This window comes from Arvicanthis niloticus, chromosome 15 (assembly GCF_011762505.2).
Source record: "Arvicanthis niloticus isolate mArvNil1 chromosome 15, mArvNil1.pat.X, whole genome shotgun sequence".
Taxonomy (NCBI): Eukaryota; Metazoa; Chordata; class Mammalia; order Rodentia; family Muridae; genus Arvicanthis; species Arvicanthis niloticus.
The window spans coordinates 59,526,361-59,598,449 of NC_047672.1; the positions used below are offsets into that span (position 1 = coordinate 59,526,361).

At 42.3% G+C, this 72,089-nt stretch overlaps 1 protein-coding gene and 2 pseudogenes across 1 annotated transcript; 2 read left to right on the forward strand and 1 right to left on the reverse strand.

Annotated features, from left to right (window-relative positions):
• Window positions 1-4,086: 4,086 nt before the first annotated feature.
• Window positions 4,087-9,643, forward strand: LOC117720737 (uncharacterized; annotated as a pseudogene).
• Window positions 9,644-39,023: 29,380 nt separating this feature from the next.
• Window positions 39,024-40,506, reverse strand: LOC117720466 (ski-like protein pseudogene; annotated as a pseudogene).
• Window positions 40,507-47,118: 6,612 nt separating this feature from the next.
• On the forward strand, window positions 47,119-55,477 carry LOC117720573 (uncharacterized). The gene is made up of 5 exons (XM_076913093.1): window positions 47,119-47,572; window positions 48,302-48,461; window positions 49,399-49,530; window positions 50,223-50,409; window positions 53,925-55,477. The coding sequence occupies exons 1-5, from the start codon at window positions 47,443-47,445 to the stop codon at window positions 53,928-53,930; spliced, it is 615 nt and encodes a 204-aa protein (XP_076769208.1). The 5' UTR covers window positions 47,119-47,442; the 3' UTR covers window positions 53,931-55,477.
• The last annotated feature ends 16,612 nt before the right edge of the window (window positions 55,478-72,089 follow it).

Below are 72,089 nucleotides of genomic sequence, written 5' to 3' on the forward strand. Positions count from 1 at the left end.
TTTTTCATTCAGATAGACATCCCTAGTCTTGAAAGCACTCTGTTAGCCATTCTCAAGGACCAACCTTGTAGCAGCCAAACTGACTACTGAGTCTCATTTGCCCTTTGCCTTTTAGCTGAATGAAGATGAATGAAGTGACAGGCCTGGAATGTAACTCAGGTGGGTGTTCAGTGTCCAGTGTAGGGGAATACCATGGCTGGCGGGAAGACAGGAGGAGTGGATGGTTCATGGAGCACCCTCATAGAGGCATGGAGGGTGGGGTGGGATATGGGGTTCCTAAGGGCAGGCCTAGGAATAGAAAACATTTGAAATGCAAACAAAAAATATCCAATTTTTAAAAAGAATTAAAAAATAAACCAGATGTGTTGGGAGCCGACTTTTAGCAGAAAGCGGCTAGATTATCTTTGCAGCCATCTGGAACCATATACCCTGATAAGAGATTTGGTTTTCAACAGCCTACAACAGCTGAAGCCCACTCTGATATCCCACATATTTTGTTTTGCTGTTTACTGCCCCCAGCTGCAAGGCGCATGTGGTAGCCACGCCTGCAAGGCATGCAGTTCACCTTGCTGTCCACATGCTATCCAGGCCATATATGCCTGTAAGGCGCATGTGGTATCCAAGCCTGCAAGGCGCACAGTGCACATGCTATCCACACTATAGATGCCTGTAAGGATTACATCATATCAACACCTGCAAGGCATGTGGTATCCACGCGCCTACAAGGCAAGTGGCAAAAGCCTATAAATATCTCAGAATTCCCTTCAATAAAAGAGACTAGAGACTTGAGACCTGAGACCTGACCACATACCCTGTCTTGTCTCCATTCTTCCCGTCTCTTCCCCTGCAGCCCCTCTCTCTCTCTCTTGACCAGAGTACTTAGCCCCAAAAGCATTGAGGCAGAGTAAAGGCCACAAAACAGATTCACTTCAGACCGACCTTCAAAGTCTATGGCCTCTTTCATGTTACACCCAATGCCTTATTATTCAGATTTTCATATTGGGTTGCAACTATGATCTTGGTAAGCATCTGGTCTCTCGGATTCTCAGTCAGTTCTCTATTGTTACACACTTTTTGCGCTACCTCCATCCCCTGGGCCCTATTCAAACCCTCAAATCCCTCTAAATTTTGGGACTTCTAATATTTGGGGAAACCGAGTGACAAAAATCAATGTATGTTGAGCACTTCCTGATGTCCAGTGCATAGAGATCTATGGGTTTATAGATCTGATAAGCCTCTGGGAGGTACTTTTGGAAAGCAACAGTATGGGCTTAGGTCCCCTTTGTAACCTCACTTAACATTGCCAGCTCTGTGGGCTTCTATAGTGCTGCTCCAAGAAGAGTTGGAAACTCCTGCAATAGAAGTCCAGTGTCCCATTACCTTTAACATTGTCAGGATACTAGTGGGAGTAAGTTTAATGGAAATACCCTCTCAAGAATATTCACAGAGTCAATGCTTCTTGTGGAGCATCTGAATGAAGTACCAAGTTCAAGGTTAGTTCTGCATGAACTTCCCAAAGCCAGTGGAGTGGAGCAAGAAGAAAGCCAAGCAGAAGGCATCCATTACCATCTCCCTCAGCACCTTTCCTCAGTACAGGGTAACTTGGTTTGGTAGAAGAAGGGAGGTCCTGAGAGATCTGGCCCTCATCTGCTCAGAGAAGGGGCCAGGTGTATTGGAAAAATGTGGGTGACAGGGGTATATTAAGCAGCATGTAAAGTGAATAAGTAAAAATATATTAATACAGAAATTATATTACATTTTTTAACAGAATGGGAAAAACGTATTGCTCTACTAACTCTAGGGTGGATACACTGGCAAACACTTTAACATCTAGAGTGAATAGATGTTGTACAGCAGGATACCTTTGTCATTTACATATACTATGTATGCAGCAAAGATAAATAAAATGGAGGACTTGCAGCCCAATTATCCATTGTTCCCCTCACATCCAAGTGACTCTGCTCACCTTTTCCAGAACTCTTGAGGCCTCTGTTCACCCAGGTCTCAGGGCTCATGCAAAATGCAGTCCTGAACCAGCTCTGGCCAAGTGTTCCTGGGTTCCTGGCAGATGTCTGCCTCAGGCTGCAGAGGCACTAAAGGGCCAGACATGGCCTTCAGAGAGCAGGCATTCATTCAGCCATTCCAGGCCTTCTGCCACCCAAATGCAGACTTATGTAGAGGCCTGTCATCTCAAAAACAATCTCTTAGGTAATCCAAAAATGGGATGCCATCCTATAATCGTGATGTGTTGGGTAGACCATACAAGTTTACTAACATCTCTATGACTGTTTTCCTGACTTGAAATTGAATTTTCAGATGGATCATCTGTGGAGTGGTTGCTAAGAACAAAATCATTGACTAACATGAATAATACAGCCTTACATACATGGGTTTAACATTCTAGGTGCAGTGTAATTAGCTGCGGGAATTAAAAACAAAAAACAAACCAAACAACAGGAATACTAACCACAACAATTTTAAATAAAAACTGTTGAGTGCTGGGATGAAAGGCATGTATTAACAATGAACAGCTTTGTAGGTATTCATAATATAAAACAAACAGACATACACTCCTATTGCAGTTGTAGCAGTTGCAGCAGAGACTGCTGTGTGATATTGTGTGCTGCTTCCTTTTCCCAGATAGCTCAGGCCTCCAGTCCTGTACCAGGTGTGCTGGACATAAGAGTAGCCTAGTTGACCTGCCTGCTGCCATGGCATAATTCTGCAGCAACCCTTCTTTTGGTAAACAGGAGTCTGAATCCAGTTGGCCCATTGTTGTGGCATCCAGGAACCTTCAGGGCAGGAAACAACCAAGACACCATCAGTGAAAGTTCAAAAGAGAAATCACATTGGGAAAACATGTGCCCTAATGGGAAGAAAAGGCCCTCAAACTTCTAATGCCTCAACAATCTTCCACTCTTCTGTTGAGCTTTGCATGGTGATATTGTGTGGCTCAAGGTGGTAGTCAAAGGCACATGTCACCCCGCAAAAGCCATACATGAAATCACTCTTACATCTGCGAAGTTATGTGACATTATAATACAGATTCAGCACATCCAGGATAAGAATGCAGAAGCCACAGATGACAATGCCAAAGGGACTCCCTCCTGAACTTATGGACCCATTACAATTGAGGTTCAATCTGACCTCAGGCCATCCCACTCCCTGCTAGCCTCCTGATTCTTATGTGTGCTATGAGTACAGTGTCATGGTACAACCCCCAACATCCTCATGCCTGGACTTGGGAATTGAGGAAGACAGTTATTGGAGAAGTGACAGCTATGAGGCTACAATGTAGTAGTGCACCGTGCAGGTTGACCTTTGCTCACTGATGGCCACTTATACAATTGTCTGTTTGTATTTGAGAAAGGAAGGATGTGCACCTTAATACTTTGAAGAAGGAAAAGGTTACAATTTTACATTTGCCTTGTAGTTGAGCCCCTATGTTCCAAACAAATGGGAGCTTTCCTTGCAAAAGATAGGATTGTTAACCAGAGATTTTGTGAAACACATGCATGTGTATATGGAAACAAGGCCCACTATGAAGGAATGGACATTAAGAAAATACTATCCATGTTTTATACAGTTAAAGGTATAGGAGAAAGATATTGGCCTCTGGGAAACAGGGAAAACCCGGGGCAGTGGTCTGTTTTTCACATGAATTGACTCAGGTGGTATATTTATTATTGACAACAATTTCCCACATTCATGGTCTCTAGAGATTTGGGTGCTAAAGAAATTTTTTTACCCATGTCAGGGTCCTAACCAACTCTTTCCATCCTAAGCACTTTACTTGTCATGAAGCAGAGAGAAATCTCTAACTTTGGATGGAGAAGTTGCCAAAGGGTATTCCCTGGGTCATATGAGAGGCTCCAGGAAAGGGCACCCCAGAAACTGCACAATTTGGGGACAGCTATTTAGCAGGTAGTTCATGGCCCTATCCAGTGACATCATCAGGAATGCCTTCCTTGGACATTCTCTTGTATCTAGTAAAGAAGTAGAATCTTCTGTGATGGCACCTGTGTTGTGGTGACAATAACTGCCTGTGGGATATTTCTTCAGTGCCTTTTGGGTTCACAAACAGGCATGTTTTCCAGGCTGCTTAGGCTATTTCGGGCAGAGAATGGTGATCAAGGAGAGACCACTCCGAGTAAGAAAGATGCTGGCGTCCTGTCTTGTAAGAAAGGAAGACTGAAATCGTTCTGGGGAAGGCACAGTGAGTCCTGGGTGGAGTTGGGAAACTTCCTGGAAGAAATAGGCTTGATCTGGGCCTTCCAGGAGTATGCCTTACAAGCTGGAGCCTTGGGATTTCTCAATGGTAGAACAAGAGTCAAGAATTTCTGATTATTAGTTTGACAGAGAGCCAGGTACTGACAAGCCTGCAGCTACTTTTCTGGGAGCTATTTAATTTCATTTTGAGTGGCAAAGAATGCCATGAGGAGGAACTATGAGATTAACAGTGTGTCTGTTCATGGTAGGAGTTGAAGCCCTCCATCCTCTAGATTACTACAGGTTAAAGGAGTCTCTGAGGACAAGAACAGAGAAGGATGCAACCCTGGTCATGTGTGGGGTCTCAGACAATTTGGGTTTCAACACACATGATTAGACCTTGATGGTGCTAAGCAATATGAACTCCAGGATTTACCTGCATCACATCTGATGTGAGCTGACAATGATCCCTAAGTCTGTATGTCTGAGGCAGCTTATGGATTTCAGTGCACAATACTCTCTGTAATAGAGAGTGTGGCATATGTATGACGATTGTGGTTGGGAAGAGGGATATAGCTGAGCAGAACAGCTCAAAGATAGCTTTTCTGTTCCTTCTGGGATTCATTGTGTCTCTAGCTTTTCCTCTTCCTCACCCTTCTTTTAGGGGTAACAGAATGGTCCCTGTTGCCCCTGGGCCAACAACTCTGCAAATTCATTTGTGTTTATTTATCTCCAGGCTCTGCTAGGCAAACATCATCCCAGAATTCCACCATCAGTAACTGGAAAGAGATGACGAAATTGGAAGAACTGAAATTGAAGATCAAGAAGATGAGCTTTGAGGAGGAAGAAATTAGTCAAATGCTGAACCTGTACAATTATCATGATTTGAACTACAGGTAGTAATTATGCTCAGTCCCTTGTTGACTGTATTGTGCCCTCTCTAGTAACCCAAGATTTCCTCTCATCAAAGGAGTGTGTCTTCTCTAATCATGCACGTGTGAAAGCCCTGACAGGTGTTGAGTAGTAGGATACTTGACCCTGAGGTGCTTGGAGTTTGATTGGTTCTGTCAAGAGCTGGAAGGACTTGGTCAGACTTGCTGCCTCTCAGTGTGTGAATGAAATGCCTGCAGGTCATCACTGCTTTCCTCTGAGTTTGGTCCTTATACTCTGAGACTATGGCACCTCCCTGGATTTAGTTGGCATTCCAATTGTGTTTGTGGGTGGGTTGGTGTGTATGTGTGTGAATGCAGTTGTGTTTGTGCTGTTCTGGATCTGAGGCTCTGGGACCTTTGATGGCGTTTGAGGATTCGTCTGATGCACAGTTTGCAGGTCAGGATAGTGTTGAGTCCATAGATGCCCAAATGGATCCACAGGGTACTTTGCTCCTTGTGTTTGCTCTAGTGTCACATAGGAATCTCCTGGGGGAGGAAGTGTTATTAAGCATTTCCCCTGTAAATACTATTCTTGTCCTCTGAGAATTCATGTAATAATAGGAACTAAGGATTGATATCCCTGCCTTAAAAATAAAAGTCATCAGAGATATTTGGTGGGCCCAAGCTGTGGCAGAGACTAGGAGAAACTTCTCACAGAACTAGCTCACAGAACTAGGGTATTCCTTCAGGCTCACACAGGATGTTCTCGAAGGTCTGCTCCCTCATTTTGGTCCCTTAACTCTGCTGTCCTGTGCCATGGATTATAAGTTTAATCAGTGCCAGTAGGACCCAGGTCCAGAGAGCAAGGATGAGGCATATATTATTGGCTGGGGTAGTCCAGGATACAGCCGTTCTGCATATGACCCTTACAGAAATATTTGATCCTTGGTCATGCCCTAACACAGGATGAACATTGAATTCAACATCATTAAAAACCAACATGAAAAGATCATTATGAATATCCAGAAAATGACTGAGTCAATAAGGGATGCCATGGAGAAATACAAGGAGCTCATAGAAGAAAACTATTCCTACAGGTGAGTGACTGACACAGCTGAGACCTCAGCACTGGGCAGGGAATGCTTCTGTCCTTCTAGGACTTTGAACAAAAGTAAGGGCTCTGATTCTATACTAAATGTTTCTTAACAGGAACCCTGCCTTGAGGCAAGTGTCATGGTTTTGTACCTCTTGGACTCAGGTGTCCTAAGTCTGAAGAGTGTATATGTGTATAAGTTTGTAAGACCTTTCAGTCTTAATCTTCCAAATTCAGGATCCTCTACATAGAAAACATTTCCACCTCGATGGGAATATCAAGCAACACTGAACCTCTGTGGCTCTGACAAGAGTTTTATAGATCTAGGATCCATGACAAAAATGGAAAGAGTGTATTCCTGTTGGGTCATCTCCCCTCTGTCAGAGGGGAATTGCCCTCTACCTGCTGATGGTTTTCTAGTACCAGGGACATATAAGCACCCATGAGGAACATTTCATCTTCCCTGATGGACATAAACCCTCTTGCTGTCAGGCCTTACAGAAGTACTTTCAGTCTGGTGGAATGTGGCTGGTCTCTGGATGTGACCTGCCTCTAATTGGTGCTGATATGTATACTGGGGACTCTAGTCTGAGGCTGTCTAGGGATGATGGTACTGGGAGGAGTGACAGGCAAATGGAAGCTGGCTAGGAATCACCATTTTGTTTGTTTGTGGTTCAGCACCAGGCACTGCCAACTCCTTAGAGAATGTTCTCAACTGAAAGACAGTGTCAGGGTATTGCTGCAGAGTGGGAACAGAAATCTGCTGGTGGAGCAGAGTGAACCACAAGTGTCCTATGGAGAAGATAAGAGCTTCTGTGAGGAGGCCAACAAGAACATCTATGTCCCTGGTGCCAAGCATCAGCAGGTAGGATGAAACATCAGAGGCAGAGTGCCCTCATGAGTAACCACAAACATAGACAAACCAGTGTCACTCACTTAAATCATCTGCTTCGCCTAAATTACCTTTTCTTCAAACATGACAGATTCCTCATGGTTTTATGCTTACTTATAAGTTTTGATCTCTCTCTCTCTCTCTCTCTCTCTCTCTCTCTCTCTCTCTCTCTGTGTGTGTGTGTGTGTGTGTGTGTGTGGTGTGTAGTGTGAATGCTTGTGCATCTAAGTTTTATTTGGCCAGGTATGGATGATTGTGTTTATACTAATATTTTGTGTTTGTTTAATGCAAGGGGATTTTGCAAGTGTTTTTTTTTTTGGTATGGGTGTTTGTGTATACAACAGTGTGTGTGTTTGTGTGTGTGTGTGTTGTTAATAAGTGTGTGTCTCTCTCTATTTCTGTGTGTGTGTCTTTGTTCAGACATGCACCTGTGTGTGTTTCTAGATGCCAAGTTTAATGAGAAAAGCAATCTGAGATTTCAGTTTGCTTCCACGAAATATCAAATACAACAGTCCAATTATTCTGCATCAGAACCTAGATCCCAAGAGAAACAAAACACACACAAAAAAAAACTCTTTAAAGTCAAATTTTCAAATGATTAGGGGAAAACTATTGATTCTCATTGAAGTCATTTGGAGCAAGTCAACAGAATATGGTGCATGGAGTTAAGGGGGAGGTTGCTGTATAAAATCCATGTGTTTATGTCCCTTTTCTGTTCTTGGTGAATTGTCAAGGCCCACTGGAATGTCAGGTGGCTCACTGTGCCTTCTTAGCATTCCAGGTTGTTTTCCTCATTGTCTGCTACCATTTCCTTTCCAGCTACCTCTACTCAGTAAAAGTTTGCCTTGGAGTTTCTCTTGGATTTTATTCCTTGAGAGATTGAGTTGCTTGGAGCTGTATCTGCATCCAGCAGAAGTCCCAGAGCTGTGGTGCAAGAACAGGGCTGTTTCAGGAGCCCCTTGAAGGTCATGATACTCTAAAGAACTCAACCAATGTTATCTGTGTAGCATTCTGCAAGTTCTGTTATTCAAAATCGCTTTCTCTGAGTTAAAATCGGTCTCAATGTGGGTTGGGAGTCATGAGGACCTTCAGACAGGTCTGGTAGTATAACATTGGGTAGGTCTGTCAGAAGGCTTGTTCAGAAAGTGGAAATAAATTCCCATTTATCCAGTGATTTAAGAACAAGCAGTAGAAGTAGACAGAGCAACTAGGGCACATCAGGTTTGTAGTGGTCTGCAGTGCAGCCCTGAAGGAGAAACTGCAGATGTCCATCAGGTAAAGAGTGAAAATGTACCATTTGGTGCCGCCCTTCCATGGACTATTGCTCAGTGTGAGATAATCCAAACAAGCATTTGGCCTTTCAACTTGTCAGCCTTATCTTGCTCAAAATATCCCTGACACAGTCAAATTATGGGGAGAAACTTGTACATTTCTATCGTAGTTATGGGGATTTCTTATTATTCTGGGCTCATAGCTTTGGACACCAAGTCAGTCAGGCCATGGTAAAGGGAGCTCCTATTGGAAGAAGATGTTTACTTGGGGTCAAGTCTGGAACAGTAAACAAGAAAAAAGAAGCTAGTCTACCACCAACATGTGATCCTTAGCTGGGAAACAAACCTTCTCTACACAGCCTTTGGAACTTGCTAAGCCTGATTAGATAATAGGCCAAGAAGCCTGATTCCAAGTTAGGTTTAAGGGAGGAAAGCATATCACTGACTGCACTGTCCATATGCTATGCCACTATGTACCTATCCCAGTCAAGATTTGATTTTTTTATACCTGGAAATATACTGGTAGATTTTTATATTAGCAATAACTGGGAAACTAAACCAGTTACTGCAATATACCTTGCTGATATTGTGTGAACACAAATATTTTGTGTGTTTGAGAGTGTGCCCTACAAAACCCATAGAAATACAGCTGTATGTTCTGTTTCTTCATGACCACCACCTTATAGTTCAGTGCCTAGCCTTGTGAGTAATTTTCTTTATTACACTCTTGCTGATTATAAGACCAGGGCTGTGCCCATGGATTTCTTGGGAGATGGTTTCCCTGGGTATTTCCAGATAAAGGGATTGACAAGTGGAACACAGGCAGGTTCCTACACTGGAGAAATAATCAAAGCCTTCACTTCAATTCTTGACAGGTTCCTTATAATACATCTATATTGTTTTCTACTTAGCTCTCATCTCTCTTGAACTCAGATTCAGACATTGATACAATGTTACTACTCAATATAATATACCTGGACTACTAGAGCAATATAACTTTTTTTTTAAACTCCAGTACAGTGTGTAGTTCACAGTTCAGTTTCTAGCAGTTTTTAAAAGCTGAGAAAACGATCCAAGCCCAGGTTCTCTATGACACTTGGGGATCAAGGAATGGCTTCAGCTGATGGGTCATGTTGGACTGTCCAGCTGAATAGAAGTGGTGTTGCAGGGAGAGATGAACTGACAAATCCTTACCAGGTCTTTGGCCTTCCTTCCATAGGTCTAAAATGCTCCTGCAGAAACTCAAACATGCCACAGACCAGGATAAGATCTCGCACCAAGAGAACTGCTGTGTGATGTACACTGAGTGTGTGCAGCAAATGCACCACTATGGCATCTCATCCCTAATCACCATGGCAATCATGGGCTGCAGTTTCTTCTTTATCTTGCTTTCCTTGGCGTGAATAGGCCTTAATTTCATCTAGCCACTAGCCCAGCAAGAATGCACATTGGGAAGAAGACAAGTGCTGAGACACATCAAGAACTGCTGGGCATACAGGAAGAATCTGAGTGTACATTTTTTCTTGCCCTGATGGGTCATCAAGAATAACTTTATAAATACCAGTCAACAAACTTGCAGACTTTGAGACAAAAACTGTCACATGTCTTATGGTCAGTCATGGGAGGACATATCCTTCAAACACAGACTCCAAAAAAAGGAGACCTGCTTACATTTCTCTTGAAAAGATTATTTCCATCAGTAACTGCTTTCCTACTATGTTGCCAAGACCAGCCACAGGCTGTAAGTCTGTGCTGCAAAATGAGAAGCCAAAGAATGCTGCTTCCCACAGTTCTGGAGTTTAGATTTTGGTTTGAGTTTTTCTAACTTTGGTTATTTGGTTATCCTTGTTTTCATTTGAAATTTGTTATTGATTTGTTGTTGTTTTGTTCTTGTAATTGATTTGATATTTTGATAAGGCACATATTTACTGTCCAGTTTCACTTACTTTTGAGTAAACAGAATGTATTCTTATGAATGAAAGAGTGATCTCTAACTCTTCACTCATAAGTACCTTCCTTATTCAGGTGAGGTGTCACCGAGTTGAAATTCCACAAATATCAAACAGAGATGGATGTCTAAATTCTCATGGGGCTTGGGTTTCTTAATTAATTCCTGAACTGGCCTATCTGGGTCAGTGAACAGGGTCTAGCAAGAGAGAGAGTAGTGATGGCGTGTCAAGAGGCGAGAAGAATGAAGACAAGACAGAAAGTCTGATCAAGTCCCATTTAGCAAAAGGAAATTCTGAGTATTTATATGCTTTATCACATGCCTTGCAGTCATGGACAAGCAGGGGAACACAGCTGAAGGTGCTGTACCACGTGTGCCTTGCAGCTTGGGACACTAAACAGCAAAATAAGATATGTTAGAAAAGTAAGATGTTTATCAGAGTGTGCTCAGCTGTTGTAGGCTGTTTGCAAAACAAGTCTCTTGTGTTGGTATATTGCTCAGATGGCTGTAAAGAGGGTAGCCACTTTCTGCTAGGAGTCAGCTCCCAAGAACTTCCCAGCCAGACTGAGCTACAAAGGTGTTGGGATTCGACTCCTAGCAGAAAGCAGCTATCCTCTTTGCCGCCATTTTGGGCCATACATTTGTAGGTTGATCCTTGTCCACCCTGATAAAGACTTGTTTTTCTAGGCTGGTGTTTTTGCAAGCTGCCCACAACTGCTGAGCACACTCTGAGAATCATGTTGTTTTTGTCAGACATATCCTGGACTTGTTGTTTATTGTCCCCAGCTGCTAGGCACTAGTGGTTAAGTGTCTCCAGCTGCACTCCCCTGCTTGTGCTTATATACCAATAATTGTGTTTCAATAAAAGAGACTTGATCAGAAAACTGTCTTGTTTCCATTCTTTGTGCCTCTTGCCCCTGCATTCCCACTCTCTCCCTTGCAGACCCCATTGATTGACCCTCAGGGTGGGTCACTTGTCATCCAATGTGGGGCAGTGAGAACAAGAGGTTCCTTGAGGGACATTGTTGAAAGGAGGGTCTTCGACTGAAAATTTAAAAGTGTAACAAAGGTGGTCTCTGCTTGTACCTGCTGCATTGACACTGGTAAGTCATAGTATGAAAATGGGGCAAGAAATAAGTCAACATGAACTATATGTGGAACAGATGATAAACACTTTAAAGACCCAAGGAGTAAGTGTGAAATTCAGCATTTGTTGTCATTATTTATTTCATTAAAGCCTTATCTCCCTGATTTCCTCAAGAAAGAACCATTGATGACAAAAGATGGCATAGAGTTGGAGATTTACTTAAAGAATTTTACAGCTCATTTGGGACTGAGAAGGTCCCAGTTACTGCCTTTTTATAATGGAACTTGATAAATGAAATGATCTCACAAAGTGTCTGTCTATAGTGGCGGTCATTGAAGAGGGTGAAAAAAATTTAAAAGACAGTGAAAAGAAAAAAAGAAAGGAATGAAAGAAAAGGTTGGTTCTTCTAAGGAAGAGATAGATATAATTTCTCTAGATAGTGATGATGATCAGGGAGCTACCTCTCCAAGGTCATCCAGTAGGCCCCAAAATTTGGATCAGACTTTAGAGACAGAGACTCCAAGGGGGAAGGAAGCCAAACCAAATAGAGTCCCTCAACCCAAAGAAAAAAAATGACTTATCAGTTCAAAGAAAAAAGATAAATGTATATACCCCAAATTAAAATCCAAAATAAGACCACAGAATGATAACTATTTGTCTGAATCAGACTTGGATAAGTTGAACTCAGGTACTGAGTTACCTTCAATGGTGTTCTTATTCTTTCCCACTGCTTTACCAGCCATGTCTTTTGTGCTTCCATATGAACATTAAAATTGTTTTCTAATTCTGTGAAGAATAAAAATTGGCAATTCATTGATATTGCATTTTGTTTATAGATTACATTTCGTAGAATGACCATGTTTATAGAATTAATCTTACCAATCTCTGGTCATGGGATATCTTTCTATGTTCCAGTGTCTTCTTCAATTTCTTCGGTGCTTTAGTATTCATTTCAGATGGCTTTTATGTCCTTGGTTAGGTTTATTACAAAATATTCTCTTTCTTATGCTGCTGTGAATGGAATTGTTTCCTTGATTTTTCTCAGCATATAAATTATTGTTAAATATGCTGGCTAGTTTATGGTCAACTTGACAGAAGCCAGAATCAGTTGGGAAGAGAGACCCTCAATTGAAAAAATGCTTCCATAAAAGTGGCCAACAGGCAACTTTATTAGACTGTTTCCTGAACAATTTATCAACATGGATGAGTCCAGCCCACTGTGTGTGTTGCCAACCCTAGGCATTGTTCTGAGTTGTAAAAGAAAGTAGGCTTCATGAGGAGTAAGCCAGTAAGCAATGCCTCTGTAAAACATCTGCTTCAGTTTCTGCTTCTACGTTTCTGCCTATGTTCAGTGAGTTCCAGGCCAATGAGTGTTGTTGCAGAAGCAGAACATAAACCTATCAAGTGCATCATAACAACCACGTGATACAGAAACATGGGTTGAAGGTGAGCCTCAGAGCAAAGTGGTCACAACAGGTGGTCACAACAACATGTGGTCATAGTTATCTTTAGAAGAAACAAAGGTATTTTTGTCACTCTGGAACAGGTATTAGACAGCCATTTGACCTAAGGTTATTGGTAAGGTATAGGCCAATCCTTGTGAAACTTATTTAATCATAAACAGCAATGAACATAATTTTTCTTTACTATAAAATTGTTTTCAAGCCTAAGCCTAAATCAGGAGGCAGCCTGATTTATCAATATTATATAAAAGGCTATTTGTTTACTAGGAGAGATTTGAAAGAGTGTGAATTCAGATAGAAGGAGAGGGAGAGAGGGTCTTAGAAGAGTTGATTTAGAGGAAAACAATCAGAATGTATTTATGAAAAAAACATTTTTAATAAATGAAAACTAGAAAAGGAAGGAAAAACTGGCTGCATTCATTCTTCTTTCAATCTGAAATTTTGAGTGAAGCTAAATTCAAAAATAAAAGATGAATTAACATGACAGAAGAAATTCCAAGACTGCATGAAATGATCTGTATTGACCATATTTAATGAGGTTTACAGTGAGAATTAGAAGTAAAATGTAGAGCAAATAGATGTAGAAAAGTGTGTGAGAAAATGTAAGATTAAGACAAAGTGGTAATTATTAACTAAATGAGTGCAGTTAAGAAACCTAACAGCAAAACACTGAAAGTTTGGAGTGGGGAGTAACGCACTGCAACCCCAACATTAAAATCAGAGGACAATTTGTAGGTGGTCTGCTCTTTTCTTCAACCGTGTAGGAATAAGGGAAGGAGCCCTGGTTTGGAGAGTTGGCACAAAGGACTGTACTTGTTGAGACAGCAAACCACCTGATGACCTCAGTCATGGAACTGAAGAAGCTCTGTGCCTATACTGAAGTTCTCTGTGTATGTCTGCCCATCACTCATAGAGAGGGGATTCTTTTTGCTCTTGGATTTGGCAACACCAGTCTGGAGATGCACAGGATTACTTCCTCCACAATCTCAGAAGTCACACAATTCAGGGGAGATTCACCAGAATCAGTTTCTCATCTGAAGAAACATTTTCTAATATACTGTGGGATCTACTATGGTAAAAGTATACCATCTACCTGTAGGGGGGCAGTTCTGATGTTAAGGTCCTGTTCTCAATTGTTTCTTGACCTCTCAGTAAACAAAGCCATGGGCTAATTGCTGGGCAGAAGGTACAGGTCCCTGGAGCAAAACTGGTCCAAAGGAAAGGATGCATGCTTTGGTGAAAGAAGAACAATGCAGCAATGTGAGGTATCAAAATAAAGTGGCCACCGAGTCTGCTCCTACAGGAAGGTGGTCAGGGGCAATTAGCAGGGGACAGATGTGACTGAAAGTTAAAATGTAGGGGAGGTGGGAGAGGTTGAGATAAGAAATTGAGGAAGACACCTTTTTCCAGTCTGGAGATAGTACTACCCCAAGAGGACAAGTAGAAAATGAACAACAGTGTGTGTGTGTGTGTGTGTGTGTGTGTGTGTGTGTGTGTGTCTGTCTGTCTGTCTGTCTGTTTCTGTCTGTCTGTCTGTCTTTCTGTCTGTGATTTAGCCTCAGATTTAAAGGTAGCTAGGAGGGTCCTCATAGCAAAGTCACTTTCCAGAGTAAAGGTAGAAGTAGAGCAAAGATACAGGCAACATCTATCATCCCTCTTCCTTGCTAGGTTTGAGCTGAAATATTCACCCACAGTCCTGTGTCCTCTGCTGAATGTTTTATTACCCTGGCCTTGTCTGAAGCTTAATCTAAACACTGTTTTGATGGTACTTGATCATGATTTATTTCCCACTTCCAGTACTCAGAGAGTTCTCAATTCTACAGTTTATCTGATAAAGCCTAATCTGCACTGTCATGAAGGATGAGACATGAGAAATCTGCTCTATTCCTGACAATAAGAGATCCTGAGGCATGACCCACTTTAATGACCTACATGGAGGCCTCAAAGTTTGAACAGTGAGCATGCTTGCCCCATGTATGTGACCTTACAGGTCTGAAGAAACTTCTCCCTTTTGTTGGGTGTGATCCAGTGCAACTAACACACCACACAAGGAAAGAGAAAAGTCCAAGCAGGGGCTGGATAGATGGCTTATCCATTTGAGGATTTGTTTCTCAGAGGACCAAAGAACAATGATGAACAACCCTAGTCACTTCAGTTCCAGGTAGAATACACTGACCTCCTCTGGCCTCAGGGGAATTGCATGCATGTAGTATACAGACACACAGCAGGTAAAACCCCCATACATGTCAAAGAAATAATGCAAAAACAGAAACAACACTTTAACCAAATTTTTAAAAGGCACCAAATACGTTTTCCAGAACAAAAGGACAAAAATCAACATCAGTACAACAATAACACCACCAAAAACAAAACCCAACATCTCCCAATAGGTCTTGGAATTCATGATCTCTGCTGTGCAGTTAGAAGTGATGCTACCTTTCAAGGAAACAAGAGGCCTACAGCTCTGAGGTTACTGACTTCTTTGATTCTCCCTTAGTGAATAATTTTATTTTTTGGGATGTATTAGAGAAACACTCTGTGTTTGTCCTCTGTTTGTTCATCATGAGCATCCACAGAACAGTACATTTTAACATAGCTGAATTTATGACCACAAAGATACAGCATGGATACGTTTTTCAGCATGAAGTTGGGATCCACGAAGTTTGACACACTATCCACATCAAAAGCACAATTCTCTTTGTAGCTGTGACTCTTTGGGAACTAATAATGAAGACTAAGCCACATTACACTTGAAGGGGTCCATTCCTACCTGATACTTCTAGTGTTACAAGACTGTGAACCACACATGAATACAGAAGGTTCTTATGAGATAAAAATTAGAGATTGCCTTTTTATTCATAAGAATACATTGATTTCATTCAATACCAGCTTAAATTGGGGGAGTCAAACTATACAGTACACAGCCTTAGCAAAACAGAAAATTACAGTAACAAAAATTACTAAATAAATAACAAAACTTCAAATGAAAAGAAAGAAAACCATATACTCAAGGCAATTAAAACTCTAACCAAAACCAAACCACAATTATTATGCTAAGCAGCATTCTCTTGTTATAGATTTTGTAGCACAGACCTACAGCCTGTTGCTGGCCTTGGAAGTTTAGTGCCAAGTCAGTCAGTGATCTCCTCAAGATGAATGTAGGTATGCCCCATTGGGGTCAGGGTTTTGCTGTAGGACAATTTCTTCCAAGGAAAAGCATGAGTCATGTTACACACAATACCTCAAAGTCTTTAAAATTTCCTTGACTGATCTTCATGAAATTATTGTTGATGACCCATGAGGACAAGCAAAAATTTACATTCTCAGGCTCCTGCTGGATGACCAGCAGATCTTGATGTCCCTCAGCACTTCTCTGAAGCCTTCCAAACATGCACTTTTGCTGCACCAGAGGCTAGACAAAATAAAGGCCTTGTCACATCTAGGAAACCAAAGAAAGGAAGAAAATGCAGCCCAAGATTGCCATGGTTATAGGGATGAGATGCAATGGTGGTTCATTGCTTTGCACACTCAGTGTTCCTGGTGAGTAGTTGTGTCTGAGGGAGATCTTGGCCTGTTCTTTGCCCTGTTTGAGCTTCTACTGGAGTATTTCAGATCTAGGGGAGGAAGAGACAAAGGCCTGGTGAGGGCCTGCCATGTCAGCTATCCAGCAAACACCAGGCTTATTCAGCAGGACAATCCAGTATGACCTTTGATCTAAGGTTATTCCCTGTATCCCCAAAGGAGAAGTGCCACAGAGCACCTGGGCCTGGAAGTTTTTCTCAGATTTAATAAATGGCTTGAAAGTGAACCGTGAACTACACACTGTGCTTGAGTAAAAATAAAACACCACATTTCTTCAATAGTCCATGTATATTATATTGAAAAATAACTGTGTAGCAATGTCTGAATGGAGCACTATACAGAGGCCTTCTAGGTAGCCTAGCCACTATTGAAGTGAAGGCTGCTATTATATCTGGAGTGCAGGAACCTGCCTGGGTTCCACTTGTGAACCCCTCCATCTGTGAATCCCCAGAGAAACCATCTCCCAGGAAATCCATGCTCACTGAAGAGATTCTATAATCAGCAAGTGTGTGCTGACTCTGCCTCCCCAGTGCTGAGATTACAAGTATGTGCTGTTGTGCTCAGTTTTGTTTTGTTTTGTTTTGTTTTGTTTTTTTTAAATTTTAACTGAGTTTTGGGAATCAAACTCAGATCCTCATGCTTATGTAGATGGTAAGTCTTTACTGACTGAGTCATCTCATCATCTCTGATTTTTTATCTTTACCATTTAGATCCATTCTCATATTTAAATGGTGATTAAAATCCTTACTCATGTCTAGCTTCTTTTTACTATTTTTTGCAAGGTTGAAAAAATACTACTTCCTGTTTCAAATGTATATAAGCTGTTGAGTTAAAAGGAATGCCACTCCCTTCCAGGTTTAAAATCCTGTGTACATATCCAGATCTCCTCATCCTTCCTTCACAAACCACTCTGTCTACCTGATGTGCTTTCCCTACAAATGGAAAACACTGAACTATTGCATTCCACTTCATTTCTATCATCAGTTCTAATGTCTTGTAACACATCAATATGTAAATTAATGTCTTTAAAAAAATCAAATGTGCAATTCCCTGTAAATTAGGCACAACAAACTCAGTTCTTAGTCTTTCAAAAGAACTAGACAAGACAATTATTGAGTAATGCAGTCAGTCTTCCCCAGCAAGGACACCTCATCAACTTACCAAAGAATTCTCAAGCTTACAAGTGACATTTTACAGATCAATATGACCACCAAGTATTAACAAATATTACATAAAACTGAATCAGTGTTATGACTGCTTCAAAACTGTAGTTACTAAACACTGGAATGCAAGATACAAACGGATTTTTATTTTTTATTCATGGCTTTTATAAAGTAAGATCTTCTAATAGCCTACCAAATCACTAACACACACGCAGTGACCAAATCACAAAATACATTTCTGAAAGTGAAGGAAGAATTAGAACCAAATATGCAGGTACAAAGTGTTACTAGAGTAATAAAGATTAGTGGAAAATCTAGATCTTGAGTTTCATGGTATTGATCATATAAGAATTAGGTGATTTAAGCTTGAACTCTTGAGGACTTTGTGCAATGAAAGGTTTGGCTGTATTTAATACAGTAACCAAGAGCTGCCTGTAGCTAGTGAGCACTTGTGAAAAGTGAGTAGCACAACTAAGAAACTGTTTTCTCAATGTTAATCAACTTGAAGATTCCATGTGTAGCTAATGGAACATGTTGAACAGTAAAGTTACTCACATTATTTGAAATGCAAACTTATCAACCAGAGTTTTTTTCAAAGTATCATGCCCTATTATTAATATTAGCTAAAATTCTGCTGATTCCAAATGATACATAAAGCCAGCATTCAGCCCAAATAGAATATTCACTTTGGAAATGAGAATTATCATTAGCTAGATTGAGAACTTAAGTTTTAATTGGTAGAAAATTATATAAAACCTTAAGTTTTCTCCTATCGTTTTTGTTAACAAAACAAAGTGGCCAGTGGCTGCTCTCTGAATGGTTTCCCAATCCATGTAAGTAACTTTCCCTTCAAATATGTTCTGCATCTCCTACTCAGAAAAACGATGGCAAAATAGGTACTCAGCATTAATAGGTTCCCTCGATCTGTAAATTCCACATGTTAATTTCCCCTTTCCTTAAGAGAGACAAACACTGGGGAGCATCTGCATCTCCTGAAAGTCTTATGATTCTTCTTCCCATCTTTTTAAAGGTAGCAAGCGTTCATTCAGACAGAGTTGCGATTTCAATGGTAGATACAGAATTATTTTTCTCTGCCCACAGTGTCAGTCTTTGGAGCACTTCAGGTGTTCTTTGACAAGCTCTTCCTAAATCAAGAAAACTAAACCCAGATGGTGCAGAATATGCCAAGAGAAAATGAGTCTGGGGTATGCATCATAACAACTGGTCCCCAGCAGAATCAATCGGGACTGGTGGGTTTGCTTTCTTCCACCACAACCTCTCTCTGCAGAGACAGTGCGGTGGACCGTGACCCAGCACACAAAGGGAACCTGAGAGCAAGGTCGAGACTCAGGGTCAGGGCTGCCGCCAGCCCCGCTCCTACTCAGCACCGCAAAGCCACCAGTTCGGCCTGAGCCTCACCTGGCAGGAAAAAGGAGGCACCGACCGGGCGGCAGCGCGGAACCGGTTCCTGTGGCAGCGGCCGAGATCCCCTGTCTGCACGTGGATTTCTGGGGCTGCACTGACAGGCGGACGGCCCGCACCGCTCCCGGCCTTGGACACCCTCTTCCCTCGCTGCCACCGGCGTCCGACAGGTAGGTGGCCCGCTACGCTGAAGAGAGCGCGGGCAGGGGGCGGTGTCGCCTCCCGCCGCTGCCACAAGGAGCCCCGCCGGTCCCGCCTCCTCCACCGAGGACTCCAGCCCTCTTTCTTCCATCCTTTCTCTCCCTCTCTCCCTCTCTCTCCCTCTCAGCCACCTCCCACACGCAGCAGCCGCCTTCACCGCCGCCTCACACCCTCTTCCCGAAATACCCCGGCAGCCCCGGCCTCAGCACCGCTCCAGCCCCGGCAGGCGGCATCCAAACTCCACTGGACAATAATACAACTACCGCCCGCCGCGATTGGCGGAGGAAGCCGAGTTCCCACCGAGGGAGCGTCGTGACACAGGAAGCGGTGGCGCGCGAGCGGGCAGGCCAGGTGGCGGGGCGTCTGGACGCCCGCCCGGGCGCGGTGGGTGCAGCTGGGACTGGAGGTGGGGAGGGACAGAAACTGGGTACCAGGTAATGGCCTGGGATGGCATGTGGAGGTGGCTTGCACAAACTCAGCTCAGTCACATGCGGAGAAGGCAGCCTGAGGCCATGCTAGCGAGGGAGACTTCAGGGCGGATGCTTCTTCCATCAGAATAGGGAGGGCTACAGGGAACCAGACTTGCATGTGGAGCGAGAGTGAGAATGCCCCTGAGGCTTTGGGGGAGACTTAGTCGCTGGGGGACTGCTGACACCAGGGACTGAAGAGTGTGGTCTTCATAGCCTGAACAGGTTGTGACCACTGAGCATTTCTCTCCAAAGCACCCCTTTCAATCTTGCATGTGTTTTTTCCCTTTCTTCTTTATCATCAAAAGGGTTTGCCTCCCACTCGAGAGAAATCAATTATTTCAAAAAGATGTGCAGGATTTCCAATGAATAGCATCCTTGGATAGAGAAAAGGAATGACTCCCTTGCCCTGGCACATGCACCCATGCCAACCCATAGCTCAGAAAAGGCTTTTCTTTCTTAGGCAACTGCACACTGTTACCATTCCAGGCTTGTGTGGGAGCAGATTGCTGTTCTCTTGTGTCTGTCAGCCTGGGCTACTCCAGCCCCTGATTAATACAAGGTACACATGGTTAGAACACAAATGAGAGCTATTGGGTTGGTTTGAAAAACAAAAACAAACCTCATTTTTCCCCCTGCATTGGTGTGCGTGTTGGGACAGACTTTATTTAAAGAATTGATTTGAGCCTAATGGCCATTTAGAGAAGTGGGGATCTGTGCCAGGACTATCAGTTTATTATAATGCTGCTACTAAAACAACTCCTTAGCCCCATAAGAACAGAAAATATCGAAGTGTAAGATCAAATGCACTAAGAGCATTCTGATATCTCTTAACATAACTATGACATAATTCTGCTGAAACAATCACTTTTCTTAAAATTATACTTTTACTATGAATGGTATTTGCTACTTTAAAATGGAGGAATTCTTGTAACTGATAGAAGAGGTTTAACCAGAAAAAAATGATTTTTGCTTTGCATTTTCTTCAGTACCCAATTCCTTTCTGCATCAACTCTGGCCAATGAAATGAGGATTCTGTCATCCCAGGTCTCTTTATCAGCACAATGAAGGTGAAAGAGTTAGCAGTATGAAAGCCTTTGACTTCGAAACAAAGGTGTTGTGACGACATTACTACAATATTTTGTGATTATAACTGTCCATGTGCTACAGCCAATCGAGTTTTACCTTCCTCGAGGATGACAGATTTATTCCCTTCTATATGTATGCCTGTTGAACACTGGATGTTGACTCAGCAGTTAGTACAATTGAACAAACACTCATCCTAAGTATGCTCTCCTCTGGGTTAAAGTTCTAGAATTTAAAAGCACAACAGATACTTCATTAGGAGCACAGCACAGACTGACTTTGGGGAGCACACAGGTGGTTTTGAAGGTATGGGTTAAGATAGTGGACCAAATATGTATCTCAGTGTATTAGGAATGAGCTGATGAAAATTTCTAGTGACGAGTAATTGATGAAAGTATTTTACAGCATTCCATCTCTGCATTAAGAGGACATGATATGCTGCAAAGGTTGTTTCAGTCCTAGGTGGGCTCACCTTTCTCCATCTTGAACACTTTAACATCTTGTGTGTCTTACTTACTGTTTATTAAACAGAAAGGTTATGCTTAATATTACCCAGCCTACTCATATCACACAGTCAAGCAAGATAATAATATGAAAAACTGGGATTTCTTAAGGACTATTTGAATTCAATATTAGTATTTTAACAACTATATTTTCATGGCTGTTTAGGTAGTGACAACTATTGATTCTGGAAAACTAGAAATAGAACTTCTATATAATTAAGCAATAAATTGAAATTATTTGTGCTCAAGTTTTATTAACATCAAAATATATGATTATTCCTGCATTTGTTAAAATTTCCAAGAGCTCAGCCAGGTGTGGCAGCATATGCCTTTTGTCCTAGCACTTGGGAGTAATAGGCAGGTGGATCTCTGTGAGGTTGAGGCCATCCTGATCAACATTGCAAGTTCCAGGCTACAGGAAGGGTACATAGTTGTTAGGAGCTGCGGTGAGCGTGACAACATTCGCCATTACAAGATGGCGTGGGCATCTGGTGCTCCCACAAGTAAACAACTAAACTGCACAGGTGCAAAAGGCAAAAGCGCACCAAGCCACTGCCCATCCCGGGGCGTAATATGGGGTGATGAGTGAACAGCCAATCAGAAGTGAACACACCACTCTAGGGTACATATAGCAGTGCCTTTCCCGGGCTTGGGGTCTTCCGTTTCTGCTGATACAAGAATAAAGCCTCACTGTAGTAACTACCCGAACAGTGCCTCATGTGTCTCTTTCTCGGGCAAAGGGGACTCGGCAGGGGCGCGGAATATCTGGTGCCGAAACCCGGGAATTTCAAGGCACCTCGGAGACCCCCTGAGATTGGGGGTGGGGGGTTACAAGACTACAGGATCAAGGTACTTCTCTGAGAGGTATGTTTGGGGTGGAAGCCTTGGTTGCGAGCAGATTTTCACTCATTGCCGCCACTGCACTAGTTGGCCTCTTGCTTGTGTTGTTTTCGCTTTTAGCTTATTTGTGTTGTGGGGATCCAGCTCGCAGCACAGCTATTAGGGCAAGTCAAGAGGTTTCAGGAGAGGTCCACTCCAGGGTATCAGAAACCGACCGTGTTAGCCGGCATCAGGCCAAGGAGCCTGGGGAAAAAGACAAGGCCAAGGAACCTAGAAAGGAGAAGCAGGCAAAAAAGCCTGGGCAACAGAGACAGGCCAAGGAGCCTGGTCAAAGAAAAGAGTACTCAAAAGGAACAGCGGCCACTGCAGGGCCTATTAAGGTTAAGGACCCTTCACTGGCTGGTGAAGAGAGAGTGGAGGTCAAAAGGACCCCCCTATACCCCATTAAGGAGCTTGCTGCCATAGACCTTAGCAGCTCCGAAGAAGAAAGTCTAGAAGAGGAAGCAGCCGCCTATGCAAAAAATAACCGTTCTGAGATAAGACTAAGAAAGACCTTGAGTCCCTCAGCCCTGCCCTTGCCTCTGGCCTATGCCCCTGGCATCGTCTCTAATTCATTTCTCAGCCCAGGAGATCGGAGACAGCTACAGCTGGCATTTCCGGTCTTTGAAGGGGCAGAGGGAGCCTGTGTTCATGCCCCAGTAGAGTATAGGCAGGTCAAAGAATTAGCTGAGGCAGTACACGCATATGGAATTGGGGCTAATTTTACTATATCCCAAGTGGAGAGGTTAAGTGCAGCTGCTATGACGCCAGGAGACTGGCAGGACACAGTGAAGGCGGGTACTTACCAATATGGACCAATATTTGGAATGGAAAGCTCTCTGGCATGAGCAGTTACAAGCACAAGCCAGAGCTAATGCAAGCATTGAGGGTCAACAGTTATGGACTTTTGACATGCTGGCAGGAGTTGGCGCACATGCCAATGACCAGACCGCTCACCCTTGGCAGGTATACGCACAAATAGCGACAGCTGCTGTTAAGGCCTGGAAGTCTCTCCCCAGGTGAGAAGGGAGTAATCTTTATTTGTCCAAAATAACTTAGGGGACCAGTGAGTCCTTCTCTGGCTTTGTGGCCTGCATGACTGAGGCAGCTGGCAGAATCTTTGGGGAACCAGAGCAGGCAATGCCATTGATAGAACAAATGGTCTTTGAAAATGCTACAGCAGAATGCCGCACAGTCATTGCCCCTCGTAGGAACAGAGGGTTCTAAGACTGGTTAAGAATCTGTTGCGGCTTGGGATGTTCCCTCACTAATGCAGGACTTGCGGCAGCAAATTTAGAGATGGCTGCTGTCCTTCTCCAAGGTCAGGGACGCTATAGACCCCCGCCATGGCCTGGGAGGGGAGCTGTTTGTGTTTTTCCACAGGAAGAAGACAACCCATTTTGGCTGCCAGAGAGACTGACGCGGCGACTTGCGGTTCCTGAAAATGACCCCGAAGGATTCATCTGCAGATGCTCTCAGTTCTCATTTGGACTCTCCTAAATTGGGTTCCTAGTATATATAGTGAATTTAGATGGCTATCCTATCTGCTTTTCCAAAACCTATACCCTTGCCTTCTTAAAAGGCGCCGCTTCTGCTAAACAGAATTTCTCCTATACCTTTAACTATAATGCCTCACTCCAGTTTGTGTGTATCCTCAATTTCTTTTCATCTTATCCAACAACTCCTTTAATACTTGTATCAATGTAACTTGCTTTATGTCCCAGTGCTGGTCTGCTCTTGTCTATAAGCAGGCCCTAATAGCCAGTATACCACTATGGATCCCTATCCCCGTTCAGATGTCTGGGACCTTGACTTTATTTCGACAGAAGAGAGATTTTGATATAACTGCAGCCATTATCACTGCTATTACCATCTCTGCAGCTGCAGCTGTGACAGCCGGCATAGCCATGGCTAATCAAGTTACAACAGCTACTGTTGTTAATCAAATTTCAGAAAAGACTTCTGAGGCTTTGACCACTCTACAGAAAGTGGATGCACACTTGGCATCAGGCATTCTGTTGGTCAATCAGAGAGTTGATTTGGTCCAAGCCCATGTAGAACAACTCACAGATGTGGTTCAAATGAGCTGCGTGTCAGCAACCCCACATCTATGTATTACACCTCTGAGATTTATGAATGATACATTTATTCAAAGCCATAACCTTTCTGCTTATTTACAAGGGAATTGGACTAGGGAGCTGGACCAGATGCAGCAGCAATTGCAGATCCGGATTTCAAGCCTTAATGGAACACGAGTGGACCCTGTTACCCCTGGCGGTTTTACTTCTTGGCTTACCTCTGCCTTTTCTTTCTTTCTTAAAGGGTACGGATAGGCCTGTTTGGTGCAGCCCTATGTTGTGGATTGGTGTTCATGTTATGGTTGGTCTGCAAGCTCAGAGCCCAACAAAAACGTGACAAGGCTGTTATCACCCAAGCACTCGTAGCCTTGGAGCAAGGATCTTCCCCTGAAATTTGGCTATCTATGCTAAGAAAGTAACTGATGACTGAGACCCTCAGTCGATGCACCTCAAGGGTTCAGCCCATTGCACTGGGTCGATGAGAGGTCTAAGTCTAGTCAGCCCTTGCCTAAATAACTGTGGTACCTAAATATTTAGAGGTGTTTGCGAGTGGGTACTCGACAGGGAATGTTCCACGAGTGTGGATAGATTTCCTGAAAGTATGCCTGATTGCACAAAGGTTTGATGCCAAGAAACCTCCTCCCCTGGTGGCGCCCCAGGGTGGAGGCTCCCTTTCCCCGTCAAAAGGCATCGAGATGGGTATGGGAAGTATTACTCATTGCATGACGACAAGAGAAGAAACCCATTACAATATCTCATTTTGCACAGGGGATCAGGCCTCTGCTTTCCCTCACTGAGTTGGTGCCGGGCTTGATAGGCAAAAGGCTGTTCCATCTTAATAAAATTGAAAGGGGGAGATGTTAGGAGCCACGGTGAGCATGACAACATTCGCCATTACAAGATGGCGTGGGCATCCGGTGCTCCCACAAGTAAACAACTAAACTGCACAGGTGCAAAAGGCAAAAGCGCACCAAGCCACTGCCCATCTCGGGGCGTAATATGGGGTGATGAGTGAACAGCCAATCAGAAGTGAACACACCACTCTAGGGTACATATAGCAGTGCCTTTCCTGGGCTTGGGGTCTTCTGCTTCTGCTGATACAAGAATAAAGCCTTGTTGTAGTAACTACCCGAACAGTGCCTCATGTGTCTCTTTCTTGGGCGAAGGGGACTCGGAAGGGGCTCGGAATACATAGTGATACCCTGTCATTCATAGATAGATAGATAGATAGATAGGCTGGCCAGGAGGCTACATAGTGATACCCTGAGATCGATAGTTAAGATACAATAAATCTATATTCCTGAAAAGTACTACTTAACATCATACACATACACATAACGAATGGGACCAAATACTAAAATTATGTCAATAAAATCTCTCCCCCCTCTCTTTCTTCCTTCCCCTCTCCCTCCCCCTCTCTTCCCCCTGTCAAGAGTCCCAGGAGATATGATGAGAGCTAAGTGATTATCTAAAGGAGTTTAGAAAGTGGAGAATGTAGAGATTGACAGGAAGGCAATATACATAAAGATAATGCCTGAGGTTTTCAGACTTGAAGAACACCATGAATTAAAGGAAGAAATGGAGTCTCAATAGGAATAAACTTAGAAATGAAGCTCGTAGGTAATAGGTTAATTCTGGAAAACCAAGCAGAATACAAAGATGTTAAACTTCACACTGAAGAAAGTTAGACATACCTGAAAGGAATGTCAGTTCACTTGTCAGCAGATATATCAGCAACAATGGACATGATATAAAAGGTCTCTGAAATATTGAATAACTGAAAAACTAGTTTGTCTGTCTACAATCCTTCCTTTTGTTTGTTTGTTTGTTTGTTTTGTTATTTTGAGACAGCGTTTCCCTATGTAGCTGGCTAAACAGTCCTGGGACTCTAGACCAGGTAGGCCTTGAACTCAGAGATCTGCCTCCTGTGTGCTGGAGTTAAAGGTGTACACCACCACTGCCACTATAGTTCAAAAAAAGGGGTAAATATGTTTTTAAATTCAAACTCACAGATGGTACTTGAAAAAAATCCGAGGCTGTTGCTGTAGCTCAGTTGGGAGAGTGCTTGCTGGTATGTGCAAGTCCCTGGGATCCATTCCCAGCATTTGACACACTAGGTATGGTGGAAAATGTCTAAACTCCAATCCTTTAGGATGTGGAGACATGATTATCTTCAGTGGATCGTTCTCAGGTACATATGGAGTCAGGGCTAGCCTAGGTTATAAGCTGTATCTCTAAAAAGAAGGAAGAAATCCTAAAGAATATAGTCTAGCAGGAAAAAAGAGGTTAAATTCTAAGAAAGAAATGAGACAAGGTTAGAGATAAAAGAATAAATGAATGAATCAGCAGATATCTTGGTCAATCTAAAGCTGTAGGGATAGATGATAGATAGATAGATAGATAGATAGATAGATAGATTTGATGTTTTAGAAATTGAAAACTTGCCAGGCGGTGGTGGCGCACACATTTAGTCCCAGCACTTGGGAGGCAGAGGCAGGTGGATTTCTGAGTTCGAGGCCAGCCTGGTCTCCAGAGGGAGTTCCAGGACAGCCAGGGCTACACAGAAAAACCCTGTCTCGAAAAACCAAAAACCAAAAAAAAAAAAAAAAGAAAAGTAGATGCAATGAAACTACTAGCCCTTGTACAATACAATAGATTATACTAGGAGAGAGTTCAGAGTTAAAATGTTCTAGAGTTATTCAGAATTGAAATATTCATTAACTTAGATTGGCAAGTTATCTATATTAAGCTCCTTGTTTGGGGAGTAAGCTTCATACAGGGGTTCCTTAGAATGAGAACAGTTCAGAGTCTTTGGGAGAGCTACAAAGCACAAGGTTTGGCTTTTGAAAATAAAAGTCATAAACCACACAACAGAACTGGCGTGTACACCACTGCTGACTCCATTACTGGCATTACATCACTGCTAACTCTATCACTGGTGTGTACACCACTGCTGACTCCATCACGGGTGTGTACACCACTGCTGACTCCATCACGGGTGTGTACACTGCTACTGACCCATCACTGGCATGTACACTGCTACTGACTCCATCAAGCATCAAATACCTGGAGCTCAACTTTGCCTCATTGTCCTCTGTTAGGAGCCACAATACATTGATCTGCGCAGTTGCTAGGCTGAGGGCGTGCCATAGTCACTGAATGTTGGGTGGTGAGCGAACAGCCAATCAGAAGTGAATACGTCACTCTAGATTGTACTTAAGCCAGGCCCCTTCCTCAGCTCTCCCCTTCCGCACCTCTCCGCGTTTTCCCACGTGTGTGAGACAGATTAAAAGCCTCCTTTTGCAGTAACTACCCGATCTCTGCGTCTTGTGCTTTCGCTCCCACGGATGCAAGGCTCAGGGGGGCGCGTTAGATCTGGTGCTGAGAACCCGGGAAATTCCAGGCACGCGGAATTTCCATGCACTCGAAACCCACGCGCAGTATCTCCAGGCGGCAGAAATTTCTACGCGCAGCGGAGGGACCTCGAGCTTCGAGGAAGGTTGAAAAACTGTGGCTGTATGAGGTACACCCTTTAGAAGTTATGTCTGAAGTAGAAATCTTGACAAGCGTATTTAAATCCACCGCGGCCACTTCATTAATTAAACTCTTGCTTATATTACAATTGTTTTATGGCTACTCAGACATATCAGAACTAAAGTGTGTTGGCAGGCTACAAAAAGGGCCTGGTGATAAAAGAGAGTGTTCAAAGGGAACACAGACTGCTGCAGAGTCCATGGAACCACCGGCAGGTGGGAGAAGGTTGGAAAAAGGAATCCGCCTTTGTAAACGAGTCTTTGAGAGAGTGTATGAGTTCCGCTACATGCGGCAGACAAAGCAAGCTGGGCGGTGGTGGTGCACGCCTTTAATCCCAGCACTTGGGAGGCACAGACAGGCAGAGGAGAGAGATAGTGCGAGCTTAAAACAACAAAGGATTTTTGAAAATGCTGCGGCGAAACGTGAGGCTGCCTCTCTTGGGAACGGGAGGCTGCGAGATTGCCTAGGCGCGTTTTGCGGGCCGGGGAGAGGGGCTATTTGTGCTTATTCCACAGGTGAAAACAATTTAATTTGGGCCCGTGGCACATGGCGGTGTGGGCGGCTCTTGGCGGCCGCCGAGAGCCCATCCTCCTTCAGCCCCTGTCGCCATGAGGAGCACGGTCGCGATGGCGGAGCGATGGCCCCCCCGTGGTGCAGGCACGGCTGCAGGAGCGAGAGCCATCTGAGGATCGTAAAGAAGGAAGCTGGATCACAAGATTTCGGCTCTGACTCTCCTGCCATTTGTGGCTGAGTATATCGCTGTGGGCCTTTGGTCAGATCTTAAACTGTTCCAGAGGCTTTTAGTTCAAATTTAAGGTTTTAATTAAAAGCAAAATCGCTCAGTTCAGGGACTGCGGACTGCCCCTAAATCGCCAAACCTTGGCAGGCAGAGGGAGGTTTAGTGCATTTACATTTGAATTAAGACATGCAGGCTGCGCCCAAAAAAAGCCCAGCAGCTTTCGTTCTGAGTCTAAAGAAATGTGCTTATAAAATATGGTTCAAATTATTTTAATTCCTTTATATTCAAAGTTGTTAAAAACGAGATGCCTTAAATTCCTCTAATATGTGTAACAATTATTAGAAAATAAAATTGGCTTTTATCCGATATTCTCATGGGACAAAAAAGATTGGTTATTAAATTAATCCAAAATAAAGTTCAAATTTAAGATTTATACAGCATAACTTGTCTTCTCCAGCTACCATTTTAATAAATGCTCGTGGAATTTTATAGATATAAAAGATATTTTATATCATTCCTTTACATTTCTGATAAAGGTAAAAGGTTTACAGTTAATATATTTATTCATAATGTTTAAGAGCCCATAGAGCAATATTTGTTAAAAATAATTGCTTCAAAAAATGGCCAATGTTTTACATTTTATATATATATATATATATATATATATATATATACAACTTTTGTTGTTGCTTTAATACAAAAGGGTAAGAGGTTAAATCCTTTGGTGTATATTATTCATATGTGATATTTTATTAGTAGATTTCTCTAAAGAAATTTTTTTTCTACAAGCTATTGCTTCAATATAATGAGCTTTAAAAATTTTTAAAATACTTGTTACTTCAAAAAAGAGATTCAAAGACAGTGTCTTTCAATATTTGAGATAAATTGGGGGTAGAGAGATAGCTCAGCCATTAAAGGCTGGACTTAATTTAAAATATAAAGGCTAAACTCCCAGTGGCCACGTGGTGACTCACAACCATTTGTGGTGGGGATCTATCGCCATCTTCTGGCTTGTGAGTGTACATGCAAAGGAAAATAGTTTACTTTTAATCTTGATCTGCTCTTAGTGATTTTTAAAAGTTGTTAAGAGATATTAATTGACTAAAACCTCATCTTAAGCTTAACATAGGAGAATTTAAACCTCTGTTTAATGTTTTCAAAGAGATGCAAGTCCTAAATTAAATCATATGTGTATTTTCTTGAGTTTATCTTGTCTCATCACAATTAAAGTATGTGTTATAGCCACTGTTTAAAATGTTAAAAAGGGATATATCTGCCTTTGTTTTGTTAAATATGGTTCATAAAGTACAAAATGTTTCAGCTACAAGATTTAATATCTCTAGCCATTTAAATGACATTAAAATTAATAAGGTGTTTAAAAATGCATCTACACAACCGGTGTTGGTGTGTGTAGACCCTTCATTTTTCTTTATGTTATCCAACCTTCAGAATAATTCTGATGTCTTGGATTGTAAAAATGTTACATGCTTTTAGCACAAGGCTAGAATGGATCACTAGACCTAGCCTTGGTTGTGCATGTGCCTACCTTTGTGTCCATCCCAGTACATCATTATGGAGACTTAAAAGAGACTTTGGTCAATCAGAGAGTTGATTGGCTCCAAGCCCATGTGAAGCAGCTCACGGATGTGGTTCAAATAAGCTGTGTGTCAGCAGCCCCACATCCAGGTGTTACACCTCTGAGATTTGTGAATGATGCATTTACTTAAAGCCATAATCTTTCTGCTTATTTAAAAGGGAAGTGGAATGGGAAGTTGGATCAGGTACAGCAGCAATTGCAAATCCGGATTTTGAGCCTTGATAGAGTGCGGATGGAACCTGTTTCCCGTGGAGATTTTACTTCTTAAATGTCTTCTGCCCTTTTCTTTCTTTCTTTCTTTCTTTCTTTCTTTCTTTCTTTCTTTCTTTCTTTCTAAAGAGCGGGAATAGGCTTGCTTGGTACAGCCTTATGTTGTGAATTAGTATTCATGGATGGTTTGTTTGTAAGCTCAGAGCCCAGCAAAAAACGTGACAAGGTAGCTTAAAGCCTAAGCGCTGGCAGCCTTAGAGCAAGAGTCTCTCCCTGAAATTTGACTATCTAGGCTAAGAAAATAGCCTATGACAGAGACCCCCTCAGTCTATGCACTCCAGGGGCTCAGCCCATTGCACTGGGTTAGATGAGAGGTCTAGTCCAGCCAGCTCTTGCCTAAATAATTGTGGTACCTAATAATAGGTTGACAGCCCTTGCACTCCTGGGAGCTATACTCCATTGCACAGGAATGGGTGTCAATTCTCTTTATATCTCCTTAGCCCTAGCACCCAGAGGACTGGTTTCCATTGCACCTGGAAGGGTAAGGAAAAATCTTCGGGCTATAAGCTCTTGATCGCTTATTCCCCCAAGATGGAGTTTGCTTGATCAGGTTTGAGTTCGAATCTTATTTGGTACTACATTTAATAGGCAAAAGGCTGTTTCATATTAATAATTTAAACAGGGGGAGATGTTAGGAGCCACAATACATTGATCTGCGCAGTTGCTAGGCTGAGAGGCGTGCCATAGTCACTGAATGTTGGGTGGTGAGCGAACAGCCAATCAGAAGTGAATACGTCACTCTAGATTGTACTTAAGCCAGGCCCCTTCCTCAGCTCTCCCCTTCCGCGCCTCTCCACGTTTTCCCACGTGTGTGAGACAGATTAAAAGCCTCGTTTTGCAGTAACTACCCGATCTCTGCGTCTCGTGCTTTCTCTCCCACGGATGCAAGGCTCAGGGGGGCGCGTTAGAGTCCTCTGCTCTCAACATCAGTGACATTGAAACCTAACCTTTAATCCATCAAAGTGGATGCTGTGTGCAAAGCTTGTTTACATCCATTTTTCACATTTCCATTAGTCTATGTGGTCTGCAAAGCCTGTACGATAAGCCTAATGCCAGCTGCAAGAGAAGCAGAAAATGAGAGTTCTGAATTCTGAATTCAGGGTGGTGGGGTTTCTAACCAGGAAGTTATCCTACAGTAGAAGGCATATTTAAAATCTATGACAGTCTTGAATATGATAAACTGTTACTAACATGAATGCATAACATTTGGAGATAATCACAAAATTAGGAAAATAAAATATGTAACTTCCAAACCTATAAAGAACAGACATGTTTTAAAGAAAACTTAATAAATCAAGGGGAGAAAGAGAAAGATAGAGAAGGCTAGCATGGGGGGGCACAAATTCACATCATGACAAATATTTAACTTCATTATGGAAAGAAGTTCAAATATATAGTTAGTCTAACTCTAACATAACCCTAATCCTAACCCTAACCATAAATATTACTGGGTTACACCTATCTATGAAACATGACATTGTATACATTCACATTCAGACTCAACTTAAAAGGAATAGCTATGGGTACTGCTGAGTCCAGTTTGGCCATGGCAGGGAAGGTGTAACGGGCTCCCACCCTGACATAGAGCCAGCAGGGTGTGGGCCTCCACGAATGTCAGTGGTTGCTGTGGGCATAAGGCTTATGTATAAAAAAATAATTATTTTACTTCATGTTCCTCCTTCGGGAAATATTCTCCCTGTCAATGTTAGCAGGAAACATTCTCCCTGCCAAGGTTAATGACTCCACAATAATTAGAAACAGCTTGAGTCCAGGAGTCAAGAGTGTGTCTATGTCTCAGCAAAATGCTAAACACTGAGACCTTCAATACAGCCCTTAAGGCTGTGGAGATAAACTCTGAAAACTTGAGTTCAAAAATATATAATTTCTCAATTATGCAAAATCGAAAAATGAGATATGAATTGTATAAGAAGCTTCACAGATCTAAAGGAACAGAGGCAGCTGCACTATAAGCTAACTTGTCAGAAAGATACTAGGAAGGAGATAAAGAGACTTAGGGAGTGGTGATCCCAGGGAAAGATCCACCACAGGTCTTCCTTTGTTGCCCAGGTTGGAGCGCAGTGGCTATTCACAGGTGCAATCCCACTACTGATCAGCATGGGAATTGACCTGTTGTGTTACAGACCTGGGCTGGTCCACACCACTTTAGGCTAGCTGGTGGCTCCCTACTCCCAGGAGGTCACCATATTGATGGAGAACTTAGTTCAGACACTGAATCAGCACAGTGAACTACAGCCCAGAACTCCTGAACTCAAGGGATCCTCCTGTTTCAGCCTCTGGAATAACTGGGACTGCAGATGTGCACCACCTGGTTCCCTTTCTCCAAGCTTCTTTTTCTTTTGCTGAGTACTCACTTTTTCTGTTATATCCTTCACTTGATCCTCAACTCTCAGAGACCCACGCTTGGCACCACCTATGCAGGAGCCCCGTCAGCGTGAGTTGAATAGTCTCTGAGTGGGAAATGAGGATGATTATAGTAAAGGTAGAAACAAGATACAAACAGATAGATTTGGGAGGACTGCCAGTGAATACTGCTACAGCCTCAAGTTTACTTTGCATAATCCTTCTATACCCCACAGTACTGTGGGAAGCAAAGCTACAAGCTAACAGAATGTTCTCACCCAGAGGCCTCCCAGTTCTTTCTACCAAGGTGAATAGAACCTTCAGCCCATCGCCATGAGCCTCAAGGGTATCTCCACGTATCCTGCCATGCCTCACTAGGCCAGGAAATCTGTCAACAATCCATGACCCGCCTTGACTCTGCCTGGCAGGCAGACTTTCACAGAAGCAGGGAAAATGGCTCCTGACAAGACCTATCTGGAACCTCAGCTTCAAGGAGGAGGCCAGTGGGGCTTGCTGTCTTCCAACCTAGCCAAAAAACAAAAAATCTATAGGTTCAGTGAGACAATACAAAAAATAAAATAAAATAATAAAATGGCAGAATATAACACCACATGCCTTGTACTTGTCCCTACACACTCTATCTATCTATCTATCTATCTATCTATCTATCTATCCCCCCCCACACACCCCTACACATAATTAAAAATAACAAAATTAATCCTATAGCATATATTTGACCAAGGGAATGAAAGAGTTGTACACTACAAACTATTAAATGTTGAATTAAGAAATCAAAGGTACAAATAAATGGAAAGCCTGTGCTCATGGATCACATAAATTAATATTGTCAAAAACATCCATGCTACCCCAAGCAATAGACAGATTCAGTGCAATCCTTATCAAAATTCCAAGGAAACTTTAGAGACTGTTTTTGAAATTCTAAATTTTTATGATACCAAAACAATTTTATATAGTCAATGCAGTTCTGAAGAAGGAAAATGCCATTCCAGGCCTCACATATACTGATTTAAAGTTATATTATAAAGCTGTAATAATCAAAGCAGTATGGCATTAGGATAAAGACAGCTCCAGGCCTGTGGAGCAGAGTAAAGAACTCAGAAATAAATCTAAAGACATATGGCCAGCTTATTCTTGATACACTAGATTCTTGATAACCTTGACATGCTAGGAACATATGACCTCTGTAAGTAATAGGAAAGTGTGTTTCCATAACCAAATTATAAAATTGGCCCCATGTCTTGTAATACATATAAAAATGAACTGAAAATGGAGATAAGACATGAAACCATAAAACAGGTGAAAACAAGAGAAACCACTTGGCCCTGGCAGTGATGTTGACATCCCAAAAGTTCATTCTACAAAAGGAGAAATGAATGGAACTGCACCAAACTGAAAAGTTTCTTCATGCTAAAGAAAATAATCAACAAGAACATGACCTATGGACTTGGAAAATAGGCAAAATATACATCTGATAAAGAGTTAATGTCTAAATTTAAAAATAATTCATACAAGCTAAAATGTAACTGTTTTTATTGTTGTTTGTTTTTGTTGCTAGGTAGATGACTGTTAGTAAAGTGCTTTCTGGAAAGGAGTGAAGACTTGAGTTCAGGCTCCTAAGCATTTGTGGTGGTTTGAATATGTTTGGCCCAGGGAGTGGCACTATTTGGAGGCATAGCCTTGGAATAGGTGTGTCATCATGGGCATGGGCTTTAAGACCCTCTTCCTAGCTGCCTGGAAGCCAATCTTTTCCTATTTGCCTTTGGATGAAGATGTAGAACTCTCAGTTCCTCCTGCACCATGCCTGCCTGGATGCTGCCATGCTCCTGCCTTGATAATAACTGAACCTGTGAACCTGTAAGCCAGCCACAGTTAAATGTTTTTAGAAGACTTGTCTAGGTCACAGTGTCTGTTCACAGCAGTAAAACCCTATGAGAGCATTCAACTTTATAAAGTAAAAAACCTGACACAATAGGGCACACCTATAATCACAGAGACAGGAAGATCCTGGAGTAGCCAGATCATTGAGTTCTGGGTTCAGTGAGAGACCCTGTCTCAAGAAATAAGGTCCAAAGACATTGAAGACTTTTAATTTCTCTGACCTCCACTTGCATGTGCACACAGATGTGCATACACACTTGTGCACACACATGAACACACACATTGTCATCATCATCAACGTCATCATCAACATCAGTTTAAGAAGGAGATTCTACTCTTTGCAATGGATGAACTTGAAAGAAATAAGCCAGACACAGGAAAGTAGTTCATGATTTCACTTGCATATGGAGTCTAAAAAACATACGTACAAACACCAACACCCAGCCAAATATATAGACATAGATGATAAAGCATCACCTACCCGAGCCAGGGAGGAGGAAAAACTGGGAGCAGTTAGTCAAGCATGCAGAACAGCAAATGTGTAGGATGAGTGTGTTTAAAATTGAGTGAACCATAGTGAATAAGGATGCACTGTATTCAGATCTTTTTCTATATGAGTGTTGTAGCTGATCTTGACACAAAACGATAATTATGTGAGGTGAAGGGTGTGTTAGTTTTCCTCATTATATTTTATTATATAGATGTGTCTCCAACATAATGTAATGTATAATTTTATTATATATTATGTTTTATATTTTTATCAGCATAATACTTTTTATTGGGAATATCATCCAATATATACAAGTTATATACAAGGCATGAAAAAGGCAAACAGCACAAAATACGGTTGAGGTATGAGCTAAGAGGTATGTCATGTTTCAATAAATATAATCTAAAATTTGTAAACTAAGTAACCAGATACATGAGTCATTTTCTTTTTCAGTAAAAACATACAAAATATTTATTTCATGTGAGGTAGAGGACATGTGTGTCATGTAATGCAACCAACCATAGCAATTTTAATCATAAAACTATATGGATTGGCAAAATTATCAATTGAATTATGCTCAGTGTAGTTAATTTGCTTCAGTAGTTGCAGAAGGGACCATTCACTTACTGCCTTCACAGGTTAGAAACTGAGGAATAATTGAACTATTACACTGCCTTCAAATTCCCATAAGTTCTTCCGGCAGGACAGCTAATGGTGACTACACTCATCACAAACTCTAACAACTCCAAAGATGTCCTAGATTTAGCAATTATTCTAATGGGGTGTTTTCATGAGAATTACTTTAAGTGTGCTGTGCTTTCTTTATTTTCAAGTGAGGTATCTTATATTGAAGAAAAAATCTTAAAAATTTCTTTTATACTAAACTAACTTTAAACACTAGTTTGTTTTCTTTGCTTAAATTTTAAAATGTTTTATATTTCATCAGTTTTTAATTCCAAAACAGTAGCACTATATAAGACGTTTAATTCTATTTCGAAACAAGCTTCAAATTGTATTACATATTTCAAAAGCCATTTAAGTGGGAAGATTAAAAAAGACTGTCCTTTTAAACAAGATACAATACAAAATACCCATATATGGTTTTCTTCCAATAGTGGAAATGCTTAAGTATTTTACACTAGAAAACAAAACTTAAGCTCTGTTTAAATATCTCAGTTCCACAAGTATACTATATAATGCAGCAGTTCATATCACATATTGCTAATTGCTTCCATGAAACCATTAACAAGCAGATCCTAGTTCAGGAGAAGGTGTATATAGACTTACCACAATTTGTCGTCAGTTTGTAACATCCTACCCTAAAGATAAATAGGAATAAAAACGAATAATTTTCCCTACTCCAGCATAACAAGTTACACAGACCTTCCAGAAGTAGATGAAAACCCTTCAAGACTAGCTTTGCAGCTCTTGCTAGGGAAATACCTCGGGCACGTTTCTTATTACTTGTGCTTCCTTTTCATCTTGCATTTCTGCAGACATGAGCCACAGACACCCAGACATCGGGTGCTCTGACAGACTCTGGAGGGATGTGGGGAGCCTGGAAACACTGCAGTTACTCACTGTTTCACTGACTTGGGTCTGCTTTATTATTCACTATATACAAATCAGTTTTTTCATTACTCCTTTCCAGCCCTGTACAAAAGATTTTACATATAAACAGGTTATATATTAAATATGTTATAAAATTACATATTTATAAAAATATGTAATTTATAAAATTACAAATTTATAAAAAAGAAACATAAAACATCCTTATCTTCCAAAACACAAGAGATTCAAGTTAAAGACTATACTGCAAAAATGATAAGCCCAAGCCAAACCTAAGTTGTTGGAAGAATCTGTCAGTGCTCACTCTCAGGTGGGATTAGCAGGTGGTTTGTTTCAAAGTCTCCTTGATGGCAGCAGGAGTTTCTACACATAAGTACCTTTATACACTTGGTGCAAATTCCTCAGAGTCTGGACCACAGACTGAAACCACCCTTTGCTCAGTGTAAAAGCTAATGTCATGTTTCTTCCACTCCTAAACATAGCTTTTCAGAATAAATGGTCTCATTTCTCCCTAAACAGAGTATGGACTCTGAAAGAAAATCTGCCTGCCCAGTGAACTTGGCATAAACATGAGACCTAACACCAAAGCAAACCTTAAGATAGCAACCAGCACACAAAATAAGCGTGCAGGAAGTAAGCTTCATATGGATATTTTAGCAGAGGTCACTTGTAAAGTATTACAGGATTTCAAAGTTTGTTTTCAAGCTATATGGTGCAATGTAAATTAAAGTTATGTTCAACAGTAGTAGATATGATATTTACAGTTGATTAAACATTACTTTTAAGGAAGTTTAGACAGAAAATGATGGCACATCATTTCATCTTCTGGGAAGTGAAGACTACGCTCAACAATGTCATGAGACAAGTCTCATCAAGACTAGAAAAATCACACTTACTAAGCACCACATAAGCAGAAGACTTCTGAGTCTGTCATCAAAATAAATGGTGCAAGTCCTTGAAGTCTGCCTCACACACACAAGCTGGGATACAATGAACTGACAACCAAGCTAAGGCTATTTTTTAAATGCCTGTGGTTTCCTTTCTCCAGACCTAAATAAAATGACATCAATGGCCCCCGTGCCACTTAACATGTTTCTCCCAAGGAGGTTACAAAAGTCAATACATTAAATTATAGAACATAGTAGAATAAATCCAGTTAGATCACAATATATTTAAGAAACAAATGCCCTTCTGGAAAGTAGAAAAGTTGCTTTTAGACAAGTATCATGAAACAAAAATATGACCATAAGCAAGTGTGATAACCCAGGGCTCTGATGTCTCACAGCATGGGGTACAGATTTCCAGTCACTGCATGTAGTGCCATGAGATATCACAGGACACATGAAACAGAGGATAATGCCAGAGCTGCTTTCAGGAACATCCCTAAAAACCTGCACATGGGCAGCGGTGATGGGGCTCAAGTCTGTTAACACAACACTTGGGAGACAAAGGGAAGAAGATCCTTGCAAGTTGGAGGCCAAACAGAACAAAACAAAACAATACAGAGCTTGCCAAGAATTTTCCCTAGAAAATTTCTCAGGAGATACTCATTCTACAACCTAAACAACCTATACAAAAGTAACAACAGGCTCAGTGTATACAAGTCCCAAGGTGCTGTAATGAGAAGAATACAGAGTGAGTAGCTTTGCATCATAAACGTTACCTCCGTATCTAAAGTTGAGCCTAAAGTAACTCATGACAAAACTGACACAGATACTTTCCACCACATAACGCAGCTTTGGAAAGTATGTAACTCTTATAAATTCAGGTAGACTGACTAACTACAGGTTCAAATTACATAGGTTATTACTGCCAAGCCGACTGGAAAAAGTACAAAGAAGCATACATTTTCATTCATTTGGAAATGGAAAAAATTTGTATTAATATATATTCTTCACTTTTGCTGCCCTACAGACGAACAGAATGCCTAGCTACTTTCATGCAAATAAGATGTGAGAATTCAATTTTCAAAGCAAGTGACAAACATGAAGACTTGCTAAAGAAATACAGGTATGTCTCTTCTTAAGCTCTTATTCCTTGGAGATCTCCCAGGATTTCACGATCTGCAACTTCAGCTCTTTTATCATCATCTCGAGCTTCTGTCTGAGGTCATCCTGGAGTTCTTGCCTGTCTGCCTCAGCATGGTCTAGCCTTTGCCTCAGTTCTGCCAGCTGGGCTACATACTCAGCCTCTTTGCTTTCTCTAAGGTTGAGTCACAGGTGCATTTCTGCTTCATCACCTGCTCCAGCTTTTTCTCTAAGTCTCTCTGTTCAGTATAAAACTCCTCCATCCTCTGAGCATGGTCGTTCTGCAAAGACTCAGGCTCTTTCTGCAGATACAGACGTGAGCTACACATTCAGTGCGACCACTTTGTCACACATGTACAAGTAGTAGCTGGGGTATAAAAAAATGAATGCATCTGAGGAACATGGTCACCGTCCTGTTTTATCACAGGATACCAGGATGGCAATTCCATTCCTGATGGTGTATCTGTCTTTGAGTGGATTCTCTTTACATTTCTCATGCTAAACTTCTCTTTCATTTCTTCTAAAATTATCTTCAGTTTCTTTTCTTCAGGTGTTCCTAGGTATTTTTGGTTCACATGAAGGTAACAGTGCCACTTGGCTGACTGGAAGCCCCAATGGCAAGTTCTCATGTCAGGGGATCTGTGTGAATGCATGACAAAGGTCTGGGGAGCAAACATTCCACAGCCCTCCAGACACTGGATACAGGGAGCATCGGGCTGAACATAAAACTGAGGTGCAAAGAGACCCTGACATTTGCCCAAGCATTCATGTTCCACTTCAAAGGCACTGCCAGTTTCCTTTCACTGGGCCAAAGAGCTTTTAGCAGGAAGTATGCTACCATTTTGAGGAAAAGTTTGTGGCTGCAGTAGAGCATTAGAGAGTCTTTGTGCATCAGTCAATGTGATCGGCCCACAGGATGGGGCATTGAATGGAAGTATTGCTAAGACCTTTAAGATGTAAAGCTGGTCTGAAGTACACCTTGAACAACAGATGTATAGCTCATCACATACTGTGTTTATTTGCTGGAGTGAAAATTCTTGGAGAACAGAATTTAAGACTTGGGGCAAACTGAGTCTCTTTACTCCTCCAACTTGAAAACAAGAAACAGACTCCCCTTACAAAACAGTCTGAGTGAGCTCTGTAGAGCTACCAGAAGGAATGAGAGGAGGACTGGGAAGAACCTGAGGAGATGGAAGAGGCAGGAACACCTTTGGTGACATGCTGTCTTGGGAATACCGAGCAGAGAATGCTGCTGGTCCACCCCAAAAAGATCCGACTGCTTAGATGGAATTGTACCAGTGTGTGTTTCAGACTGGGGTTTAAATGTAAAGTCTCAGGTAGAGAAGTACAGTTTCCCTTATTGTGCTCGCCATCTGGCTCCACAGAAGCATCTCCGTAGTCATCCAAATGCTCCTTCTTCACCTGGGTCAGGGTTTTCCCACTGACATGAACGTCTGTCATCATTTTTTTTTTTCACAGAAGGACTACCATCATCCTCCATCCCGTTCTGCTTTTTATTGGAACCCTGAACCAAGGAGAAATTAGACAGGAGGTTTTCCATGGCCCCCCTGGTGTTTTAAATGATCAAGTCTGCAATTGGCATGTTGTTCTCAGTTCCTAATTTGAAGAGAAAAGGGTAGTGTACATAAATACTTCTGACTCACTTAGAAATGTTTAGTTTGCAAGGATGAATTTTCTTACTCAATAGATTGTACAACTCTGTTTTGGTTTAGCTGTACCTTAGGAGAGAACTGAAAATGCTGCAAAACTTCTCAGTTTGCTTCTAATAACAAATAATATAATCATAAGCAGGCTTCTGAGAAAATTCTTATTTCTTGAGTACTTCAGAGATTTTTATTAAAATAAAGCTAATTTCTCAATGCAAGAAGTCCAAAGTTTGGCGTAATGGTTGAATTTGGTTGGTTTTGTTTTTTAAACAAAGCATGTGGAAAGTCTATGCCATGACTGTATCCTGAAACTACACCCAAACGTGAGTTACAATGATGCGATGGATTTAAGTTTTGCCAAGAACACCAAAAAAGAAGAGGCAGGCATCTTCACTGACAATGGTGGTCTGCTGCTCTGTGCTGACAAATTGAAGACTTGTCTAAATCTCCACACCAGTAGGAGCCTGACTCCACCTGAACTTTTATAATATATACAGTAAATCATCTTCAGGGATTACAGTTCATTCTTCTTTTAATTAATCTGTGTCTGCCATCCTCATCGCTAGCCCTCTGCCTTCCTTCCCTGTGCGGGTGCCCACTCTGAACCCCACACACATCGCCTCTGATGTCACCAGGCCTGTGGCCCGCCCAAGTCAGTGAGGAGACACAGCTTCCAGCAGAAGCCACGCCATCTCAGGAACCAAGGGAAGGAAGCCAGCGGTGTGGCGCAGCCTGGCGCCAGCCAGTCACTCAGGCGCTCGCGCCATCTGGCTTACTGTGGCTCCTCGAGGTCTGCGCGCTTCAGGCTGCGCAAGCAGCTCCAGCCCGGGCCAGGGCGCGCGCCTGGTGCCTCAGCAGCACACACACGTGCTCGGGTCTCCCGCTCCCCACTCCTGTGCGTGCCCGCCGCTGCTGGCCCCGGGCGCTCCGTCTGGGCGGCTGGTGCACTGCGCCGTCTGCGATGCCTTGCTCAGACACAGATTTTTAATATACAAAAATAAAATTTGCATTAAAAGGTATGATTTCAGCACTCCAACCCCAATTGATCAGACTGTTAAGGAATCTGAGACCGACAGCATTATCAATTCAGCTGGTATTTATAGAACATTTCAAAAAGATTCAACACACCATTTCAAAAGTACATAGAAAATCCTCCAGGATAGACCATATGTTAGATTCCAAAATGAATCTCAATAAAATAAAGAAGAGCACATTACATAAATAACCTCCTCTGATTACAATGAAATTAAGTGAGAGCATGTGAGAGCAAGAAATCTGGAAAAACACCAAGTATTTGGAGATTTAAAAGCACATCTAAGTAACCCGTGATGGAAGAGTCACAAGGAGGAATAATTAGGTGGAATACAAACTGGACACAGCAGCACCTGTCCTGTGAGCTGAAGCACTGCCGGGAGGGCATTTGACACCGGAAATCCTTGTGTCAGAAGAGTAGAAAGGTCTTAGGTCAAGAACCTACCCTCTCCTGTAAGGAACCAGAGCACTGGTGCAAGAGCCCAAAAAGCAAAGGGAACAAACGAAGCAATACATCCAGTAGCAGAAAGACAGCAGATGCATTAAAACTAAACTCTGAATAGTGTGTGTGTGTGTGTGTGTGTGTGTGTAAAATGTAGTTCACTAGACCAAAAGTAACAACAACAAAAAAGCAAAACAACAACAACAAAAAACAACAGCAAAGAGAAATAGCACCAATCATTAAAATCAAGAATGAACACAAGGATATTGCTGTCAACTCTACATACCTTAAAAGTATTACAAAGTGAAATTATGAATAGATTAATGGTAACAAATTGACCAACTTGAAGGAAACAGACAATTTATAGAATTGTGTAAACTGCTACATACACAAAGGAAGACTCCAAATATTTGAATAAATTTGTAAGGAGAAAAGATATCAATTAATGATTCAAAATCTTCTTGTGAAGAAAAGCCAACACCAGATGGTTTTACTGGTGAAATCTGTAAAATATTTTAAAAAGAAATAATGACAATTCTTCATAAACTATTTTAGAAAATGGGACATTTCCCACCTTATTTTAGGAGGCTAGGATTGCCTTGCTCTCCAAGCCAGAGGGTATAAGAAGATAATTTATTATACAGCAATACTTCTTTAGAGTAAAGACATGGAAAGATTCTTCCAAATATTATCAAACTGAAATCTGCAACCTAAAGTAACTACATGCTATAACCAAGTAGGATTTACTGAAGGAATGCAACGTGAATTTAATATTTCAAAAATCAACTTACATAACAGAAAATATTATTGAGATAAAGAAGGTGACTGGAATATGTCCTCGATACAGAGAAGAGCCAGCAAGGGAATATGTGGACTAGGAGAAACCGAGGACTTATAAGAGTGTATTTCAAGAAAGAAGGGACAACCCAGGTACAACAGTGCAGGCCTGAAATCTCAGCACCCCAAGGCTGATCCAGAAGGATTCCCTGGGCTGTAGCAAGGGAGATCTTGCCTCAAAAAACAGAGGATGTGTGGAAATAAAAAGAAAGGGAAGGAAAGAAATGAATGTTCACTAGATGAGTACTGCTAACACTCTCAACAAAAATAAAAGTGAGCTGAGAATGTGGTGGAGTACATGCTGAGCAAGCACAAGATCCGGGGTTCAATCCCCAGCATCACAGAAAGAGAGCAAGACTCAGCCACTGAATTGAGCCACAGAGTTTGATGGCAGCCCATAAGTATCAGGGAATGTATTGCAAGTGAGAGATGGAGCAAGCTAGAAGAGAATGAGCAACAAGTGGACAGAGGGAAAACAGAGGGCTTTCCCAGAGGCTCTGGCTTCGAAGGACAGAAGGGAAATGTGTCCAGTGCCCAAGGGGAACAGAAGAGGGTACTGGATACCCATGGAGCTGGAGTGGAGGCATCAGTGAGCTGTCTGACAGGGGTACTAGGAACCAATTCAGGTCCTTTTAAAGACCAGCACCTATCTTTACCACTGAGACCTCTCTCCTGCCCCCAGGATCAATGACTTTGCTGTCTCATATGATAGAGGAAGATCCTGGTAAGGGCTTTGTGGGTGAATAGAAGGGAATAATTGCTGTGATGTGCCATACACTGTAGGCTGGGAAGAGAGGGGAGTGGAGAGAGGAAGGTCAGGGAAAAATTGATGCAAAGGTCCAGTTCCTGGTGGGACTGCAGAGACACCAGGGTGGGATCATAGGAATAAACAAAGCAGGAAGGAAGGAAACACTCAGTGTAATGAGCTGCTTTAGGTGAGGATTTCAGGTTGTGCTATGAGAGAAAGCATGGGAGTGGATACCATGGGAGGAGTGGAGAAAAAGAAACATCAGAAGTGAGAACATCAGGAAATGGAGTGGGCAAAATGTCAGTGGGCCCATTAGCACTTGTTGAAGTCATGATGAATAACAGATCACAGTGGAGAGAGAGACAAAAACCCAGTTCTGAGACATTCAACCAAGGAATAGAAGCAACTGCCATGATAGGAGATGAGTCCAGCAAAGAAGGCGCCAAGTGCCACTGTAGACCAGTCCTTCAGTTACAAAACATTTGTGTTTGGGCAGCACTTTGAGAAACAAATCACTGACACAACCTCAGGAATCGGTGAGCTATCTAGAAGATAATGTGTACCCCATTTAAAGTAAATGACGGGAGCTGGGGAGACGATCCAGTGGGCAAGCATTTCTTGTGCAAGTGTGAATATCTGAGTTCTCATCTCCAGCACTCATATAAAGCCAGATGTAGCAATTTGTGTCTGTAATCCCAGCATTCCCACCAGGAGATGAGTGGAGGACAGAAGAGCAGCTCAGGTATACCCCCTTCTCTCTTTTCTAAGTTGTTTGAGGGGTCACAAGATACCCCAGTAGGTGGAGGCACTTGTCCAACTGCAAAATGACCTGGGCCCTGTCTCTGATGGCAGACCTAGGTAGTAGAAAGAGACAACTGGTTTTTGCAAGCTGGCCTCTTACTTCTACATGGGTTACCATCCTCTCAGAAAGCAGTAAGGGGCCATTTTGGAAGGAAGCCATCCAAATGAGGAACACCAGGCCTTGCCAAGATGTCACACAAACACAGGAAGGCTCTGTTGGCCTTTTTGCTTCTCCCCAGAGTCTTCCCTCTGTGATGGTATGTGTATGCTCAGCTCAGGAAGTGGCACTATTAGGAGGCGTGGTCCTGTTGAAGTAGGTGTGGCCTTGTTGGAGTAGGTGTGTCACTGTGGGCAAGGGCTTTAAGACCCTTATCACAGCTACTTGGAAGCCAGTTTTTCTCTTGTTTGTCTACAGATGGAGATGTAGAATTCAAAGCTCCTCCTGCACCATGCCTGCCTAGATTCTGCCATGCTCCTGGGCTGATGATAATAGACTGAACCTCGGAACCTGTAAGCCAACCCCAACTAAATGCTGTCCTTATAAGACTTGTCTTGGTCACAGTGTCTGTTCACAGTAGTAAAACCCTAACTAATACACCCTCCCAGTCCCATCTGCAATGACTCCTCTTTCTCTTCAATCCTGTTTTCTGTGCTGCTTTATGGACATTCCTCTGGGTGCATAGCCTCAATCTCACTGTAAAGTCAAAGCTGGCCTTGAACTCCTGATGCTCCTACCTGTACTTGAAGCAGTGTTCTTGAATTAGCAAGGGGATGGATGAATAAAATAGTTATTACAGGTTTACATCCTAGGTAGGTGATGGACTTTCCTGTCCATCACCAAACAGGGCTTTCTCCCTTTTCATGGGTAAGTAGAACTTCCACTTCTGACCTCCTTAAGCTTTGCCACTATGCACAACTAACTCTAACATGAGAAGAGTTGCTTCAATTCTTGACACTATTGATGCTTTCCACAAGTTCTGCTGAGGCTGGAGTAGGTTTCCAACCTGCTCTTAAGACACAACCTCCAAAACACAGTAGCATTTAAAATCAAAGCTTCTCTTCAAAGTCATAGTCCCATTATAAAAGTCAATATTCCTTGTTTTTATAGTTTTCCTTCTAGGAATCTATGACAAATATACCCTGGTAGAAATAAAAGGAAACATTATTTATTCTGTGGTGTGCGGTATGGTATGGGGTGGAGTGGTGTGGTGTGGTGTGGTATGTGTGTAAGTATGCAGGTATGTTGGGAGGCCAGAGGTCAATGCTGTGTCTCTTCCTTGATCAATATCTACCTTTCATTTTTGAGTCAGGAGGCCAGAAGATAACAGCCTTCCCAGATAAAACTTCCCATTCCAAGGCATGTTGAGACCTGGCATTATTTTTAGGTAATGTTATTGTGACTACACATTGGAGCTTTTAAGAGGCATGGAAGTCATGGTATACTCTGTGGATAACAAAGAGATGATGACAAATGTATCTATACTGTATCCTGTAGGTCATACATTTAGGTACCACTAAAATATGGTGCACACATTCACATGTTCCTGAAATAGTCATGCAGACCAAATCAATGAGAGTTACAACTGCATTGCTCTAAAGCCTCTTAGGAAAAAGATATTCATTCTGGGTGTATACAAGAAACCTAGAAATCCAGGGCTATTTGCCTCTCATTTCCTTGAAATACAGCCTCAGAGATAACTGTAAAGTTGAAATAATGACTTCTGAGATAAAGACTTCCCAAATTTTTATGTTGAGAATTCCCAGACATGTTGAGATGTGGCTTTATTTTTAGGTAATATTAGTGTGACTACACATTTGGAGCTTGTAGGGTTTTGCTTAGATTTGGAGAGATGTTATTTTTTTCTTTAATTTATTTGTATCTTTCCCTGCTGGATGTCTGTGCACCACATGCATGCAATTCCTCCTGAGGCCAGAAGAGGGCATGGCCTTTCACCTAGAGCCAGAGTAATGGGATTGTTAACTGCCTTCTGGGTCCTCTTGTGGATAGACAAATGCTCTTAATGGAAGAGCCTTCTCTCCAGTTCCTACATCCGATCTTTGTCCTTCCAGACTTGTGTGGTTTCTAATTGAAAGAGATTACCCCAAACCAAAGATAGAAGCTACTGTAGCCCTTTAGGTACAGGTGCGTACCTAAATATGATGATGGCATGCTAATTTTCTTAGATTACCTGGCATCAATGCAGTACTCTTGTGAGTTCAAGATTATGCCCTAGAATTACAGATTTTCAGGTTTGGAGGAGAGCTGTCACCTCTTATCTAGGATAACCATGTAGATTAGGCATGGAATGCCTAATGATAAAATGCTGAATTGAGAAAATCCTCTTGGGGGCAGAGGTGGAGAAAGGAATCACCATTTAAAGTCAGCTGGCCAGTATTGGGATGAAGCTTCAAAGTATCCTGCCTGCATGGAGCCTGAAGCAGAGGTCACATGCCTCTAGTGGAGAGCATATCTGTGCAAAGCTAACAAGGGAGAGTTATCAGAGATTGATGTTGATCTTTAATCAGAGTTGATTTCAGAGTGTATTGTGAAAGTATTTCTTCTAGTGGGTGCTTTAGTCTTGTGAAGTTCCTCTGGAACAGAATTGATTTCTGAGACAAACAGTGAGTCAGAAACTTAATGTGTGAAGGAAACAATCCCCTGCATCCCCAAACTAAACATTAAGAAAATGTTATCCGTGACTTATATAATTAAAGTTATAGGAGAAAGATATTATTGGCCTCTGGGGAAACAGGAAAAACCGGGTCTGTGGTCTGTATGGCACATGAATTGACTCAGGTGGTTATATTTATTATGGAGAACAAATTTCCACATCCATGGTCCCTGGAGATTTAGGTGCTAGCAAAAATATCTTACCCGTGTCAGGGTCCTAACCAACTCTCCCAATCCAAAGCACTTCACTTGTCATGAAGCAGAGAGAAATCTCTAACTATGGATGGAGAGGTTGCCAAAGGGTATTCCCTGGGTCATATGAGAGACTCCAGAAAAAGACACCCCAGAAATTGGACAATTTGGGGACAGCTAGTTAGCAGGTAGGTCAGGGCAGTAACCAGTGACATCATCAGGAATGCCTTCCTTGGATATTCTCTTGTATCTAGGAAAGAGGTAGAATCTTCTGTGATGTCACCTGTGTTGTGGTGACAACAACTGCCTGTGGGATATTTCTTCAGTGTCTTTTGGGTTCACAAACAGGCATGTTTTCCATGCTGCTTAGGCTTTTTCGGATAGAGAATGGTGATCAAAGAGAAACCACTCCAAGTAAGAAAGAAGCTGGAGTCTTGTCTTGTAAGAAAGGAAGAATGAAATCGTTCTGGGGAAGGCACAGTGAGTCCTGGGTAGAATTGGGAAACTTTCTGGAAGAAATAGGCTTGAGCTGGGCCTTCCAGGAGTATGCCTTACAAGCTGGAGCCTTGGAATTTCTCAGTGGTAGAACAATAGTCAACAATTTCTGATTAGTAGCTTGACAGAGAGCTGGGTACTGACAAGCCTGCAGCTACTTTTCTGGGAGCTATTTAATTTCATTTTGAGTGGCAAAGAATGCCATGAGGAGGAACTATGAGATTAACAGTGTGTCTGTTCATGGTAGGAGTTGAAGCCCTTCATCCTCTAGATTACTACAGGTTAAAGGAGTCTCTGAGGACAAGAACAGAGAAGGATGTGACCCTGGTCATGTGTGGGGTCTCAGACAATTTGGGTTTCAACACACATGATTAGACCTTGATGGTGCTAAGCAACATGAACTCCAGGATTTACCTGCATCACATCTTATAGGAGCTGACAATGATCCCTAAGTCTGTATGTCTGAGGCATATTATGGATTTCAGTGCACAATACTCTCTTTAATAGAGAGTGTGGCATATGTATGATGATGGTGGTTGGGAAGAGGGATATAGCTGAGCAGAACAGCTCAAAGATAGCTTTTCTGCTCCTTCTGGGATTCATTGTGTCTCTAGCTTTTCCTCTTCCTCACCCTTCTTTTAGGGGTAACAGAATGGTCTCTGCTGCCCCTGGGCCAACAACTCTGCAAATTCATTTGTGTTTATGTATCTCCAGGCTCTGCTAGGCAAACATCATCCCAGAATTCCACCATCAGTAACTGGAAAGAGATGACGAAATTGGAAGAACTGAAATTGAAGATCAAGAAGATGAGCTTTGAGGAGGAAGAAATTAGTCAAATGCTGAACCTGTACAATTATCAAGATTTGAACTACAGGTAGTAATTATGCTCAGGCCCCTGTTGACTGTATTGTGCCCTCTCTAGTAACCCAAGATTTCCTCTCATCAAAGGAGTGTGTCACCTCTAATTGTGCTTTATATAAAGCCCTGACAGGTGTTGAGAAGTAGGATACTTGACCTTGACTTACTTGCAGTTTGGTTCTGTCCACAGCTAGAAGGCCCTGGTCAGATTTGCTGCCTCTCAGTGTGTGAATGAAATTCCTGCAGGTCATCCTGGCTTTACTCTGAGTTTGGTCCTTATACTCTGAGACTATGGCACCTCCCTGGATTTAGTTGGCATTCCAATTGTGTTTGTGGGTGGGTTGGTGTGTATGTGTGTGAATGTAGTTGTGTTTGTGCTGTTCTGGATCTGAGGCTCTGGGACCTTTGATGGCGTTTGAGGATTCGTCTGATGCACAGTTTGCAGGTCAGGATAGTGTTGAGTCCATAGATGCCCAAATGGATCCACAGGGTACTTTGCTCCTTGTGTTTGCTCTAGTGTCACATAGGAATCTCCTGGGGGAGGAAGTGTTACTAAGCATTTCCCCTGTAAATACTATTCTTGTCCTCTGAGAATTCATGTAACAATAGGAACTAACGATTGATATCCCTGCCTTAAAAATAAAAGTAATCAGAGACATCTGCTGGGCCCAAGCTGTGGGAGAGACTAGGAGAAACTTCTCACAGAACTAGCTCACAGAACTAGGGTATTCCTTCAGGCTCACACAGGATGTTCTCGAAGGTCTGCTCCCTCCTTTTGGTCCCTTAACTCTGCTGTCCTGTGCCTTGAATTATAAGTTTAATCAGCACCAGTAGGACCCAGGTCCAGAGAGCAAGGATGCAGCATATATTATTGGCTGGGGTAGTCCAGGATACAGCCGTTCTGCATATGACCCTTACAGAAATATTTGATCCTTGGCCATGCCCTAACACAGGATGAACATCGAATTCAACATCATTAAAAACCAACATGAAAAGACCATTATGAATATCCAGAAAATGACTGAGTCAATAAGGGATGCCATGGAGAAATACAAGCAGCTCATAGAAGAAAACTATTCCTACAGGTGAGTGACTGACACAGCTGAGACCTCAGCACTGGGCAGGGAATGTTTCTGTCCTTCTAGGACTTTGAACAAAAGTAAGGGCTCTGATTCTATACTAAATGTTTCTTAACAGGAACCCTGCCTTGAGGCAAGTGTCATGGTTTTGTACCTCTTGGACTCAGGTGTCCTAAGTCTGAAGTGTGTAGAAGTGTATAAGTTTGTAAGACCTTTCAGTCTTAATCTTCCAAATTCAGGATCCTCTAGATAGAAAACATTTCCACCTTGATGGGAATATCAAGCAACACTGAACCTCTGTGGCTCTGACAAGAGTTTTATAGATCTAGGATCCATGACAAAAATGGAAAGAGTGTATTCCTGTTGGGTCATCTCCCCTCTGTCAGAGGGGAATTGCCCTCTACCTGCTGATGGTTTTCTAGTACCAGGGACATATAAGCACCCATGAGGAACATTTCATCTTCCCTGATGGACATAAACCCTCTTGCTGTCAGGCCTTACAGAAGTACTTTCAGTCTGGTGGAATGTGGCTGGTCTCTGGATGTGACCTGCCTCTAATTGGTGCTGATATGTATACTGGGGACTGTAGTCTGAGGCTGTCTAGGAACCAGGACACTTGCAGGGATGATGGTACTGGGAGGAGTGACAGGCAAATGGAAGCTGGCTAGGAATCACCATTTTGTTTGTTTGTGGTTCAGCACCAGGCACTGCCAACTCCTTAGAGAATGTTCTCAACTGAAAGACAATGTCAGGATATTGCTGCAGAGCGGGAACAGAAATCTGCTGGTGGAGCAGAGTGAACCACAAGTGTCCTATGGAGAAGATAAGAGCTTCTGTGAGGAGGCCAACAAGAACATCTATGTCCCAAGTGCCAAGCACCAGCAGGTAGGATGAAACATCAGAGGCAGATTGCCCTCATGTGTAACCAGAAACATGGACAAACCAGTGTCACTGTCCACCAACTTATCTAGGCCCTCACCTGTGTGTCATCCAAGTGATCATTTGTGTGACCATTGTCAAGGCTTTCTGTGGACGTAGCCTTTTTCAAAAACTCCATGTTTAGAAAGCAAATGCTCCTGTTCTGCTTGAGTCTGCATTTTTTAAGGACGATGGGTTGGCTACACACCACACCACTGCATGCCATTAAGTTTGAAGGGTGCTAGGTGGAAGCCTTTCTTTAGCATAGCACAGGCCTTGGAAAGATGAAGAAAAGACCTGTATCTCATTTGCTTTACAAGGATCATGTGAGATTCCAGGTAGGAGGTAGTTTTCAGGGATGAGAGCATAGTGGAAATGACAAGTAAGTGGATCTCACTGTTGCCTTTGGCAGATGTTGTTCTTCTTCTCCCTCTGCCCTTTTCCCTCTATCTCAGGTTGGTCTCTTCAGGCTTCATAGATCTTGATCCACACTGACAGAGCCTCAGTAGCAGCTTGTCAGTCTTGTTTTCTCTGAGTGCTGCTATAGAGGTCATTGTTCCTGGGCCTCACAGTTTGGCCTTACAGTCTAAAGCTTACTGGATGATCAGGGATGTGGGAACAGATTCTCACAAGCTGAGGTTTCTTTTGAGAGATTTGAGTCTTCAAAGAAAAATTCTGCATATATACCCACCCCCATTCTGACCATGAAAAGTTGTATCTAGGGCTTTTTATTTCTCTGGGAAGAATAGCAGTGATGTAGGTCTCACTTGAAACATCTGCTTTGCCTAGACAAATAACCTTTTCTTCAAACATGACAGATTTGTTATTGTTTTCTGCTCACTTATGATTTTGGTGTTACTGTGTGTGTGTGTGCATGTGTATGTGTGTCTGTGTGGTGTTAGTGTGTTTCTTCAGACATGTACCTGTGTGTGTCTTGAGATGTCAAGTTTAATGAGAAAAACACTCTGAGGTTTCAGTTTATTTCCATGAAACATCAAATACAGCAGTCCAATAATTCTGCATCTCTGTTGTGGCCCTCTCCACTCCACTCTTGGTGGCCACTGTTTCCTGGCCCAAGCTGCTGCTCAGGTCTTCAAGTCAGGGTCTAGCTAGAGAGAGAGAGAGTGGGAATAAAGGGGAAGACACTTGAAGAATGGAGACAAGACAGAGGTTCTGATCAAGTCTCAAGTCTCTTTTATTGTGTCTCTCTCTCCTTTATTGTCTCTCTCATTGTCTTCCCCTCATTGTCTCCTTCTCATTGTCTCTCTCTCCTTCTCTCTTTTATTGAAAGGAAATCTGGGGTATTTATAAACACAAGCAGGAGAACACAGGTGAAAACACTTTACCAGGTGCACCATACAGCGGAGGTCACTAAATAGCAAAACAAGCTATGTGGGATAAACAATATATTTATCAGAGTGTGCTTCAGCTGTTATAGGCTTTTGAAAACCAAGTCTTTTATCATGGTATATGGTTCCAGATGGCTGCAAGTTGATCTATCTGCTTTCTACTAAGTCGGCTCCCAACACATCTCCACCTAGCTTTCAAGAGAAACAGGACACCAAATATTCTTGTAAGGTCAGATTTTCAAATGATTAGGGGCAAAACTATTGATTCTCATTGAAGTTATTTGGAGCAAATCAAAGGAATATGGTACATAGAGTTAAGGGTAAGATTGTTGTATAAAATCCATGTGTTTATGTCTCTTTTCTGCTCTTGGTGAATTGCCAAGGCCCACTGGAATGTCAGGTGGCTCACTGTGCCTTCTTAGCATTCCAGGTTGTTTTCCTCATTGCTTGCTACCATTTCCTTTCCAGCTACTTCTGCTCAGTAAAAGTTTGCCTTCGAGTTTGTCTTGGATTTTATTCCTTGAGAGATTGAGTTGCTTGGAGCTGTATCTGCATCCAGCAGAAGTCCCAGAGCTGTGGTACAAGAACAGGGCGTTTCAGGAGCTCTTTGAGGCTCAAGATGTCTAAAGCACTCACCGTGTGTTATCTGTGTAGCATTCTGCAACTGCTGGTATTCAAAAATAATTTCCTCTCAGTTAAAATCAGCCTCAATGGGGGTTGATAATAATGAGGACCTTCAGACAGGTCTGGTAGTGTAAAATCGGGTAGGTCTGTGAGAAGCCTTGTTCAGAAAGTGGAAAAGAAGTCCCCTTTTACCCAGCGAATTAGAACAAGCAGTAGAAGTACACAGAGCAACTAGGGCACATCAGGGTTGTAGTGGTCTGCAGTGCAGCCCTGAAGGAGAAACTGTCCAGATGTCCATTAGCTAAAGAGTGAAAATGCACCATTTGTTGCAGCCCTTCCATGGACCATTGCTCAGTGTGAGATAATCCAAACAAGGATTTGCCCTTTCAACTAGTCAGCCTTATCTAACTCAAAATATCCTTGACACAGTCAGATGATGGGGAAATGTTTTACATTTTTTCCTAGTTATGTTACTTTCTTATTGTTCTGGGCTCATAGCTTTGGACACCAAGTCAGTCAAGCTATCGTAAAGGGAGCTCCTATTGGAAGAAGCTGTTTACTTGGGGACAAATCTGAAACAGTGAACAAGAAAAAGAAGCTAGTCTACCACCACCATGTGATCCTTAGCTGGGAAACAAATCAACTCTTCACAGCCTTTGAAACATACTAAGCCAGATTAGATAATAGGCCAAGAAGCCTGATTCCAAGTTAGGTTTAAGAGAGGAAAGCATATCACTGACTGCACTGTCCATATGCTATGCCACTATGTACCTATCCCATTCAAGATTTGATTTTTTTATACCTGGAAATACACTGGTAGATTTTTTTTTATTAGCAATAACTGGGAAACAAAACCGGTTACTGCAATATACCATGCTGATAATGTATGAACAAAAATACTTTGTGTGTTTGAGAGTGTGCCCTACAAAACCCTTAGACATACAAGGGTATGTTCTGTTTCTTCATGACCATCACCTTATAGTTCAGTGCCTAGCCTTGGGAGTAATTTTCTTTAACACACTCTCGCTGATTATAGGACCAGAGCAGTGCCATGGATTTCATGGGAGATGGTTTTTCTGTGTATTTTCAGATAAAGGGACTGAAAAGTGGAACACAGGCAATTTCCTGCACTGGAGAAATAATCATAGACTTCACTTCAATTCTTGGCAGGTTATAAGACATCTACATGGTTTTCTAGGTAGCTCTCATCTTTCTTGAACTCAGATTCAGACATTGCTACAATGTTACTACTCAATATAATATACCTGGACTACTGGAAAAACATAATTTTTTTTTTTACTCCCATAGAGTGTGTAGTTCACAGTTCAGTTTCTAGCAGTTTTTAAAAGCTGAGAAAACGATAAAGCCCAGGTGCTCTATGACATTTGGGGATCAAGGAATGGCCTCAGCTGATGGGTCATGCTGGACTGTCCAGCTGAATAGAACTGATGTTGGAGGGAGAGCTGAACTGACAAATCCTTACCATGTCTTTGGCCCTTCCTTCCATAGGTCTAAAATGCTCCTGCAGAAACTCAAACATGGCACAGACCAGGACAAGATCTCCCACCAAGAGAACTGCTGTGTGAGGTGCACTGAGTGTGTGCAGCAAATGCACCACTATGGCATCTCATTCCTAATCACCATGGAAATTTTTGGCTGCAGTTTCTTCTTTATATTGCTTTCCTTGGTGTGAATAGGCCTTAATTTCATCTAGCCACTAGCCCAGCAAGAATGCACATTTGGAGGAAGACAAGTGCTGAGGCACATCAAGAACTGCTGGGCATCGAGGAAGAGTCAGAGTGAACATTTTTTTCTTGCCCTGATGAAGAATAACTTCATGGATATCTGTCAACAAACTTGCAGACTTTGAGCCAAAAACTGTAACATGTCTTATGCTCAGTCTTGGGAGGACATATCCTTCAAACACAGACTCCAAAAAAGAAGACCTGTTTACATTTCTCTTGAAAAGATTATTTCCATCAGTAATTGCTTTCCTACTATGTTGCCAAGGCCAGCCACAGGCTGTAAGTCTGTGCTGCAATATGAGCAGCCGAAGAATGCTGCATCCCACAGTTCTGAAGTTTAGATTTTGGTTTGAGTTTTTCTAACTTTGGTTATTTGGTTTTTCTTGTTTTCATTTGAAGCTTTGTTATTGATTTGTTGTTCTTTTGTTCTTGTTATTGATTTACTATTTTGATAAGGCTATACACTGTACATATTGACTGCTTTTTTCAGTCACTTTTGAGTAAATTGAATGTATTCTTATGAATGAAAGAGTGATCTTTTAACTCTTCACTTATAAGAACTTTCTTTATTCAGGTGTGGTGTCACCATGTTGTACTTCCAAACCTATTAGACAGAGATGGATGTCTAAATTCTCCCAGGGCTTGGGCTTCTTAATAACTTCCTGATCTGGTCTGTCCAGGTCAGTCAACAGGATCTAGCAAGAGAGAGATAGAGAGAGAGTGGGGATGGAGGGGCAAGAGGCACAGAAAATGGAGACAAGACTGAGAGTCTTATCAAGTCCCATTTATTGCAAGGAAATTCTGGGTATTTATATGCTTTACCACGTGGCTTGCAGCCATGGACAAGCAGGGGAACACAGCTGAAGGTGCTTTTCATGTGAGCCTTGCAGCTGGGGACACTAAACAGCAAAATAAGATATGTGAGCAAAACAAGATGTTTATCAGTCTGTTCAGCTGTTGTAGGCTGTTTGCAAAACAAGTCTCTTGTGTTGGTATATTTCTCAGATGGCTGCAAAGAGGGTAGCCACTTTCTGCTAGTAGTTGGCTCCCAACAACTTCCCAGCCAGACTGAGCTACAAAGGTGTTGGGAGCCCACCCCTAGCAGAAAGCAGCTATCCTCTTTGCAGCCATCTTGGGCCATATATATGTAGGTTGATCCTTGTCCAGCCTAAATAAATACTTGTTTTTCTAGGCTGATATTTTTGCAAGCAGCCCACAACCACTGAGCACACTCTGAGAATCATGTTGTTTTCCTCAGACATATCCTGGACTTGTTGTTTAGTGTCCCCAGCTTTTAGGCACTAGTGGTTAAGTGTCTCCAGCTGCACTCCCCTGCTTGTGCTTATATACCCATAATGGTGTTTCAATAAAAGAGACGTGATCAGAAAACTCTCTTGTCTTCATTCTTTGTGTCTCTTGCCCCTGAAACCCCACTTTCTCCCTTGCAGACCGCATTGATTGACCCTCATGGCAGGTCACCTGTCATCCAATGTGGGGCAGTAAGAACAAGTGGCTCCTTGAGGGACATTATTGAAAGAAGGGTCTTCCACAGAAAATTCAAATGTGTAACAAAGGTGGTCTCTGGTGGAACCCTGTGGAAAGGGAAGGAAGACCTATGGTCAAGGACAGACCAGCCCAAAAGATACATTGTGAATCAATTTTCTCCTTTCTTGTGACTTCTGGAGACAAAAACTGATCACCAGCTAGGTTGCCAGCACCTTCCCCTGCTGACACATGCCACCAGTGCATTTTTTGACTGTTTTGAGGCAAAGGTTATATAGCCCAGGCTGGCGTGGAAGACAGGGATACATCTTCCTGAGCCTAGAATTAAAGACACCCATTACCATGTAAAAGTCTGTTGTGGCCTTAAAGTATAGAGCCTAGACATTTCCAATAAGCACCTCAGTTTCAGCAATATAAAAGCATGCCATCAAGCAGACTGTCTACCTCACAATGGCTGTAGGACATAAACCCTAGGCCAGCCTTTGTGACTCTCAGGCAGAGGTGCATGACACTGCAGCCTTTTACTCACCCTCATTTGTTGTGGCCTTTACTGTGCCTCAACGCTTTGGGACTAAGTGCTCTGGTCAAGAGAGAGAGTGTGTGGGACAATCGACACAAAGAATGAAGACAAGACAGAGATTCTGATCAAGTCTCAAGTCTCCTACCAAGTCTCTTTTATCAAGTCTCTCATCTCAAGTCTCCTTTATTGAAGGGAATTTTGAGGTATTTATACACTTTTGCCATGTGCCTTGTAGGTGCGAGGATACCACGTGCCTTGCAGGTGTTGATATGACCTAAGCCTTACAGGCGTCTATAGCGTGGATAGTACGTGCACCGTGCGCCTTGCAGGCTTGGATACCACGTGCGCCTTACAGGCATATATGGCCTGGATAGCACATGGACAGCATGTGAACCGCATGCCTTGCAGGCGTGGCTACCAAGTGCGCCTTGCAGCTGGGGGCAGTAAACAGCAACACAAAATATGTGGGATATCAGAGTGTGCTTCATCTGTTGTAGGCTATTGAAAACCAAATCTCTTATCGGGGTATATGGTTCCAGATGGCTGCAAAGATAATCTAGCCGCTTTCTGCTAAAAGTCGGCTCCCAACACCCATTAACTATTTTTTGTTAATTTACTCCAAAGTACTTCAAGGTGGATCAAAAGATTTCAGTCACTTGAAAATCTCACTTTATAGTAGGTTACGTGTCCTTTTGTTCTAGGGACCTTAGTGGAGATGCAGAATGATGAGTTGCTATATTGCATGTTTCAAGAATGCAAACTGAACAGCAATTATACGCTTCTCATAGAACGTGGTTTATAGAAGCACACAAAACTGCATGGATGCATAAATCCAGACACAAACACACACACATGCACATACACACATGCGCACACACACCTCAGAAAACATTAGTGATCAGAAAGCAATGAGCCATTCATCCTGTAGGAAGAGCAATGGAATTTAGGCTATCCAATGCAAATGTCCCAAGTGAGACCCTCCACCCTCTCAGTCATCCTTCCTGCTGACAAAGGATTAGGAAGCACGTTTCTTGTTCAGATTTGGTTGATATGATTGGAGTAATTCTTCTCTTGTAGAGTCAAATCTCTCACAACAACCCTCAGCTTGTGAAAACCCTTTCCCATATCCCCGGTGTGATGGCTTTTGATGCTATTCCTAGGGAATTGCACTATTACAAGGTGTGACCCTGCTGGAGTAGGTGTGTCACTGTGGTTGTGAGCTTTAAGACTCTCCTCTTAGCTACCTGAAAGTCAATATTCGAATTGCAGCCTTCAGATGTAGATGTAGAACTCTCAGCTACTCCTGCATCATGCCTGCCTTGATGCTTCCATGTCCCAGCCTTGATGATAAAATACTAAGACTCTAACCTTTAAGGCTAGCCCCAATTAAATGTCCTTGAAAGAATTACCTTGGTCATGGTTTCAGCTCACAGCAGTAAACTCCAATTCATGCATCCAGCTTCAGAATTCAAGAGCCAGGAGTGAACTCTCCAGCAGCACTCACAAAAAACATGACTGACAAGCTGCTATTCAGGCTCTGTCATTGTGTCCCTAGACCTACATAGTATGAAGAGACCATCTTGGGATACAAGGAAAAGGAGAAAGAACCAAAGACCCCCAAAGACAGTAATTAGAACTATTCATTTGGCTTTTTCCCTTGTCTCTCAACCTTGAAAATTGCTTCCTGCCTGAGATTCCCACACAGCAAGTGAGCTATGGCCCTTTATTTCCTCCTTGTAAGATCCATGCTACTGTAAAGAGAATATACCACATGGCATTCCTGTAACTTAGTGGCATGTAGGTGCTTGAAGTGTGATTAGTCTATCTCCCTCATGAACTGCAGATTCATGCAGAGCAGGAGCATTTGCTTACCAAACCTCATGAAAGATGCTATGTGCATAGAATGTAAATGATTAAATAAGTGAAGAATTAAATGAGACATAGGTGAGTAGCAGTATAAGTCTGTGGACAGATACATGGGTTTGTCCATGTTTATGGTTAGACATGAGGGCAATGGGACCTTGATGCCACATCCTACCTGCTGCTGCTTGGCAGAAGATCATAGATCTTCTTGTTGGCCTCTGCACAGAGCCACACTGTTTCCTCACAGTGCACTTGCAGTTCAATCTGCTCCCCCAGTAGCTTTCTGTTCTTATTCCACTACATCTTTACTTTGTGCTTCAGCTGAGTACACTCACTCAGGAGAAGGCAGAGCCTGCTGCTGAACAAACAACCCAAAACCATGATTTTCTGCCAACTTCGATTTGCCCAACACTCCTTCAAGTACCATCCTCCCTGCAAGGACCCTGATCCCCAGACAGCTTCAGACTAGGGGCCACAGTTTATTTGTCAGCACCAAATAGAAGCGTGTCAAATCCAGAGACCAGCCACATTCCACAAGGCTCAAAATACTTGTGAAAACCCTGAAACCAAGAGGGTTTCATGTACTTCAAGGAAGAGACCATCGTCCACATGGGTGCTTATATGTCTGTGGTATTAGAAAACCATCAGCAGTTAGAGAACAAATCCCCTCAGAGTGGGTAGGAGTTTCAAATATATGAAACTTTCCATGTGTCTCATGGATCCCAGAACTATCCATTTCCTGTCTGAGCTCTAGAGGCTGAGGTTTGATTCATATTCCCATCATGGTGCAAATCTTTTCTATCTACAGAATCCTGAGTTGGGAAGAATAATGATTGGATTGTTTGAGACACTGTTCAAACCTAGGACAACTGAATTCAAAGAGTACAAATCCAAGACCCTTGCCTAACAGGAGGCAGGCCTCCTGTTAAAGGCAGACAGTATAGAATCAGAGCCCTGACATCTGTTTAAAGGCTTAGAAGGGCAGAACATCCCCTGCCTAGTGGTGTGGTCTCAACTGTGTCAGTGGCTCACCTGTAGGAATTGTTCTCTTCAATCAGCTTCTTGCAATTCTCCATGGCATCACACATCCTGCTGGTCATTTTCTGCATGTTCATGGTTGTCTGCTCATGTTGTAAATGAAGCATCCTGAATTTAATATTCAGCCTGTCATAGGGCTTGGACCAAGGAGAAAATATCTCTATGAACTAAGGATTCAAGAATTACATGAATTCAGGCTGTATCCTGGACTACCCCAGCCTGGTATATGCCATACCCTTGCTACTTTGAACTGGGTTCTCTTGCTCCATATTAAACTTATAATGCTGGGCAAGGAACAGCAGAGAACAGATGGGGAACAGATGGAGGTAGCTGACATTCAAGTGATCTCAGAGTGGACCTGACAGAACAGAATAGTTCTTTAAGAAGTTTCCATGAGTCTGTGCCACAAGCTTCTGTAACAGACATCAATGATGTCTTCTCTTCTGTTTTTTTAAAATTTGATACTTTCTTTACATTTCACATGCTATCCTTTTTCCTGAATTCCCTTCTGAACACCCCCTATACAATTTTCCCATCCCCTGTTTTAAGTGTGTGTCCCCTCCACCCAGCCACCCACCCATTTCTACTTCCCATCCTGTGATTCCCCTACACTGGGGCATTTACTTTCACAGGACCAAGGGCCACTGGTCCCATTGATGTTCCACAAGGCCATTCTCTGCTACATATGCAGCTGGAGTCATGGCTCCCTCCATGTGTACAAGGTTTGTGGTTTAGTGTCTGGGAGCTATGGCTTCTGATTGGTTCATATTTTTGCCTCTCCAATGGGGCTGCAAACCCCTTCAGCTCCCTGAGTACTTTCCCTAACATCTCCATTTGTGACCCCATTCTCAGTGCAATGGTTGGCTGCAAGTATCCTCCTCTGTATTGTCAGGCTCTGGCAGATGCTCTCAGGAGACAGCTATATCAGACTCCTGTCAGAAAGTGTTCTTGGCATCAACAATAGTGTCTGGGTGGGGAACTGTATGTGGGATGAATCCCCAGGTGGATAGTTCCTGGATGGCCTTTTCTTTAGTCTCTGCTCCACAATATTTCTCTGTCTCTCTTTCATGAGTATTTTGTTCCCCCTTCATAGAAGGATCAAAATATCCACATTTTGGTTTTCCTTCTTCTTGAGCTTCATCTGGTATTTGAATTATATTTTGGATGTTCTGAGCTTTGGGGATAATATCCATTGATCAGTGTGTGAGTACTATGTGTGTTCCTTTGTGACTGGGTCACCTTGCTTAGCATGGTATTTTCTAGTTCCATCCATTTGCCTAAGAATTTCACGAAGTCATTGTTTTTAATAGCTGAGTAGTACTTCATTGTATCAATGTACCACATTTTCATTATCCATTCCTCTTTGAAGGGCATCTGGGTTCTTTCCAGATTCTGGATTTTATAAATAAGGCTGCTATGAACACAGTGGAGCATGCGTCCTTCTTCTATGTTCTAGCATCTTTTTGGTATATGCCCAGGAGTGGTAAAGATGGATCCTCAGGTACTACTATGTCCAATTTCCCAAGGAACTGCCACACTGATTTCCAGGCTTGTTGTAGCTGCTTATAAACTCACCAAAAATGGAGGAGTGTTCCTCTTTCTCTACATCCTTGCCAGCAATTGCTAGCACCTAAGTTTTTGATCTTAGCCATTTTGACTGGTTTGAGGTGGAATCTGAGGGTTGTTTTGATTAGCAATTCCCTGAGGACTAAGAACATTTGACATTCTTTTGTGGTTCTCAGTCAGCTGGTATTCCTCAGTTGAGAATTCTTTGTTTAACTCTGTACCCCATTTATTAATATGGTTATTTGGTTCTCAATTCTAGCTTCTTGAGTTCTTTGTATTTATTGGATATTAGTCATCTTTTCAAATGTAGAGTTAGCAAAGGTCTTTTCCCCATCAGTTTGTTGCAAGTTTTTTCCTATTAACAGTGTCCTTTGGCTTACAGAAGTTTTGCAGTTTTATGAGGTCTCATTTTTCAATTCTTGATCTTAGTGCATTACCAGTGATGTTCTGTTCAGGACTTGTGTACTATATTGAATAGGTGAGGGGAGAGGGCAGCTTTGTCAAGCCTCTGATTTTAGTGGGATTGCTTCCAGGTTCTCTTCATGTAGTTTAATGTTGGCTACTGTTTTGCTGTACAGTGCTTTTAGTCTGTTTAGGTATGGGCCTTGATTCCCGATATTTCCAAGATGTTTATCATGAAGGAGTTTTGGCTTTGTCACATGCTTTCTCAGCATCTGTCTAGAGCAGCCTTCTATTTATTCCTCTAGTCTTGAAAGCCTTTTTCATCTGTTTTTACTCACTTATTTCTTGCCTCATTTTCATTACTATAACCTTTATTTATCTATCTGTTTGGCTCTCTTGACTCAGAGCAGCCTGTAATTTACTCCTTGCATCTTTAAAACCTTTTTCATTTGTTTCTGCTTACTTATTTCTTGCCCCGTTTTTGTTACTATAACCTTTATCTATCTGTTTGGCTCTCTTGACTCAGAGCAGCCTGCAATTTACTCCTTGCATCTTTAAAACCTTTTTCATCTATTTTTGCTTATTTTTTTCTTGCCCCGTTTTTGTTACTATGCAATCACCTTTGTTTTACTTCCGAATTCAGTCAGCTCAGTCAGTCGACTGGTTCTCCAGCGCAGGGTGTCTTCCACTGTATCCTGCTTACTGGAGCACTACGTTGGATGCCACAATGTTTCTATAACGTGCGCCTCCCGTGTCGCCCCACGCCTGTGGAAGAGAAACACGAGAGACAGTATTCGGGTAGTTACTGCAAAATGAGGCTTTACTCTGTAACACAGATGAGGAAAACGCGGAAGGGCTGAGACGCGGAAGGGGCCTAGCTTAAATACAGCCTAGAGTGACATATTCACTTCTGATTGGCTGTTCGCTCACCACCCAATATTATGCCTCGGGATTGGTCAGTGACTTTGGCGCGCCTTTTGCCTTTTGCAACTGTGCAGTTAATAGTTTACTTCTGGAGAAGACATGTGGCCAGTGCCATCTTGGGATGGTAGATTATACCACCGCTGACAGCGGCTTCCTACATCTCTCCCTGTTTAAATTATTAATATGGAACAGCCTTTTGCCTATCAAACGCAGTACCAATCAAGATTCGAACTCAAACCCGATCAAGCAAACTCCATCTTGGGGGAATAAGCGATCAAGAGCTTATAGCCCGAAGATTTTCCCTTACCCTTCCAGGTGCAATGGAAACACGTCCTCTGGGTGCAAGGGCTAAGGGGATGTAAAGAGGAATTGACACCCATCCCTGTGCAATGGAGTATAGCTCCCAGGAGTGCAAGGGCTGTCAACCTACTATTTAGGTACCACAGCTATTTAGGCAAGGGCTGGCTGGACTTAGACCTCTCATCGACCCAGTGCAATGGGCTGAACCTTTGGGGTGCATCGACTGAGGGTCTCAGTCATCGGCTACTTTCTTAGCCTAGATAGTCAAATTTCAGGGAGAGATGCTTGCTCCAAGGCTGCGAGTGCTTGGGCTTTAGCTACCTTGTCATGTTTTTGCTGGGCTTTGAACTTACAGACCAACCATTCATGAACACTAATCCACAACATAGGGCTGCACCAAGCAGGCCTATTCCTACCCATTTAAGAAAGAAGGAAAAGGCAGAAGAAATTTAAGAAGTAAAATCTCCAAGGGTAACGGGGTCCATCTGTGCTCCATCAAGGCTTGAAATCCGGAGTTCTATCAAGGCTTGAAATCCGGATCTGCGATTGTTGTTGCACCTGGTCCAGCTTCTCATTCCAATTCTCTTTTAAATAAGCAGAAAGATTATGGCTTTAAATAAATGTATCATTCACAAATCTCAGAGGTGTAATACCTGGATTTGGGGTTGCTGACACACAGCTCATTTGAACCACATCTGTGAGCTGCTTCACATGGGCTTGGAGCGAATCAACTCTCTGATTGACCAACAGCATGCCTGCAATGCATCCACTTTCTGTGGGAGGGTCAAAGCCTCAGAGGTCTTTTCTGAATTTGATTAACAACAGTAGCTGCTGTAACTTGATTAACCATAGCTAGGTCTAGTGATCCATTCCAGCATTGTGCCAAAAACATGTGACATTCTAACAATCTAAGATATCAGAATTATTCTGAAAGTTGGATAACATAAAGAAAAATGGAGGGTCTACACACACCGACACCGGTTGTGCAGATGCATTCCTAAACACCTTATTAATTTTAATGTTATTTAAATGGCTAGAGATATTAAATCATGTAGCGGAAACATTCTGCACTTCATGAAATATACCATTTAACAAAACAAAGGCAGATACACCCTTTTTTAACATTTTAAACAGTGGCTACAACACATAATTTAATTGTGTTGAAGCAGGATAAACTCAAGAAAATACACATGATTTAATTTAGGACTTGCATCCCTTTGAAAATATCAAACAGAGGTTTAAATCCTCCTATGGTAAGCTTAAGATGAGGTTTTAGCCAAATAATATCTCTTAACAACTTTTAAAAATCACTAAGAGCAAATCAAGATTAAACGTAAACCATTTTCCTTTTGCATGTACACTCACAAGCCAGAAGATGGCGTTAGATCCCCACCACAAATGGTTGTGAGCTACCATGTGCTTGCTGGGAGTTCAGCCTTTATTTTTTTAAAATTAAGTCCAGCCTTTAATGGCTGAGCCCTTTTTCTAGCCCAACCTGTCTCAGATATTGAAAGACACTGTCTTTGAATCTTTTTTTTGGAGTAACAAGTATTCTAAAAAAAAAAAATTTAAAGCTCGTTATATTGAAGCAATAGCTTGCAGAAAAAATTTCTTTAGAGAAATCCACTAATAAAATATCACACAATGAATAATACACACCAAAAGATTTAACCGCTTAATTTTTTGTATCAAAGCAACAACAATATTTGTATATATAAAATGTAAAACAATTAACCCATTTCTGAAGCAATTATTTTTAACAAATATCGCTTCATGGGCTCTTAAAAATTATGAATAAATTTACTAATTGTAAATCTTACCTTTACCAGAAATGTAAAGGAATAATATAAAAACATCTTTTATATCTATAAAATTCTATAAGCATTTATTAAAATGGCAGTTGGAGAAGGCAAGTTAGGCTGTATAAATCTTAAACCTGCTCCCCGTGTGCCCGCCGGCAGTATGCCATTTCACAGAGCAAACTGTCTCTCTTCTCTGCCTGCCTTTCACGCCACGCTCCCTTGTTCTGGCTCTGCCTTGTTGCAAGCCGCCACAGGTAGCAGAGTGCAGACGCTTCCCCAAAGATTCTGTCATAAAGGAGGATCTTTTTTTCCTCCGACCTCTCTCCACCCACCGATGGAGGTTTCTCAAGCTTAATGGACTCTGCAGCAGTCCTTGTTCATCTTGGATATCCTATCCTATGACCAGGCCTTTTTCCCTGTTGCTGGCTAATACACCCTGGTTCTGGTATGCTAGAGTGGCCCCTTTTCTCACAACACACATAAGTTAAAAACAAATGCAATGCAAGCAAGAGGCTAGCTAGTGGAGCGGCAGCGGTGAGTTTAAATCCCCTTGCCACAAATGCCACCCCAGACATATCTTCCAAAGGTGTACCTTGAAACCTGCAGTCTTTTAACCCTCCTCGAGTCTCAGGGGCCTTCCACAACGCCTTGAAATTCCCGGGTTCTCGGCGCCAGATATAACGCGCGCCTCCCGTGTCGCCCCACACCCCTGGAAGAGAAACATGAGAGACAGTATTTGGGTAGTTACTGCAAAACGAGGCTTTACTCTGTAACACAGACGAGGAAAACGCGGAAGGGCTGAGACGCGGAAGGGGCCTAGCTTAAATACAGCCTAGAGTGACATATTCACTTCTGATTGGCTGTTCGCTCACCACCCAATATTATGCCTCGGGATTGGCCAGTGACTTTGGAGCGCCTTTTGCCTTTTGCAACTGTGCAGTTAATAGTTTACTTCTGGAGAAGACATGTGGCCAGCGCCATCTTGGGATGGCAGATTATACCACCACTGACAGCGGCTTCCTACATGTTTCGACCCCGTACTCCGCCTCAACGCTTTGCCTCAACGCTTTGGTCAAGAGAGAGAGAGTGGGGCTCTTGGGGCAGGTGACGCGAAGAATGGAGACAAGACAGGGTGTGATCAAGTCTCTCTTATTGAAGGGAATTCTGAGGTATTTATATACACAAGCAGGAGAACACAGGTGAAAACACTTTACCACGTCACCATACAGCTGAGGTCACTAAACAGCAAAACAAGCTATGTGGGATAAACAATATACTTATCAGAGTGTGCTTCAGCTGTTATAGGCTTTTGACAACCAAGTCTTTCATCAGGGTATATGGTTCCAGATGGCTGCAAAGTTGATCTAGCCGCTTTCTACTAAAGTCGGCTCCCAACAAGCAGTTAGACCGCCATTGTTTCAGGGTACAGGCCAAGAAGATTCTGTACTTTTCCATTCCATCACCTGGATCCCTCTTACCCCTCCCGTTGCAAAATGTATTATAAATAAGCACATTGCGCTCAAATATATGACTCTTCACAAGCATTTGCTTCCTTGAGTCCATTCTCTCTCTCTCGCCCATTCTTCTTTCATGTTGTAATCCTCCTCATCCCTCACGAATAACCTAGGACCTGCTGGTCGGGTTAGGTGGCACCCAAACTTGGGGCTTGAGGCACGGATTCCTCCGGATGGACCTTCAGCAGAAGAAGTGCGCACATCACGATTGAGTGAGACAGGATCATCGCCCGTGACCTGCCTTCCTTGGGGTAAGTTTCATTTTTATTCCGTCCCATAAGAATGGGCCATTCACTGTCCTTCATAAAGGACCTCAAACAAAGTCTCAGAGAGAGAGGAATTAGGGTTAAGAAAAAAGATATTATAAGTTTCTTTATGTTTATTGATGAACAGTGTCCTTGGTTCATGATTGATGGTCTTATCATACACCCCAAGAAGTGACAGAAGATAGGTCGTGAATTAAATGAGAAAATTAAAAGTGAAGCTGATACTATTGTTACTGTGATAATTTTTTTGGGGGGGATATTATTAGGGACATTATTAAAGATGCAGATAGAGATATAGGGAAATGATAATTCTTGTCTGTTGCTAACTCCCTCCTCCACTCACATTTGCAACCCTGTGCTTAAAAAATCTGCTTCCCTCTGTTCCCCCTGCCTTGCTGCTAAGTGTCATTCCTCCTCTTCTCTGCCACTCCCTCAGCTTCAGCTGAGCTCCCCAGGCAGCTGCAGCAGCAGCAGCAGCAGCAGCAGCAGCAGCAGCAGCAGCAGCAGCAGCAGCAGCAGAAGCTGCAGTCCATGGGTCAGACAGTTTTGGCTGCTTTCCCTGACCCAGAACCTTTGAACTTCGGTGATGAAGCTGCCCAGTTTCACAATCCTGACTGGCCTCCTCTCATGGTGCCTTCTGCTCCCCTCCCCACACTTGCCTTTCTGACCCTCCCTGCCACTTTGTCTAACTCTCTTTCTCATATGGGGAACCGCCTTTTTTCTCAGGTTTGTGAGCTGAGGAACATTCTCCACCTCCAGAAACAAGTTTCGAGTTTCTCAGTCCTTTGCTTTTTCTCTGCCTCTCCTCCAGATTCCTTCCACCTAGCCTTTCCTGTTACCAGATCACAAGTTCCTTCCTTAGAGACACCCACAGCTTCTGAATCCGAGTCTTGGCAGACTTTGCTGCACACCCCCCCCTACCCCCCCAGCCCTTCCTGCCTTGCGCCTGCTTCCTCTTCTGGGACTTGCATCTGAGAGAATGCACTGCTTGGTCATATGGCTGCTCAGACCCAGGGCTCACCTTTACAATAAAAATTCTTAAGACCATCCCTGCTGGGGGCCAGCCCAGCCCTGACATGGAGAGAGAGAGAGAGAGAGAGAGAGAGAGAGAGAGAGAGAGAGAGAGAGAGAGCTGCTTCTTCTTTCTTCCCCTCCTCCATCTGTCTGGTTCTTCTTGAGGCAGCCCCTATGCTACTATAGCTGACCTACAGTCAGCGCGATCCTGTGGCCAGAAACTGACACTTGTATCCCAGCCTTAAGACAGTAAGGAGTTAAGTAAATAGCCTTGTACTATCCTAAAAACTTCTTCTGAGGATAAGAGACTGCAGGCTAGGGTGATTAACACCTGTAGCCTAATAGCAGAGGATTGGCCTTTGTTCTATCTCAGCAGGAACTGCTGGGCTCTAACTCCTGGGTCACAGGAAGAAAAGACATTTTAAAAAGTTGCTATAGAGTTTATTAAGTGTAAAAAATATTTTATAAAAGCTATCTGAGGGGAAATGTGGAAAGGTCCTGAGTGGAGAAGAAGAGATTCTAACAAAGTAAAATTCTAAGTGATGGGGTCTTAACTAACTAATTGATTCCTAACTCGCTAATTTCTAATTCATTAATTTAATTAACTCACTATTTTAACTGACCATTCTAACTAACTAATTCTCATCTCTTTGTCCTCAGAACTTATACATCTTTCAGAGTACATGGTCACATGTTACAAGGTTCATCACAAGTTCACACCAAATTTCAAGTCATAAATTGAAATAGAAGTTTACAACATAAAATGTTTACATGAATACCCATTAGAAGTAATTATCTAGCTAGACATTCATCACCTGTCTAGCTCCATAGGTTTGCAGAAAGTTTGAAATTATAATTTAAGAAATTAGTAAAGTTTTATGTAGATAAATCTAGATAATATTTTTTTTCTGTCCTGGTACCTATAATAAATTGTGGATTCCCTCTAGTAATCTAGGCTAATTGTTTTATGACCTCTTGGAATGTGTTCTTAAAAGTAATGTTTAATCAACTGTAAATATCATATCTACTACTGTTGAACATAACTTTAATTTACATTGCACCATATAGCTTGAAAACAAACTTTGAAATTCTGTAATACTCCACAAGCGACCTCAACTAAAATATCCACATGAAGTTTACTTCGTGCATGCTCATTTTGTGTGCTGGTTGCTATCTTAAGGTTTGCTTTGGTGTTAGGTCTCATGTTTATGCCAAGTTCACTGGGCAGGCAGATTTTCCTTCAGAGTCCATACTCTGTTTAGGGAGAAATGAGACCGTTTATTCTGAAAAGCTATGTTTAGGAGTGAAAGAAACATAATATTAGCTTTCACACTGAGCAAAGGGTGGTTTCTGTCTGTGGTCCAGACTCTGAGGAATTTGCACCAAGTGTATAAAGGTACTTATGTGTAGAAACTCATGCTGCCATCAAGGGGGGGGTGGGGGGTGGGGGGGCTGCGGGGTATTTCGGGAAGGGGGTGTGAGGCGGTGGTGAAGGTGGCGGTGGCTGCGTGTGGGAGGTGGCTGAGAGAGAGGGAGGGAGGGAGGGAGGGGAGGGGAGGGGAGAGGAGGAGAAGAAAATAGAAGAAGAGGGGAGGGGAGGGGAGGGGAGGGGGGAGAAGGGGGGAGGGGAGGGGAGGGGAGGGGAGGGAGAGGGGGAGGGGGAGGGGGGAGGGGGGAGGAGAAGAGAGGAGAGGAGGAGAGGAGAAAGAGAGAGTCCTCGGTGGGGCTCTTTGCAGCGGGGCGGGAGGCGACACCGCCCCCTGCCCACGCTCTCTTCAACCTAGCGGGCCACCTACCCGCCGGGCGCCGGTTTGGCGCGGTGGCAGTGAGGGAAGAGGGTGTCACGGGCCGGGAGCGGTGCGGGCCGTGTCCACCTGTCAGTGCAGCCCCAGCCCTGAGAAACACACGTGCGACCAGGGATTCCGGACGGCCAACACAGGGGCGGGTTCCGCGCTGCCACAGGGTAGGCGCCTCCTCTTTCCTGCCAGGTGAGGCTCCAGCCTAATAGGTGGCTTTGCGGTGCTGAGTAGGAGAGGGGCTGGTCCACCGCACTGTCTCTGGGGAGAGAGGTTGTGGTGGAAGAAAGCAAACCCACCAGTCCCAATTGAATCTGCTGGGGACCAGTTGTTATGATGCATACCCCAGACTCGTTTTCTCTTGGCATATTCTTCACCATCTTGGTTTAGTTTTCTTGATTTAGGAAGAGCTTGTCAAAGAACACCTGAAGTGCTCCAAAACTGACACTGTGAGCAGAGAAAAATAATTCTGTATCTACCAATGAAATTGCAACTATGTCTGAATGAACGCTTGCTACCTTTAAAAAGGTGGGAAGAAGAATCATAAGACTTTCAGGAGATGCAGATGCTCCCCAGTGTTTGTCTCTCTTAAGGAAAGAGGAAATTAACATGTGGAATTTACAGATCAAGGGAACCTATTAATGCTGAGTACCTATTTTGCCATTGTTTTTCTGAGTAGGAGATGCAGAACAGATTTGAAGGGAAAGTTACTTACATGGATTGGGAAACCATTCAGAGAGCGGCCACTGGCCACTGGCCACTTTGTTTTGTTAACAAAAACGATAGGAGAAAACTTAATGTTTTATATAATTTTCTACCAATTAAAACTTAAGTTCTCAATCTAGCTAATGTTAATTCTCATTTCCAAAGTGAATATTCTATTTGGGCTGAATGCTGGCTTTATGTATCATTTGGTATCAACAGAATTTTATAGAATAATAGGGCACTATACTTTGAAAAACTCTGGTTGATAAGTTTGCATTTCAAATAATGTGAGTAACTTTACTGTTCAACATGTTCCATTAGCTACACATGGAATCTTTAAGATGATTAAAATTGAGAAAACAGTCTCTTAGTTATGCTATTCACTTTTCACAAGTGCTCACTAGCTACAGGCAGCTCTTGGTTACTGTATTAAATACAGCCAAACCTTTCATTGCACAAAGTCCTCAAGAGTTCAAGCCTAAATCACCTAATTCTTATATGATCAATACCATGAAACTCAAGATCTAGATTTTCCACTAATCTTTATTACTCTAGTGATGCTTTGTACCTGCATATTTGGTTCTAATTCTTCTTTCACTTTCAGAAATGTATTTTGGGGCTTGGTCACTGTGTGTGTTAGGGATTTGGTAGGCTATTAGAAGATCTTACTTTATAAAACCCATGAATAAAAAATAAAAATCCACTTGTATCTTGCATTCCAGTGTTTAGTAACTACAGTTTTGAAGCAGTCATAACACTGATTCGGTTTATGTAATATTTACTTGGTGGTCATATTGATCTGTAAAATAATACTTGGTGGTCATATTGATCTGTAAAATGTCTCCTGTAAGCTTGAGGATACTTTAGTAAGTTGATGAAATGTCCTTGCTGAGGAAGACTGACTGTATTACCCGAGAATTGGCTCATCTATCATCTAGTTCTTTTGAAAGACTAAGAACTGAGTTTGTTGTGCCTAATTTATAGGGAATTGCACTTTTTGATTTTTTAAAAGAAGTTAGTTTACATGTTGGTGTGTTACAAGACATTAGAAATGACGATTGAAAAAAAAATGACTATTGAAATGAAGTGGAATGCAATAGTTCAGTGTTTTCCATTTGTAGGGAAAGCACATCAGGTAGACAGAGTGGTTTGTGAAGGAAGGATGGGCAGATCTGGATATGTACACAGGATTTTAAACCTGGAAGGGACTTGGTATTCCTTTTAACTCAACAGCTTTATATACATTTGAAACAGGAAGTGGTATTTTTTTCAACCTTGCAAAAATAGTAAAAAGAAGCTAGACATGAGTAAGGATTTTCGTCAGCATTTAAATATGAGAATGGTTCTAAATGGTAAAGATAAAAAATCAGAGATGAGGAGATGACACAGTAAAGACTTACCATCTACATAAGCATGAGGATCTGAGTTTGATTCCCAAAACTCAGTTAAAATTAAAAAAAAAAAAAAAAAAAAAACCTGAGCACAACAGCACATGCTTGTAATCTCAGCACTGGGGAGGCAGAGTCAGCACACGCTTCCTGATTATAGAATCTCTTCAGTGAGCATGGATTTCCTGGGAGATGGATTCTCTGGGGATTCACAGATGGAGGGTTCACAAGTGGAACCCAGGCAGGTTCCTGCACTCCAGATATAATAGCAGCCTTCACTTCAATAGTGGCTAGGCTACCTAGAAGGCCTCTGTATAGTGCTCCATTCAGACATTGCTACACAGTTATTTTTCAATATAATATACATGGACTATTGAAGAAATGTGGTGTTTTATTTTCACTCAACCACAGTGTGTAGTTCACAGTTCACTTTCAAGCCGTTTAGTAAATCAGAAAAACTTCCAGGCCCAGGTGCTCTGTGGCACTTCTCCTTTGGTGATACAGGGAATAACCTTAGCTCAAAGGTCATACTGGATTGTTCTGCTGAATAAGCCTGGTGTTTGCTGGATAGCTGACATGGCAGGCCCTCACCAATCTTTTGTCTCTTCCTCCCCTAGATCTGAAATACTCCACCAGAAGCTCAAACAGGGCACAGAACCGGTCAAGATCTCTCTCAGATACAACTCTTCACCAGGAACACTGAGTGTGCAAAGCAGTGAACCACCATTGCATCTCATCCCTATAACCATGGCAATCTTGGGCTGCATTTTCTTCCTTTCTTTGGTTTCCTGGATGTGACAAAGCCTTTATTTTGTCTAGCTTCTGGTGCAGCAAGAGTGCATGTTTGGAAGGCTTCAGAGAAGTGCTGAGGGACATCAAGATCTGCTGGTCATCCAGGAGGAGCCTGAGAGTGTAAAATTTGGCTTGTCCTAATGGGTCATCAACAATAATTTCATGAAGATCAGTCAAGCAAATTTTAAAGACTTTGAGGTATTGTCTGTAACATGACTCACGCTTTGCCTTGGAAGAAATTGTCCTACAGCAAAACCCCGACCCCAATGGGGCATACCTACATTCATCTTGAGGAGATTATTACCATCACTGACTGACTTGGCACTATATTTCCAAGGCCAGCAACAGGCTGTAGGTCTGTGCTACAAAATCTATAACAAGAGAATGCTGCTTAGCTTAATAATTGTGTTTTGGTTTTGGTTAGAGTTTTAATTGCCTTGAGTATATGGTTTTCTTTCTTTTCATTTGAAGTTTTGTTATTTATTTTGTTACTATAATTAATTTGCTGTTTTGTTAAGGCTTTGTAGTATATACTT

Bases quoted from the DNA above. Each gene is read 5' to 3' on its own strand.
- LOC117720573 (XM_076913093.1), top strand. From the start codon at position 47,443: ATGTTTTCCATGCTGCTTAGGCTTTTTCGGATAGAGAATGGTGATCAA. The intron at 47,573-48,301 runs GTGAGTCCTGGG...ATGTATCTCCAG, and splicing joins ATCGTTCTGGGGAAGGCACA to GCTCTGCTAGGCAAACATCA. The intron at 48,462-49,398 runs GTAGTAATTATG...GCCCTAACACAG, and splicing joins TATCAAGATTTGAACTACAG to GATGAACATCGAATTCAACA.